Below are 72089 nucleotides of genomic sequence, written 5' to 3'. Positions count from 1 at the left end.
GGTGATTTGGTTCGAGGGTCTTTCTTGCATAGACATCCTCTTCAAATCTGACTTGCGCCATAGCTTTTGCTTGCACATCTTCGAAGGTCGTACAGGGGTACTTGGTTAACTCCTTGTAGAGCTCACTATGATCTAGCAGCCCTCTTCTGAATGCTTCGATTGTTGTAGGAGCATCACACTTGTGTATCCCAATCTTCTCCCTGTTGAATCTGTTAAGATAGTCCCTCAAGGATCCCCCGTGTCTTTGCACAACATGATATAGATTTGAGGACTGCTTCTCGATTTTTCTACTACTAGCATATTGAATCTTGAATAGATTCACCATTCCTGCAAAAGATCAAATTGTCCCATTATCTAAATTAATGAACCAAGTTAGGACTGGACCTGATAACATGGCTCCGAAGCCTTTGCACATGATGGCTTCCCTGATGTCTCTAGGGATTGAGCTTGTCATCATCTTCTACTTGTAGAGGGACACGTGCTCATCGGGGTGCGTCGTTCCGTCATACATGGCCATGTTGGGTGTGCTGAACCTCTTTGGCACTTCTACCATGGCGATCTCTTCTAAGAAAGGAGACTCTATATAGCCATCCGCTGCTTCTTCCTCCATGGGTTTTGGCACTTCAGGGATTTTGGCGATCTTGGCCTCAAATGCTTTGAGGTACTCCTTGACCACCTTCTCTATTTTTCCTTCTTCGGTTCCTTCCTGCCTGTTCTTCTTGAGGGTTTCTACATCAAGAAAGTCTAGATCCAGGGGCGTTTCCTTGCTGTTAGATCCTTTTTCCCCATTAGGGGTATGGAAGGTTCCGGACATGTCAAGCTGCATGGCAATACTTTCAGTGTTTTTCCTGGTGTTAACGGTTTTGGATGCAACTGATTGTATTTGGCTGCGGAGGGCTTCATTTTGTTTGGTTAGGCTAGTGAGTTTGGCTTCGGTTTGAACCTTTTGGGCCAAAAGTGTTTCGATTCGGCTTTTTTGCTGGTCTAAGGTTTACCGGAATGCGTTCATTCCCTCATTGATTTCGGCTATGGTGAAAAGTATTGGCTGCCCAGTCATGGTGATTGTCTTGGTTTTTGGCGAATTGGTAGGTTAATTGATTATCAGCCCCACGGTGGGCGCCAAATTGTTTAGGCAAATCTCAGTTAGGGCATCTAATAATTTGCTAGGTTTTGAGGGGTAATAACAATCAATCCACAAATAATGAATAAAGCAACCAAGAACAATAACAAGGCAATAAATAACCAATACGTAAGCAATAAATATGCAATAAGATCAACGAGATAAGTTTAGACATACAATACTGAATAAGGAAGGCTTCCTTGTTCAGCAGGGGAACAGATCCGTAGCCAAAGCAAAATAATTAGTTTATATTGAAATGTGAGTGAGAGTACATGAGTGTTACAATGTATGATTTTGCTATATATACCTAGGAGCCAATAGGGTTACAAAGATATCAAATATATTCAAAGTGTAGAAGATCCTCTTAATTTATTCTATTTCCTTGTTCAGTAGGTGTATTCTTGGCAAGTATCTTCATGATTGATACTTCAATCTTTGCTTGCTATACTTGTTCCAATCAGGCCGCCTTGCTTGATTTGGTGTATCTTCTGATTATTGAACGATGCCCTAGGCATATTGGGTTGCCTAGTGGTACGGGCCCAACAATTACCTAAGTCCTCTAACTAAAGTAGATAGGGAAGTAGGTTCAAATCCACATGGAAACTGGTCTCACTATTCCTAATTAATTAATCTAAATTACTAAGTAACCAATTGTTGTTATAAAAGGGAACTAAACTACGAAGAGTAAAAGTAAGGAAGAGTAAAGGATAGAGAAAAATCAATGAATTAAAGATCTAGGGCATAGGTTCACCAATAAATAATACTCCAGGGTAAAACATAATAATCAATCATTAACATTGCATAATAACAAGATTAACAGGCTCTCGCAATTTATTAATCAATATAGATCTAACAGGCTCTCGCAATTTACTAGATCTAAGTCCTTATTGAAAATAGCCTTTGATATCAAATTAACATCTGCTCAATTCATCAATTCAATATTGCTATACTTATACAAACAAATCACAGCTGCTCGATTCATAATCCGATGTAATGCTTTAAAACAATTCAATAAGAAATTATCATATCAATAATCAATACTCCCTCCGTTCCCTAATGTTTTTTACGTTTGGAATTATGCGCAGTTATTAAGAAATTGTGTAAAGTAGAGGTATATTGGATGGAATATTTCAATGATTGAAAGTACAATTTTATTGAAAAAAACAATGTAGTGCATGTGGGGTGAAGAAAGTAGAGGAGAGAGGAGAGAGAAAGTAATAAAAGTTGGCAAAAAGCAGAAGAGAGATGAGAGATAAAGTGATAATGAGTATTGAAAACTCATTAAAATATTATAAAAAGTACATTTGCACATGAAAAAGTGAAGGGCAATTGAGTATTTAAATTGTAAAGCAAGGGTAATTTTGTCTAAAATCAATGACTTAAAAAGGAAATATCCTAAATGTAAAGAATAAAAGGAACACCCTAAATGGAAACGTAAAAAACAAATGGGAACGTAGGGAGTAATAGTCAATCATCAATGCATCAATTAACCAGATCATAAAGGGCTTTTGCTACGTATTACAATCACAGAATTAATCTACCGGTATTAAATCTCATCTCTCGAATCTCGACTTAACCATTTATAAATTAACCTGCCTATTGAAACTGAGCCTAAATATTAATTCTCATCTCTCGAATCTCGAATTAATATTGCTAAACTCATACGAATTAAATCTGGCCAAATCTAACCGCATATTATTAAATCAATCAATAGGAAATTAATATCAAGCATTGACAATTAACAATAATAAATTACCCCTTCATATTATTTATGGATCCTCACAAACCCTCGAAAGAAAACTACTCACGCATAATTAAATCTAAACTAATCAAGGGACACCTCCTTAGGCTCAAATTGCCTTGGTTCCCCACTCAACTGAGTTATTACTACTCAATCAGGTGGGACTCTCATTAAAGGCTCAACTATCGCAACCTGTTCACCTTGCTCCTCATCCTCATCATCAAAACCAAGCCCTTTACAATATAGAGCTCATTCTATTGCATCTACTTCTTCCTTCCATGTCTTCTTTCTACCTGTAGAAGATGCAACACCAGATACCGCCACCAAGGGATCCTTAACAAGAGCTTGGGGCTCATTAGAACAATTATTTTTAACCACATCAATGATAAAACACTTCTCCTCTGTCATGGGGCTTTCGGGGGCATTATTCAATTTAAAAATAATATTATCATCCCCTACTGAAAGTGTCAATTTACCACCTTATACATCTATAATTGCTCCCGCAGTATTAAGGAATGGTCTACCCAAAATAATATGAGTTTGCAAATCCTCATCCATGTCAAGAACAACAAAGTCAACAGGTATATAAAATTTACCTACTCTAACAGGCACATCCTCTAAGACACCTAAAGGGTATTTAAAAGAGTGATCGGCCATTTGCAGAGTAATATTAGTAGATATTAATTTACCCATATTAAGCTTGGAACACACAGACAATGGCATGACACTAACACTAGCACCCAGATCACATAATGCACTATCAATCTTAAGATTGCAAACATGACAAGGGATAGAAAAACTACCCGGATCTTTTAGCTTAGGTGGGGAATTATTTTGTAGTATGGCACTACATTCTGCAGTAAAAGCAACTGTCTCTACCTCACTAATAGATCTTTTCCTAGTCAATATTTCTTTCATAAATTTTGCATATGCAGGAATCTGTGTAATTAACTCTGTAAAGGGAACTGTTACTTGCAAATCTTTCACCATCTCCAGGAACTTACCAAACTGCTTATCCACTTTAGTCTTCAGATGTCGATTGGGGAACGGTAATTTGATAGTTGGTTGTTGAACATTGTTGCTCTTATCCTGAGTTACAACCTTCCCTGGAGTTTTACCCTGCAATGAAACATCAGAAATATTAGTACTATTTAGCCCTGCATGGCTAGGATTAATATCCTTTGGTATAATGGAATCAGGATTAGCAATTTCTGTTAAAACAGGTTCATCATCTTTGGGCATAGGAGGCCCATCATAGTGTGAACCACTCCTGAGGGTAATTGCAAACGCCTGATCTGTGGGTTGTACTAGTTGCGATGGTAGGGTTCCCTGTGGGCGAACCTGAAGAGCATCGGCTAACTGTGCAATTTGAGTAACAATGACTTTATTGTGAGCTATAATTGAGTCAATTTGTGAGTCTCTACTCTCCATATGCTTTCGCATACTAGTTAACATCGCTCTAATTTCTGATAAGGCCGGGTCAGAAGGTGGTGAAGGAGTTTGTGGTTGGTTTTTTTGGCCAGCATTGGGATGGTAATATTTCTGCTGTGGTTGTGCTTGTTGTGGAGGTGGAGGTGAAGGGTTTTGTACATTGATACTCCGGTAGGAAAGGTATGGATGATCCCTATACCCAGGATTATAAGTGTTGGAGTATGGGTTATTTTGCTTAATGGATTGAAAAGCGTTAACCTGCTCCATGGAACTAGTACACTCATGTTCCCAATGACATATAATTCCACAATTTTCACAAAAAGCATCATTAGCATTATTATTAATTGCAGAAACATTAGCTATATTAGAATTAGCAGTACTAAGATTATCCAATTTCTGACAAATAGAGGTCAATTGATCTTGCAAAAAGGATACTGAATCAACGTGGTCCTTTCCCTTATTTGCAAAACCTCTAGGATTCCCACATTGGGAATTGTGGATTGCCATATCTTCGATAACTTGACTTGCATCATCAACATTAAGGTTCATAAACCTCCCATTAGCTGCAGAGTCTAAAATTGTTCTAGAGGAATTTCCAATCCCATTGTAGAAAGCTTGTATCAACTGCCATTGTGCTAAATTGTGATGGGCGCACTCTCTCTGCAGATCTTTAAATCTTTCCCAAGCATCATTTAATGTTTCATCTGGCTCTTGGGAAAAATTTTGAATTGCACTTCTCAATAAAGCTGTTCTCTCTACATGGTAATATTTATTATAAAAATTTAAAACAAGAGTCTCCCAGTTAGTAATGCCAAGTGCATTTCTATTTAGACCATTAAACCATAATTTAGCTTTTCCACTTAAAGAGAAAGGAAAAAGAATCTCCCTGATTTGGTCTTGCGTGACCCCAGCTTGCCTTATAGTATTGCAATATTGATAGTATTCAGCGATGTGAAGATTAGGGTCTTCACCCTTAGCTCCACTAAATTGCTTCCTTTCTATCATTGTGATGAACTGGGGCTTGATCTCGAACTGTACTCCCTCGAGATCTGGCATAGGAGAAAGGTGAGGAAAGTGTGTCAAGGATGGCTGCGAATAATCGCTGAGCTTTTTAGGTGGTTCTCCTGTCATCTCTAGTTTTGGTTATGATGAGGTTTCTGAATCACTAGAATCGGATGGAGGGTCTCTAGGAATATCACCATCGGAACTCGCCAGTATTTGCCTGTACAAATTCTTTTGCCTATGGAAAGAGCGTTCGATCTCAGGATCGAATGGAATGTAACCTGATCTGGAACACCTGGGCATAAACAAAGAACTAGACGACAAATATGAGAACTGTCCCAAAGAACTTACGTTCTCTAGGAGGAAAGAAAATATTCTAGACTACAAAAATAATCAGAAATAAAATTAAAACCGTTTCCCCGGCAACGGCGCCAAATTTTGACAGGCTAAAGTCGTATCACCTTATCAAAAGTAATTACCTAAGTCCTCTAACTAAATTAGATAGGGAAGTAGGGTCGAATCCACAGGGAAACTGGTCTTTCTATTCCTAATTAATCATTATAATCTAAAAAAAGTAACCAATTGTTGTTATAAAAGGGAACTAAACTACGAAGAGTAAAAGTAAGGAAGAGTAAAGGATAAAGAAAAATCAATGAATTAAAGACCTAGGGCAAAGGTTCACCAATAAATAATACTCCGGGGTAAAACATAATAATCAATAATTAACATTGCATAATAACATGATTAACAGGCTCTCACAATTTATTAATCAACATAAATCTAACAGGCTCTCGCAATTTACTAGATCTAAGTCCTTATTGAAAATAACCTTTAATATCAAATTAACATCTGCTCGATTCATCAATTCAATATTGCTATACTTTTACAAACAAATCACATCTGCTCGATTCATAATCCGATGTAAAGCATTAAAACAATTCAATAAGAAATTATCATGCAATATCAATAATCGGTAATAGTCAATCATCAATGCATCAATTAACCCGATCATAAAGGGCTTTCTCTACGTATTAAAATCACAGAATTAATCTACCGGTATTAAATCTCATCCCTCGAATCTCGACTTAACCATTTAAAAATTAACCTGCCTATTGAAACTGAGCCTAAATATTAATTCTCATCTCTCGAATCTCGAATTAATATTGCTAAACTCATACGAATTAAATCTGGCCAAATCTAACCGCATAGCATTAAATCAATCAATAGGAAATAAATATCAAGCATTGACAATTAACAATAATAAATTACCCCTTCATATTATTTATGGATCCTCACAAACCCTAGAAAGAAAACTACTCACACATAATTAAATCTAAAATAATCAAAGCATGCAATTAAACAAGTCATAGTGAATGCAATAAAATATATAACAGAGATTAAGGAAGAAGAAATCGTTACCAAAGTTAAAGGAATAAGAGATGGAATTAAACCAAGAGTTGTAGAGAGAGAAACTAATACTAAGAGTTTAAGAGGAGAGAGAAAGAGAGTAAAAGTTTAAGGGAAAGGGAGGAAAGAATACTAAATTCGCTTAACAAAAGCGTACTTATACTAAGCTAGAAAATCCTAAGCTAAAACAAACTAAAACGACGCTTAAACAAAGCTCCAGGAACACGCGCGCCTTTTTCTCGGGGCTTCTCTTCTCTCGCGCCCGATCGGTCGCGAGATCGGGCAAAGGATCGGGCGAAGGGCTTCTGCGATATAAGTCTTCTTTGCCCGATCAGGCCTACCATTGGGCGGTGACATTTGGGCATCTTGGACTTCTTCGTTTGAGCTCGTATCTTCGGCCCAAACCAAATATCCTCCTTGGGGCTTTAATAATTCGGTCCAAAAGCCTCGTCTTCACATAATTCGAGCCCTTAATCACCGGCTTAATGACTCTAACCGATCTTGGGCTACGAAAGATGGTCGTGCTCCTCCAATGCTCGTAGTTACTCCATAAAAATCCCGGGAAAATACTCCAAAGGTGCAATTCCCTACAAAACTCAACCAAAACTACGAAAACACATATTAGTAATAAAAGTGGCTCTAAAGAGCCAAAAGCACTACTAATTATAACCAAGGGACGGGGGTAGAATTATCTAGAAGGTTCTCTTAAATCCTAATGGAGTTAGGATTAATAATTATGTTTTAGAGTTTTACTTGGAATAAAATAACGTTTTATATGAAAATACGATTTTAGCCTTCGTACGGACTTTACGACTCAATTTTATTGATAAGGGGACTCCGTATTGAAAGCGCGTTGAAAACCACTATTGTTGCTGGACAATAGTTTTGTCGCCTCACGACAAAGTATGTCGCCTTGCGACAAAGCAGGTTGTTTGCGACAAGGTGGAGTTTTATTCCTTTTCAAATTCTGACTATTTTCTATCGATTTCTGGACTATTTTCCTATAAATAGGGTCCCTGGACCTCCGATTCCAATCATCCACAATCATCAGTTCTCACAATCAACTCTCATCAAGAATTACTTGATTCTCTCTCTCTCTTTCTAAACCAACCCTTTTCCAAACACAATTCCGCATTCGCAAGATCTCGACACACCTAGCCAAGTTCGAAGTTGCCTTCGCCCTAGACGTGAAAGGTTGATACCTTCTGAGGGTTTGGTCCTAAATCCAGTCTAAATTTTTTAACTCTTTCTTTCAATTCTTTAATTTGATTCTTTGATTTATTATTTTATTGAAGTTTACTAACGCGTGTATTTTGCTATTAGAAAGAGGTACGAGGCTTCAAAGTAAGTAGTTAGCTTACTCCCTATTTATTTCAATGTAGAACGCATGTTTAGATTTGTTTAATTCCTAGTATCATGTTAGGATGTTATTATTTCTTTCTAGTATCATGTTTAGGGGTGCCTTTTATGCTTTCGAATATTATATTGGTATCATGTTAGTATCACGTTAGGGTTAAAGCTTTGATTTTTGATGTTTAGTGACATGCTAGGGTTTGTTATTAATCTTGTTACTATCATGCCTAGGATCTTGCTATTATTATTATGCTTTAGTGTTGATATGATTATGATTATTATTATGATAATTATGATTATTATGTTGCTTGATATATATTATTGCTATTGCTTGATCACGCCTTTTATGCTTGTTTAAAGGGAATTTGTACTTGAAATCACGCCTAATAAGATAATTAATATTTGGTTTAAGCTAATATGATTTTAATTCAAGTGATCGCCAATAATAGTTTTATTTGTGCATTAATATTCAACCAACATAGATTAAACAAGTTTAGGGTTAATCTAATAATTGCATGTTAGTCAGAAAGCGCACATGAATATAAGAATAATAAAGTAGATGCCTATTTTATAGGGCGAGTTCTTTCTCTTTTAGATTGGATTCGTACCCTCATCCCCGAACCCTGATTGGTTCCAGACCTTTTGGAGCTGACGATCTCATGGATCGTTAAGGGGTGTAACCTTCACCCTGTGAACAGTTTACAAGTTCCTAAAACTTGTTGGCGACTCTTTTGCTCTAGCTTCCTTCCCTTTGGACGCCACCATACTTTAGTGTATGATCACAGTGGGGTTCAAGATAGGGATAATGCTTGAAATATTCCCTACACAAGTACTCAAGGATTTGTTCTTGGTAACTTTCAATATGCTTATTCTGAATTTGCTTGAAAACTTGCTACTTATGCACAAGTTATATGTAACAACTTGCTTTGTACATTATATGGCACATATAATGGACCCTTTTGCCAAAGCATAAGGTACATTATCCTTATGACTCAACTCCATTAGCTTTTGAAGGCACATAGTTTTAATGAGTGTAATACCATGAGACATGGGAAGATATCCTCTCTTAGGGACTTGCATCTTGAACTTGTCAAGAACCTTATCAATATAAGTCTCTTGATTAGGTCCAATCATTCTTCAAGATTCACTTCATGGATTTTGATTCCCAATATGTATTCAACATCTCCTAAGTCTCTCATATAAAAACAATCTTTCTAACCACTGCTTGACTTGTTCAAGTATTGATATATCATTTCATATGAACTGTATGTCAACTACATACAAGACTGAAAAGATCAATTGCTCCCACTAAAATACACAAGTTAGTAAACTTCAATGAAAATAATAAAGAATAATTAAATAATTAAATTGAAATTAAATTAAATAAAGTTTAAACTAGATTTGGTCCAAACCCTTAGAAAATATCAAACCTTGCACGTCTAGGGCGAAGGCAACTTCGAACTTGGCTAGGTGATTCTAAGTCTTGTGAATGCGGTATATTGTTTGATAAAAAGGTTGGTTTAGAAAGAGAGAGAGAGAATAAGAATTAAGTAATTCTTGATGAGAGTTGATTGAGAGAGTTGATTGAGAGAGTTGATGAATAAAAACGGAGGTTTGAGACCTTATTTATAAGAAAATAATCCGGAAAAGTATGGAATTTGATAAGGAATAAAACTACACGCTGTCGCCAGGAATTCACTCTGTCGCGAGGCGACAGCCTTGTCGTTTGGCGACAGTCTGACTTAGACGCGCTTTTCCACGCGAAATCCGATCTTTAATCAACTTGATCTACGGAACCGTACAGAAGATAAAAACGTGTTTTTCAAAGATAATAATAATAATAATGATATTAATAATATTTTATTCCAAATAAAAATCCACCTTAAAATAAATAATTATTAAATCTAATAATATTAGAATTAAAAGGAACCTTCTAGAAACTTCTAGAAAGTTATAATTAATCCTAATAATTTTAGGAATAATAATTAACATTGGGCCCTCCTCTAGATCATTGGGCCGTTTGTAAATAATTAACCGGGCCCAGTTTAGTATTTTGGCCATAACTTCCTCAATATTCATCGGAATTGGGCTTATAATATATCGTTGGAAAGGTCTCTTCGAGCCCTATCCAACTACACTATTATTGGACCTTAGTTATGGACCAAAATAAACTGAAATAAATAGAGTTATTTTCGAAAACAGAGAGAAGAGAATTTTAAATAAAACTAAACCGCAACACTTTACTTTTCCACACTTTCACCTCATTCGATTATGGTTCGACGTGAAAGGCACTCATCACTGGGTTTGGTTTTGGGGAGACATAATGACGCGGGTGCATGGAACTTAGTGGAAGAAGTGGAAGACATGCCACGTGTCATGACACGAAGTAGGGCCAAGCTCCTTGGAGGTCACCTTTCGGGGCTAACCATCATCACACTTGAAGACAAGAAGCTTATCAATATATGATGCAACTACTTCATTCAGCCATATCTCCTTCGTTACAAGGAATTTTTAGGTGATTCAAGTTGGAGGTGAAAGTAGAGTTCAAGAGCTTTCCAACGACTGGTCACATGCCAAATTTGAGCGAGAAACGAAGAAGTTATGAACGTTTGAAGTTGAGCTGTCCAGGAGCAGGGGAAGTTCGGCCGAACCTACACTGTGGTTCGCCCGAACCTTCCAGGCAGTTTCAGAGCTGATTTTTACATCTTTGCAGGAGTGGCCGAACTCCAAAAGTTCGACCAAACCTACCCACAAGTTCGACCGAACTTACCCAGAGTTCGGCCGAACCTTTTCCCGTTTTTCTGTCAGTTTGTGCGAACTATTTAAGTTGTTTTGAGACGTTTTTGCATATTAATTTTTGTTGAACTTTGTAATCAAGAGACTTTCTCTCTCTACCATAATCTTTGTGATTATCTTGCTTTTTTTGTGATTGCATCTCTTGTAATCTTTGTGGTTACACCTTAATCTTAGCTTTACTTGGTGTTGGCTTTGATTAAGACCCCTATTTCATCTATCTTTGTGAATTTGAGATAGGTTATCTTGGTTTGTTGGTTTGAACTTGTTGTTACTTGATTTCTCCTCCCTTTTACTTGTCTTTCCTTGGTTATTTCATATCACACAAATGGGTGTCTACAACGGGCTGGTTAAATTAAGGTTTTTTTTTTATTAGGAGGGGGATATAAAGGATAGGGTAAATGAGATAGCATGTGTAATTGTTTAAGAAGATAGTTTGTGTAATTAAATACTAGTTTATCCCGAAGATAAACCTACAAATGTATTTCATCTCTCCACCTTTTTTTTCCCTTAGATTTTTCAAGTAATAAAAGTTTTTCAATTGAAGAAGCCCATGTTATTCACTACTATGATAAATAAAAATTGTAGTAATGTACACTTATAATTAAAAATAAAAAACCTTAGCCTCTCTTAATCTCTTTCCTTTCTTCTCTCTCTAAAACCCTAGCCTCCATTGTTGAATTTTGAATGGGCTTCCATCGGATTTACCAGTGGAAAAGCCCCAATCGTTGTTTCTTTTGTGCTTTTTCTCTTGCTTTAGGTTTATAATAATTCTTCCTCTTTTAGGAGGAATATTTCTCCCTCGAAAGACCTAGTTTTTCTTCCTCTTTTGGAGGATTTGGCTCCTTCAAAAGACTGGGTTTTTCTTCTCTCTTTTGAGGGAGGATTTGCTTTTTTATTTCATGGATTGCTATAGAGTTGTTTCATGGGTAAAATTTTGTGCGGGATTGAAAAAGAGATTAATATTTCGACAACAATTGAGCGAATCAGACGGAAATTTTCTGCACGGCTACAACAGATCGATAGACCCCTCGCCGAAGAAGGCTGTAAATCACAGCGATATAAAAGAGAGTATGAAGAATGTACGATTTGCAACAACGATCGTAGCTTTGCTTACGGAATGTTTTTATTTGATTCAATTATTATGTATTTGTTAGATCTAAATCTCTTTGTAGATGTCGTATGACTTATTCATAAATCAATTTTATTTCAAAAAAAAAAATGATAAATAAAAATTGTTTAGACATGATATTTTGGTAAATGAGTCAACAATTTTATCCCGTCATCATCAGTTACTGCACAAAAACAAATACGGATAAGATGAAAAATTTGGAATGTTAATTTAGACTTTCTAGAAAAAATCTCTTAGAACATGTTCTAATGGACTGAACTGAGCTGAATATTTTATGAGAGAGAGAACATGCCCTTAATTTTTATTTTTATGTGGGATTGGGTGTGGGGTAATAAGCAACCAATAAAGAATCGTTGAATGTGATGTTGAAGGTGTGGCTTGTAGTAAACTGGAAAACCACTGGTTAGCAGAGTCATTTCAAACTTGCAATGAGAAAATGATGAAAATGGATATTTTGGTTGTAAAGCCAAGACGAAGCAGCTTCTTATCAAATTCCTTCAACTTTTCTAAATCATTCAAGACTTTTTGCTCCAAGAAGAACTCTCAGCAACCCCAACAAAACCCTGATGATGATGATGCAAAAGACAATAAAACTGGTAAAAAAAAAAAATAATCTTTTCAATTGTTGATTTCATTCATCATTTTTAGTTAAAACCCATCTCAATTTTGTATTTCTTTTCCTTTAATTTGGAGCAAATATTCTCTTATTCTTATGCATTTTTGTTTGTTTATACTTCGACGCTGAATTGACTGTATATTTTAGATACTTAGGAATACTATTATATGTTGATTTATTGTCATTTTCTTTAGCTGTGTTAGCATTAAATTAATCTTGTTTAGTGCAATTTGAGGAATATTTTTGTGTGAGGGTTTGGAAAATGAACTTGGGTTAGTTGGTTGTTTTGGTTTGATCTTAAGCTAAATGGGTTTTTGTGGATTGAAATGATACATATCTTATAGATGAATCGGACCCGGAGTTTGGGGTTATGTTACCATGCATCTTCATCCTGCTGAAACTTTGGGATTGCTTGGGTGCTAATTGGCAATAGGTTGTGGATTTTGAATAATTAAGCAATACATTGTGATGGCTAATTTATACAATTATATAGTGTATGTATTTATTTGCTTAGTATGCTGGTAGATTGTCTCTTGAGTCTTGATGAAAGCATTCTATCTAGACTCAGAAAGAATTGGAGAAGCAAGAATTTATTTCCGTCCTTTGGACCTTCATATCCTTGACCTCTTGTCAACTGTCTTGGCGCATTATGCATTTGAATTCTTACTTCGTATAGTATTGGGATTTCATTGGAACTTTGGAGAATTGATCTTCATTCCGTCTTTAAGTGGGGGTGGGGGAGGGCGGTATGTCCATGTAGTTTTACTATAAAGCAAGTGGTTACTTATCTTTTTACTTTTGTGCTACCTGCTATATATCCTTTTAGTTGTAACATGTTCAAGAGTGAACAATTTAATTAGAGAACAGCAAGGTAGAAATTGTATGTGAGCTAGAAAGTTTTTGTTTAATATCTAGTCTATTCCATTTTAGCAATTAACAATAAGAACTCTAAAACACTCAGACCAAAGCTAGCTTAATATCAACAGATTGTGCTAAAAGCAGGGCTTTAAAATTTAAGCAACAAGTTACCTGTCATAGCAGAAGCTATGAATTACTTCAAAAATTACCTTAATCAATCAGATAACCTTTGAGCAGCCTTAAAGAAGATCGCTTTAATAAGAATCTTCCCTGTTTTAGCACAACCAAATATACAATATAGAGTCAATAAGATGCATATTTTATGAATTGAAGGGTAGGTGGTCTTTCTTCTGATCCTTGTGATTCTATTAGCTCACAATCCAGCAAAGACCTCACCCCCAACATTTTCAGGACTATTCCACCACTAAATTGCAGCTTTTCCCGAGAACAAGTGTTGGGTTGTTTCAACTTTCACAATTACCATGGCATAAACTGCAGATTGCTGAAGGGTTTATCAGAAGTGTTAAGTTATTGAGATATACTTGGACTAGGTTTGTTGTGACACATGAGAGCCTTCTCCATGTCACCTTCTCAACTTGCCATAAAACTGTTTTTAATTTGTATTACCAAAAAAAAAAAAAAATGACCCTTAATTTCTAGTCTCAAAAGGAATATAGTTTAATACTACCTCCATTTCTCAAAGTTCGACTCACAAAGTAAGTGTGCAGCTTTGGGCTCACAAAAAGCAAGTTAGAAAAACTGGAATTACAGCTTTGGGCTCAAGTCCTGCTCATTGAAGCATGAAACCTTTCTTAATGGACTATGTTATATGTTTTCTATTAAGAGATGAATAGAAAGTTTTTTGCTGAAAATGTATATTTGTGGTGTTCTGAATGTCCACTGTAGCCTAACAAATATAGTGAAATTTTAAAAGTGAGTTCTATTTCGGATACAATTAGAAAGTATTGTTGCATATCATTCCCTTCTTTCTTAGTACATTTAGGATAGGTTTAGATGGTTTTAGAATCATTATTTGAAGCTCTCTCCATATCTTCCTATCTTGAGATTTGAGAAGTAGTTGGTGCGCGTTCCCTCCATAAGAAGTCTTCTCAATGATTAAATGGAAAAGAAACCACTAGATACTTATCTGGAATTCTTGTAATAGTCAGATTGTTGCTTTGTTCCTGAAATCCTGTATTTGCATCATTTAAGGACTTAATCATAAGCGCTTTCTTAATTTATGTACCTTGTACATAGCGTATTATCTTTGTGAAAGTGCACATTGTCATCACCTTTTCCATGTTGACTTTGCTGCAATATTTAATTTTTAACTGAGCTTTGTACAAAGATGTCAAGCTTGAATCACCTCTCTGTATGTGTCCTAAATCAGTAAATCAGTATACATTCTGATGAGTATCTTTCTCAAGAACATCTCAAACTTTTGATTTGTTGATAAATATGTTTTATTCCTGGAAAATCCAAATATATCTGTAAGTAATTAAAAATGACATTTTCTGTTTGAGTCTGAATAAAAATAAGGAAAAGAATGTTATTGAGGTTGCATTTTCTGCATTCAGATGATATTGCTTTTTTTTTTTTTTATTCCAAGAGCAACTGTGGCAATGACATCGAATGGTTCAGTTATTATTATTTGAGTACTTCAGGTCAGTTAGACATTGGTGTCCTCAACCTGATCAGGAGTTTATTGCTAACTCCTTGATTAGTCGTACATTAAAAGTCTATTCCAAAGAATACGGTGTTAGTTTGATGTGTTTGAACTGCATAATCTTTCCCATTTCAGCTTTTTTCATGGAACAGTTCATTCATTAGAGTTTAGTCTCTCCGGTCTTTACCCTAACTTAGTAATTGTGGTCTCATATTCAAATAATCTCTTTATTAAATTTCTGATGGAGGAGGAAAGATGAAGGGACCCAACAGAGACCTGGCTCTTCACGGCTTAACTCAGTACAGCCTTTATGAGCCAGGTCCCTTGCATGTCTTTCCCCTTTTTTGTAGAGGGGGGAAGATAAGAAAAATCCCGCTCCTTAAAATCGTAGTTGGTGCAGGACTCAAACTTGAAGGAATCCTAATAAGAGTATTAACTGCACCAAGCGAGATACTCTCCTTTAGTCAAGAATATGGCTACTGCTTGACATAGTAACGGGCTAGACTTGCTTTACATTGAAATGTTGGTACACTTGTAAAATAAGAAACAAAATATAATATCTTGAATTTTTCTAGGTGACAAATTCTCTACTGATTGGGACAAAGCATGGTCAAGCTTCAAGAAGCAGGGGAAGAAGAGCTTCTCATCACAGTTTTCTCCAAACAATTATGTGACCTGGAATCCAAGGCGTTCAAACTACCCTTTATCCGAAGAAGTTGATCCAATCAAGAGAACAGAGAGATCAAACCTCATGTTATGGACAAGCCCCAGGTTTACTCTAGGTTTAGCCATTGTGATAATCTCCTTATTGTTAATTTACACCATTCTTGCTCCAACAAAGTGATAATTACTTTAAGATTAGATGCATGCCTCTACATATATATATGGCTGCTAGAAAAATTGATTCAATTTCATTAAAGTGCTGAGTCAAAGTATATTATGTGTATTCTTCTTTTTCATGATCCCTTGCATGATTCAGTGTCTATAATTTGACGATATTCTGTGTTCTATAAGGATGTTTATTACTATCTCCATTACATATTATTTGCAACGATTAGACATTTTCCATCTCTACTTTATGTCAAATCGTTGCAAATAATATGTAACAAAGGTAGTAGTTGGTTTGCCTTTTGAATGGCATTGTTCACCAATTATACGATTTATACCTCTATCAGAGTTCTGATAATGTAGAATTCAGTTTTTGATCAGTATTCCCTTTTAAATGATTCATGTTAGCCGACCCCAAATCATTTTGGGACTAGAACTTTGTTATTGTTGTTGTTGTTGTTGTTGTTGTAGTACTCCCTTTAAAATGATTATGCGCCTTGCAGTCAATCAACCCTTCCATTTTATCTTTTACTTATGCTGTCATGCTTAGCTGGTTGAGTACCAACTTCGGAGCTCATCAGGAACCTGTCCATTGAATGCAGTGTTTGTAGTGTAAGGGCTATGGGGTACCACCAAAATTATTGTTTCTTTAGTTAAATCTGTTAATTTCTTTGAACTACAAATGAGCAAATAAAGCGATATATAGTTTTACTTGTACAATGTGCATAATTCTGCCGGTTATACCATTACTACTATAGTCAGGGCAACGTGACATTTTACAAAAACTAACATATCGACGGACTATTCCAATCATTACCTGACATTTTGACACATCTAAGGTTAAATGATTGGATTTTTTTTACTCATGTAATCAAAATTTACTACTAGCAGTATGTTTATTGCAAATATGATTTGGTATTGACTTTGTTTTCTTGTTCACATTGTTTGATTATGGAACACTGACTCTCACAATGACTTGACGAATCTGTTGACGCGTAAATCATTTTCAAAGGAGACAAAGTGGTTTGTTGGTTGAACAAGTAATTTATGGAATTGCTATTGTTGGCATGGTATTACTGTTGGCTTCATGAATCATTTATTCAGACTAACAGCTGACTTTGACTTCACTTCCTTAAATTTAGGTCTTATTAAGCATATATACGAAATTACGAAGTACAGTATTTCTTAACATTTATTAAAAAAAAAATTAAAAAAAAAAACGAACATTATATCCTCTTAGGTTTTTTTAGTGTCACACTAGAGTTTTTCGCCTATGTCAAGTCTTTACTACGTAGCTTTTATTCATTACTCGCGTGTTCTAAAAAAAAAGGTTTATTCACTACTCGTAATATCATAAATTGTCTAATACTCGATCTGTAGTAAATCTGGTTGTTGTGTGGATCGGGTAAGGGTTGGTGCGGGTCGAGTCAAATAGGGTCACATTTTAGAGTATGCAGCAAAAAAAAAAAAAAAAAAAAAATTGTATTATGAAAGTATACATTATGACTAATTCAACAACGTATATGAGTAAAAAATAAGTCAAAAATATAAATAAATAGTGTAAATATCGGCGTGTCATTAACAAATTGTAGGGAATAAAAAATTGTAAAATTTAGTTTGAGATTGAAATTCTTGAAATTTGACTCAAATGGCATTGTAACAAGTTGAGCTTAACCGGACATTAACTTATTAAGTGTTCTTCATCATATAACAAAGTCGAACGACAGTAACATTGGGTTTGATTAATGCAATATCTTTTCCCATTAATTTCTAAGATAATCATAATAATGTCGTTAATAATGACAGAATAATAGAATTGTTAAAGGTTTTTTTTTTTTTTTTTTGGCACCATGTAGATATGCAAAAACCATCTACAAACAAAGTAAAGGTATTTTTTTAAGGTAAGGAGAATGACCTCAATCCTCACGGTTTTTTAGTCCGATATTTACGAGTTAGATACTTTGAGAGTAATGGGGAAGGATAAGGGATCTCCATCCTCGAAGTGTCTCTAATGGAGATTGAACCCCTAACCCCATGGTTGAAAGGTACAATTCTTACGACTAGACCAAGCTTAACTTGATAACAAAATAATAATAATTACTAATAGACATTTTGTATATTAGAGATTTAAATACTAATTAAAATTGTTTTCTTTTTTATTTTTCCTATGTGTATAAGTCAATTAGTCAAGTCAAACTATTGCATTTAACATGCAAAAAATGATCAAATGATGTCTTACTTGGTACTCCGTAGTTGGTACATAACAAATTCAAAATGATTAATGTAAGAGAATGGAAAGAGTTATGATTTGATCAAGTCACACGTGCAACGGTGCAAGTAGTCTATTCATGTCGTAACTTTTGCCTAAACATGCAATTGATTTAGGAAACATAAGACCCTACATTCGCTAACTCTGCCTTCCTATATTCTCACCATTCCAAACAATATTCAATCTTGCCTACAGTTTTAGAGCTTCACAATGTTGTTATATATATACACATTGATACATTTTATATCATACTACAAATTAATTTTGCCATTTTTTTTTCTTTCTACACTACTTGCAAGTTGAAAGTTGAAAGTTCTGTTTAATTATTTCTTAGCTTTACAAAGCATTTGCTACTTAGCTTTGGTGCAATGGTAATTGCAAGCCCTGATGCAAATAAAGAAAAGGAGAGATTGCCTCCGAAGAGGGGTAGGATTAAGGTCGAGATCATCCGTTGTTTACTAAGCATGGTTACTCAAGCAATTGCGACAAAAAGAAGAAGTAAACGTTGCAACAAAATTACGACGCTGAGTGAAGAAGGTGGAAGCCTCACAACATGAACTACTGATGATCGTAAAAAGGATTGTATTCTCTCTGCCAATAATGTAATTTGATCTTTGCATGTTTAATGTTTGGCAAGTATGTATTATGTAACAATTAGAACTAGCTAAATTGATCTAAATGTCCAACTATAGTATGTATGTCCTTAAATTTCTCCAATAAGTTACTTGTTGCACCACTTATACAAGTAGTATTATTCATCTCTACCAATTTTGCTTACAACATTGTTATATTATTGGGTTTTTCTAAAATATGCCCTCAAAGTTGTTGAGTTTCTAAGGTGTGCTCATACTTTTTCAAAATTACAAGTTGTGGATCTAATAATTTATACAAGTAATGTAAAAAGTTTTAGGAGGGTAATGTAATATATCATATAGTTTTAAAAAACAAAAAACCATAAAACATAAAAACCACGGTGATACCAGAACCCATAACTGCTAATTTTGATGGATTAACAGTATAGGGGTACGGTTGAATAAATATCTTAAGTTGAAGGGTAAATCTTATAATTTTGAAAAAACATGGGCACACCTGAGAAACTCAATAACCACGGGGACATAGGATAGCTTAGAAAAACACTTTATTATTTCTCTCTACCAATTTTGCTTGCACCACTGTTTTACAATTTCTCTACTAAATTTGATGGTAGCACATTTTTATTATTTTTCTGAAATACTAAGAATCTAATGTACTCCCATTAACTGATCAAAAGATAATGGGGTGTACAATAGTATTGTATATTACTCCCTCCGTTTTTAAATACTTACACCACTTTTCTTTTACGGCCGTTTTTATGTACTTGTTCCATTTTCTTATTTGGAAAGTTTTTACTTCATTTAATTCATTTCTCTTATAGTGGACGTTCTAAGCTCAATCAAACGAATAGTAGTTATAGTAATCAAATCAAAGTATGCTTTGTCAGAAATTTTCATGTGATGATTTACTTTTGGAAATTATCTGATTAGCTTGTGTCCAAATCTTGAAATTCCACCCTAAAATTTTCGTAGTATTAAGGGAGACAATATCATGGCATGTCTGCCACTAGAATCCAAGTCTCCTACCAAGTCTATTCTAAAGTAGACAGTTTACCTTATCTGTTGACCATGAAATTATTTAGATACTTAACCACTTTCTACTTAGGTACGTCAGGAACTCAGACTTTCATGACAGAAATTCATCCCCAAGTTCAATTCTTACGGAACCAAGTTCTTTGATCCTTCCATATTCAAACAATGTGTTGTAAGACTTGATTGCACCAAAGAAAAGACGAGCAGTTCTTGTTATTTCGCGAATCCTTCCATGGTATGCTCCAAGCACTTTCAAATAATCAAATGTATATCTGAACTTTACACTTCCTGACTGTTCCAGTGAAATAATACTCATTACATGTTACCATCAAAAATTTTCTTACATCCCTATCTAATTAACCATTTATAAGATCTCGGGTGCAGCAAAACTCCCCAAACCCAACAAAATGAAAGTTGAAGGAAAATCCAACAGACATCCTTTAGCAAGGGCTTAAAAACCATGTAATGTGGGGGGAAATATAAATTAATATACGCAGTGTATTCAATCAATCACTTGATGAAAGTTTCCCTTGTCTGAGAGCGACTTCCAAATCTCAGCAACATGGACTCGCTGAACTTTCTTGCTTCTCCATGAGAACTCTTGAGAAAGTCACAAGTAGCAGGTTAAGGTAGCTCTCTTGGCACTCAATTAGCCTGCTCAGAACTTAATTGCAATCAGCACCAACAGCTTCGTGGACCGACTTGTATCCATCCCTCTCCAAGCATTCAGCCAATTCAGCCTAAGGATAAGATCATCATGAATGTGAAACAGAATATTTTAACATCAAGATAATATGAGCATGTCACTAATTTGGGTGCACCCCAAAAAGGCCCTGCTCTTCAGCTAATATAATCACTGCTGAAGCAGGACAGATCTCACATCCAAGCACCTACATAGCACCTCATTTGCACATGAACTACCCATAATGGTGGCTAAAGCAATAATATACCTTTATTCGTGGAATAAGGGCAGGTCCTCCATAGGCAAATGCAGTGTATAGCTGAACTAGTGTAGCTCCAGCACGTATTTTCTTGTACGCCTCTTCACCACTGATTTAAACACAACAGAGTTGCAAAATCAATCAAAAGGCTTATAAGCTTAAATATGATCTTACTTACAGTAACATACTAATGAAGTAATGCTGCTATGAGTTAAAAAAAATAACCTGCCAACACCACCACAGCCAATTAAAGGAATCTTCCCCTGTAATTATTAAAAAGTAAATAAATAAATAAATAAATAGGAGTTCTGTTAAACAAATTGTCAAGGGTGAAGTTGGGGAAGAAATATCCTGAGAAACATAGCAATACTAAAAAACACAGCTCATAGGTTATATCTTCCTTGACAAACAGATACACTCAAAACCAAGCTTAGCTAATATAACTGCTACTTTGCTGTGTAGGCTTGCATGTTTGCAATTGGGGCTCAATGCATGTTAATGGAGCCAAAATAATCATAAGCCCACCATCAACTACAGGTCTACAGCACCCCATCCTCCCCCCAAAAAATACAAAAAAATACACATAATAAAGTGAGGAAGAAAAATCCTAAAATAAACAAATGGCCAGGATGAAATTTTCGCTTGGTCTTATACTCTTATGACTTCTCTAGCAATGAAAGGAATCAACAAGCCACAATTCATTCACAATAAAACTTCCTGGTATAAGGGAACTTTAAAACTAGCTAGAAAGAGAACTCAAATCAAGCTCACTCACAATTTCAAATGATGAGGAATATTATAAACAGTTAGATGACAGAAGGTGGTGCTGGATCACCAATTAACTAATTGAAAGCAGGCAAATGTACAGTTAGAAACAATAAATAAAATAGCAAGATGATATAAAACCAATCAGTCTTCAATCTACTGTAGTCTTATTTTTATGATGAGCAAACACGCATTCAATCTTTGTGGAAGATTCACTCTCCTTACGCCTATGCATGTGTTAGTGCCTTAGGGAGTTTTCAGAAAGATACATACTATGAAAGAAGTTATGATAATTTTTAAGCAATAAAGAATCATCTCATTAAGGTTGTCTTGCAGTTAGCAGGCTCGCGAATGTAGTTGAAAACACCCGCTATAACATAAGAGATTTCGGAATGGAGTACCCATACCCTTGTTAAGTTATACATTTCTTTCAAGACACTGGTTGATAAGTCAAACAAAGGCTTCCCACTTAAACCACCAACTTCCTGAGATAGAGGATTCTGGCTGATGGAGTCAGGCCTTGAAATAGTCGTATTTGATATAATCTGCAGAGAACCAGACAATTTTTAAGATTGTACTAAATAGCACATTATAAGTTAAGAGTAATCTATTTTATCAACCAAATCTTAGACATGTTCACATCATAAAATGCTCATGCTGTCATGCAAATATGTGCCACTCATTTCTCATAGTATAAGAAATCATACAGTTAAATTCCAATCCAAACACCAATGGAGGACATTTTCTACACTCGATTTGAAAAAAATAGTAGGAAAATTTGTTGAAAAAAACCTTTTAAATGCCTCATTTTGCAAGAAAAAACCTTTTAAACAGATTTTTTGTTTAAAAAAACCACCACGATGACTTTTTTTGTTTGATGAAACCTCCACGCACTTTTCCGGCATTGACTGCTCAATTCAGGCGTTGACTCTTTATTTTCCCTACTTGCAGCCTACTATTGGGTAATACTCCCTCTTTTTTTTTTTTTTTTTTTTTTTTTGCTCCCTAATTTTCCCTCTATAACTATTCTACGGCAAGCCTCCCCAACTCAATTGAAAAAAAAAAATTAAGGCAAACTTCCCCAAATCAAAACAATTGAAAGGTAATTTAGGGTTTCTTAATCTATTTTTTCCCCTGCTATTCTTAGGTCTTTCAGGCTTCCTCTTTGTCTTACCAAACAAAACAAAACAAAATCGGAGAAAGTCAACAAATTAGGGCAACAATTTGAACATTTCTACTCAACAAATTCAACAATCCATCAAAGTTTGCATCCAAACGACCCCTTTCTTCCTCCTTTGGCCATTGATAACAGTAAATACGTGAGTTTCTCACTTGTCTTAAAAAAGCCCCAATTTTTATACTAATTCCAAATTCCAATTAGACTTACCTTATGTTATTGTTGAAGTATTAATGGCGAGCAGCAAAGGGGAGAGAGAGAGAGAGAGAGAGAGAGAGAGAGAGAGAGAAACCCAAATTGATTTGATAGAACTGTTGAGGATTCATGGAAGAAGGAGAGAGAGTATACAGGGGAAAGAATTTGGGGGGGGGGATAAGAGGGGAAAAATAAGAGGGGTGCAAATAAAGGAAAATAAGGAGTCAAACGCCTGAGTTGAGCGGTCAATGCCGGAAAAGTACGTGGAAGTTTTATTAAACAAAAAATGTCATCGTGGTGGTTTTTTTTAATAAAGATCCGTTTAAAAGGTTTTTTCTTGCAAAATGAAGCATTTAAAAGATTTTTTTAAACAAATTTTCCAAAATAGTATAAAATATTTTGTTTGCTTGCAAACTCTATTATCCTATTATCAATCCACTTGAACTAAGGATACCTTCTTCAATCCAAGCAAAAAATTTATTTTTTAAAAAAAAAATTAAAAAAAAAAAGTCAATATACATGTACAACGGAGACTGGAAAATATACCATTTTATAGTAAGTAAAGGCATGATAACTTAGTATGAAGAAGAAAGCTTACCAGTCCATCTACTTGGAGAGCAAGCGCAACCTGGGAAAGGGATGAAATAGAATCTTAATATAGTATGTAGATACTTAACAAAGAGTATACAGTTCACAATCAAACAAGTACCGCAGCAATGTCTTCAAGGTCCTGTTTAGACAAGTCTGGGGCAATTTTCACAAGCAGCGGAGGTGGACCTTCATCCCCCCATTGCATTTCATCACGAGCAGCTTGAACCTGCATGACTTTCCACAAGCATAGTTAGTAGAATAAATTAGTAAAAGCAATGCGTAGACATAAAAATAGGATCTGAAGACAAAACCTTTTTAACGAGATCCTTAAGTTGTTTTCTTCCTTGAAGCTGACGCAGTCCAGGTGTATTTGGTGATGAAACATTGATCACCTGATTAAAATAAGGACACTTTAAATTCACAGAAATTGCATACAATAAACAGATTTGGGTAGCTAACACCACCATCAACATACTGTGATATCAGCTAAAACTTAAAACTTTATTGTGACAGACAATTAAAACAAAATAAATATAAAGAGTAACTAATGCTTTATTTTGATAACAAAGGAGGAAGGAAAGGAAGGGGGGGAGAGAAAGGGGGGAAGACATAAGAAACAGGATCAAGAGAATCAACAAGATGTACCAACATTTTGAAAGGGCAAACAAAAAATTAATAAAGCACCAGGTAAAGGAAGTCACCAAAGTAAATTTTGTAGTAAATTCTTCCCAGTCTTTGGATAACTGGCCAAACAAAGGGAACATGGCTTTAAAAAATTAAAAAATATAAATAAATAAATCTTCCTTCAATCAACAAGACGAGCCCACACCATAATACATTGCTTATTTTCACAAAATTTTACAGTTATTTTCAAACTGCTATGAAGCCAACATAAAAATGCAAACAGATTAATTGCATCCCTAGATACTAGAAACAATCAACCATTTGGTACTAGCTGACAGAGATATAATGGACTTCAGATACAGACTCTTTTGATCAAAATTCTGTAGTATCACATCAAAATTCTAGTATGACCAATTTTGATGTGATACTACAAATTAGTTATTCTGGTAAGTTGTTTCACTTTGACTTTCAAAGCTTCAAATGCACAACTTTAATCATTAATATCTTCAATTACAAATTAGTATAAAGCTAAAAATTATACATTGAGATAAATCCAACATTTTACAAGATAATGTATTTATATATATTAGTAAAAAAAAAAAAAAAAAAGGTCGAAGTGGGTTATGTGCATAGAGTAGAAATGAAAGTGGGAAAAGCCCGACAAGGGCGACAACTATACAAAAATGGAGGGTGTGTATAATCTGAAAGCTGAAACCATTATTAAATATATAGACTAAAAATAAAACACTACATAACCTAGATTACATTAAAACAGACATAGGTATGGAAACAATGTAGAAAAAAGAAAAGTAATCCCAAATAGACAAATAGTACACGAACACAGCAAAAAAAAAAAAAAAAAAAAAAAAAACTATTACAAAAACATTTATCAAAAAGACTTTAATTGTAGATCATAAAAGGGAATTACCTAAGATGAAAAATGGCTAAACTCAATACTTGACCACCCAAAAACATTGTTGCTAGCAAATTCAAAAAAAGGAAAAATTACATGTTTCTACATTATCAACTAAAGGGAAGCCAAAAGGATGGACTATCCCTAGATATGTTCAGCCTATGATTAGGGCCTCTTCAAGTTAGATCTTGTATAGACATTGTCCACGAGGAACACATATTTAAATTATTAAAATAATTTTTTGGAGAAAACTTATAATGGTTTTATATTCCAAAACAACATTTGGCCAACTTCCCATCACAAAAGTAAACCAGTAAATAAGTTAGTACGTAGCTTTATTAATATATATAAAAGTTTATACCTTAAATAATCTCCCAATTCTTATTTGTTCAAAGCATTTTTCATTTTTGTTCATTCTTGTATGATCTACCCACTTGCTTAATTTTATTTTAGGCATATCCCCCCCATTAGGCCTTTACTATCTTACCCCCACATAACCCACAATAATTAAATCTTTTTACACTCTTTCTTACTTTATTCAACTTTTAATTACCCGGTTACCCCTATCCACCTTTTTACAATCTCTCTTACTCACTTTAACACTTTTTTCAAAATTTGCGTAACCTACAATCTACAGCAATTGAGTAGAGCCAAAGAATAGAGGTAGTATATGTACTCTACATCCTTCTTTTTTCTTTTCTTTTCTTTTTTTTTTTTTTTTTTTTTTGTTGACTTGTTTAGAGTATTTGATATGAAAAGAAAACTTTATCAAAAGACACATTCATGTGGGATCATGTTAGATTCTTATCAGCGTGTATTTTCAAAATATCAGCTTTTCACCATAATATTGCACAAATTTGTGTAATTCTATATGCATTGGAAATTTTTATAAAATCTAAATGGGACAAACTGCAAAATTCAACACCAAGATGCTTTTGAGAAGGCCGAAGCTTGTTCTTTTGACTATTTTGATAGAATATTCAAAGCTTAGTTAGGTAAATGCTTATATAAACATGTGTTTTAGTGATATTGTCGCAAATGGATGAATATGAACGCCACCTCATTACAAAGTTGGTATATACACAATCTGTAAATTTATGTTTATATAGGCTGAATATTTGGTAGCTCCTTTAAAAGAAATTTGGACTCACAGTAGCTAAATTTACTTTAGGGAAACAAATTTAATAATTATTGAACATAAAGCAAGTAAGAAACAAAAGAATATCTACCAGGTAGTCTGCATACTGGGATAATGTGTGCACTCCTTGTACATAGTCGTTAGCAGCATCTTCACTCGTCTTATTCTTGCCGAGGTTGACACCAAGAATTCCTGGGCCAGCCTTTCCTCCTGGTTTCCCCCCATCATTAGCAGTAGGGGAAGTGCTAGAACTCTCATCTAACTTCCTCTTGCCGTGTTGTGCACCTAAACGTTTAGCAACAGCTTGTATACCCTCACTATTAAAACCACAGCGATTGATGATTGCACTGTTTATATGTCAATCAAATGCAATATATTAGAGAGAGAATGTTTGCATGTATCCAAGAAACTATATGAAGCCCATGCAGCCACATGTTCTTATGATTACCTAACAAGTTAACATAATGTATGGCTTCCTATTCAGGCTCTCTCTCCTAATTTGCCAGCCTCAAACCAACAATAATGATACGCATCTCAAATTTAAACTTAACACAATAAGCGATGGAAGTAATGGGCTATGGTTATACGGGTTTAGCTGAGGGATGACATGAGGACAAATAAGTCCACACCAACTTTCCCTTTTTTCTTATATCAATAGACACTAGGCAGGCTTTGCTAAAGCTTTGGGTGGTTTCTATAAACATAACCCCTAAGAAGATTATAGCTGATTCACCTTACTATAGTGCCACAATTTTTGGATAAAAAGATCAACTACAAGAATGGGGAATTTTCAAATTAATAATTGTTTGTTCATAGGAAAAGTGATGATACACTGGATTACAGGTAACCCTACAAATGAAATGAAACTATAGTTGATCACTAAAATTAATTTGTAATTATATCACAGGCATTATTGATAAATCAGGATGTAAGCGTGCATGTGCATATGTGGGTGTACATCGGTGTAAAATGTATATCTATTTAAGTACTTATGCAGAAATCAACAGACAAACACACCCAAAAAGTGTGCTCACTCTTATACACCTCTTTATGCAGGATCAAAGGTAGAAAGGATCGGCTAGATTCATGAAAAAAAGCATGTGACGCAGATTGTTCCAAAATTATACTTACCGTTCCTCCCGCAATCTAAAGATACGAGGCTTTGGATTGCCCTCCTGTGGAACAGGAGTAACAGAACCAACTTCTACGAAGCCATAACCAAGACCAAGCAGACCTTCGACAGCCTCAGCATTTTTATCAAATCCAGCAGCAAGACCTATTGGATTGGAGAACTTTCTTCCCCAGACTTCCAGTTCTAGAATGGAAGGATCTGGCCTTTTTTCTCTAGGAACCCATCCACGAGCAGCAGCTGAGACAGCCAATCTATGGGCAACCTCTGGATCTAATAGGGCAAAGAATGGATTCACAAGTTTTGTCGCTGAAAACAACCAACCACTGCAGAAGAATACAGCTTTTATCATAATGATGACAAGGTAGTCTGAGTCACTTATTAACAGACACAAATGTCAAGAATCTGTGCAGTAATTCCCTTCATTATATACTTTTGGCAATATAACACATAAGTTTAGAAAAAAACCTTGATTTCACACAACATTTTACTCAATTGTAAGTATAAAAGGACTGGGGGAATATGTTGGTTGAAGTAGGGTACATTACTTTTATATGTTAAAAGTGTATGAGCTGAGAAATTAGATTTTTGCTATTTCAAAATAATTGCTGACTGGCTTGCAGATATCAGAGCTCTAATAATGGGAATTTTCCATCTCTGAATTTAACTTAAAAAGAGGTTGGGGGTTCGTTTTATACTGTTCGGGAGATTGTTAGAGAGATAATTTAAGAAAATTGGGTTCTGGGTCCTGGACAATTTAATTATGAAGAGCAAAAAGATGATACCTTTGCGGTTGATTATCCGTTGGGAACAATTTCTTCTGAACCTCAAAAATGGTTTATTGAGTCAAGAAATAAAAGGAAACTATGGTGCTCAATATAGACAACAGTGGGAAATCTACTAGACATTTCGATTAGGATGTTGTTCTGTACTCTACTGAACACCAGACTGAAAAAATAGGGGAAGATGCTGTTAAGGTGGCATGTATGTCAACAAGTGATAAGACTTAAAACCTTGTTATTTCAGATCATCAAGAACAGGCAAGTTTGGAGGAGGTGCCTTTGAATAGCAATGGGCAGTATTTCAATGTGAGTGAAAGACTGAAAGGGATAGTGTTCATTTTGTAAATCATGTGCAGATTAATGAAACGTCAGGGAGCTTGATAAGTTGTTAGCAGAAGGATCACCAGAATGTCAGACTTTTGAAGCAGGTGAGGAATCAGAAGGTACAGGTGCACTAGAAACTAATTCAACACTTCCAACTGAGGATGTGCAGATAGAGACTTTCCCATTGAGGCCCACAGCTGAGGAAACAAATGACTTAAGAAGCACATTATCTGAATCGAGAAACTTTGATAGTAATTTATATGATTTGGTAGCTGAAAAGGTTCAATTAAGCAACATCACTCTGGTCTTGGATAAAGATATCTCCTCTGACAGTTCTTCTGATCTGATGACAATTAAGAGATCAGACAACTTCGAAGTTTCAGTGTCGGGTGGAAGCCAATATGCAGAGGTCATTAGGTCATTAGGTCAATCATATGGTGGTTCAACACTTCAACATAGGGAGGATAATCTGAAAATTGACTCGATAGATATGCCCAATTCATTCCCAATAAAAGATGATATTGTAATCCACCATGATCGCGTGAAGCCGCGAACCAAATATCAACACCACATGACTCAATACTGAAGACTGCTGAACCAAATAACCAAATAAAAAAAACTTGATTTCTGTTATTGATTGATTTGTGAATTACTTGAACGCTGTCCTTACAATCATATTGTTGCCAACTCACATGATGTTTGACAAGGTAAATTATGTTAAAGCTGCAAGCTTTGCTAAATGCCTAATCTGTTTGACACTGTCAATGCAACAATGTCAGGTTATCATTCTGTAAAGTGTAAACATCTCAACAGAACCAACTCCTGGGAATATTTCCATCCCGCAAACTAACTTGAAACTAAAAGAAACCAATTTTAAAAAATGACCAAAGATAAAAAAAAAATTCACTATCAATCAATCAAATCTCACTTCTCCCACACGCTCATCAAACTCACAATACCTTCATTATCAATTACACATGACAATCCAACTACACATTGAAAGCTGTATTGCAACAATTCCAATTGTTCCCTTGCCAAAAAATCACTCTTTATTTGCAACCATTTCGACTTATGACAAGAAATGTTTTGCAATTTTCTATGAGGTTAGCAAATTACATTAAAGTTAATAATCGGCATATGAGCACTTCAAAGACCTATTTTCCATAAAGATCTTGGGAAGTGGGAAGCTTTATCACATTCCTATGACTGTCAACCGGCCACTATGTGGATATCTTATTCATTGCCAACTGATCCACGAATCAAGGCTATTAAAACGTAAAAGTAAGCGACATTGTCCTATCAAGACTATATGTCATATGAAGCCGAAAGCCTCAAAGAAATCAACTAAAGTGTGAGTAGAAAAGTCGAACAAAAGTTAAAGACACTATGTTTTGCCTTCCAAAACTATAGGTCAATGTTTTTTCCAATTACCATTCCTTTCATGCTACAAACAGATGGTATTATCAATGCTTAGTAACAAATATTAAAGTTTTACCAAACATTCAAGTCACCAAAATGTTAACAATGGCTACACATATCGCATCGCGAAATAACGATGAATCGAAAACAAAATACCAGAATGTTGCTTCATCCACCGTACTAACATAAGCTCCTCCAGCTATAATTAAGCCTATTGTTGCTCCAGTCAATAATCTTCCCTATACATCAACAAAAACAAACATAGTATAATAAGAACTCAACAACGAATTAATTTTGATCTGTAATCTAAACTTATTCAAATTCAACAACAAAACATACAAAACTATAATAAACAAAATTAAACATAAATTATCAACGCTTATAATATAATGCCAGTAAAAATTGAATTGAGCAATTAGCGAAACTTTAATCAATTAATCACAAAATTGAGAATGAGAAACTCCAATTGAAATTAATAGGATGATAAAAAGATAAAAACCTTTGAAGGGTCAACTTTATGGAAGTTTTTGGCGGCGGAGGTGACACTTGCAGTAACCTCGGAGTTGTCGAGTGAAGAACCTCGTACCTTGTCGCAAAAATGGCGACGAAAAAAGAGGGAGTTGAAGAAAGGGGTTTGGGAGAGTGCCCTTTTTGGTAGCTTCATGTATTTTACCGCCATTGTTGAGAGGAAGGAGGTGTCGAGTGTCGACTATTGTGCTGCAAATAGGAGATTGTATTCCGTAGCTCAGTTCAAGTTGACCCGACTGCTTAGAATATAGTTAATCCGACCCTAAAAGAGATGTGGGTATTCTACTTTCTACACAATGCACTCGTGAAAATTACGCCAACAACTCAAGGATCGAAATAATCGAATACTTGCTGTATTTAAATATGAATTGACAGACTGCAGCGGATCAGACCTCGGTGCGCGTCTAAGGTCAAGGCTTACAAGGCTGGGTGGGGGTTCGTGGTAAGGGTATGGCGGGCGTAAGCGGTTAAGGTGGAGGTGTTTGGTTGGGTGAGGTTGTGAGGGCGTGAGGGTGTTGGGCTGGTTGTGGTTGGAGTGGGGGTGGTCCGGGGGTTTATGGGGCCTGGGGTTGGCTTTTTTAAAGTAGTTAGATTTTTGGGATTTTATCACTGGTACCCTTAAAGATTTGACTTTTATCAATGGTGCACCTTATTAAGTTTTCATTATCAGTGGTGCCCCTAATATTTTCACCTAATTGCTACAGTGATCATATTTGATCAAAACGTTTAGTAAACGTTAAGTGTAGGCATTTTGCGAGTGAAGGTCAACGAGTGAGTTTACGATAATACCCCCGGTCATTAACTATCCCTCCAAGCCCAACTAACATCATTTATTACAAAATAAGGCAAAAAGATTTGATCGTCCAACTTCCATATTGTCTCCCCTGTTCTGAAGCTCGCAAGAAAGCCCTAATTGAAGCAAAATTTGTGGAGAATCGCTTTGACAAATTGCGGATTGAGGTTAGTACTCATCTTCGATCTTGATTTTATGAATTATTTTGTATAAATTCTTATGTTTTAGGTTAATGATGAATGTTATTTTGTTTGGGGATATGAGTTCGAATATGAAATCATGATGTAATGTTGTTTGATTTTTGTTGAATCCATGCTAGAGTTGCACTTTATGTATTGTGGATGCTAAAAGTTGGTTTTTTTAATTTACATATTTAATTTGATTATGTGGTGTTTGTGTGATGCATGCTACAGTACTGTCAATTTTATAACCTAGGTTTATTATAGTGATGTTCTTGAGTTTATGATGATTTATTATGTTGTGTAGTGTTTAAATGGTAGTGTACTATAATTTGTGCAGAAGGGATGACACGGCTTTGTTCAGATTTAAATATAAGATACATAAAGTTGATATTGAAATGGATGTTGATCGTTGTAATCTCATGGATTTGATCATAGATTTTGAGGATGAGTTACAGAAAAGAGGGGTAGTTATAGTGAATCCTATCTTTGTTTATGCATATAGAGGGAAACATTGGCCTATTGATGATGATGGTGGTGTACAGAGGCTGTTTAGGACATTCCCTGGGCTAAAATGTATGAGTATCTAGTTGCTACTAACCCTTTGAAATCTACTTATATGAATGACCTTGTTTCTGAGTTTAGAAGAAACAAATTAGTTGCTGAAGTAGGGGACTTCCCACCACCTCCCACAAATGAACCAGACTCACCCCCTCCCCTCTTTTAAATGACCCAAGCTACGTACCTAAAGCTGCTCTTTTATGATATTAATGGTGAGACAACCACACTAGTTGCTGAATTAGGTGATGTACCACCACCTCCTACAAATGCATCACACCCACCACATGCTATAACAGTACGTACCAGCCTCACTCAATTATGCCATTCAGTATGCAATTCAGAGTGAGACCACCAAGCTAAAGCCTAGAAGGAAATTAGTGAAGATATACCCTGATGAGGCTAGTAAGTCTGTGGCTCCTAGTAATGATGCTGAAGCTCCTACAAGCCCCCCACTAGTAGATATGCTAGGTAGTGAGTTTAATTATGATCCAGATTTGACTTGGGTTGATATGTTGAGGGCAATGGGAAGCAAACTGTACAGTCTAGGAGGGAATACACTAAGGGTAGGAAAGAGTTTGAGAAGGTTTGTGAGCAGGCTAAGGCTAAGGCTAAAGATAGTTCTTCAAAGGCAAAATCAAAGAGGAAAGGGAAAGGAAGTTCTTCTAGGGCAGATGCAAAAGGGAAAGGCTCAAGGAAAGGGAAAGGGAAAGATGGTTATGGGGCAGTAGAGATTGACATGGAGAGGGTTATATGCTTTGGTGGTGAGAAGTATCCCCCATCTCCCATATCCCCACACACTGTGTTTAAAACTTTGCCTGTCAGAAGAAGCCCTAGGTTTTCACCAGTCCCAAACACAATTGCTCCCAATGTGCTTCCTTCAACTAAACCTAACGCTAGAGAGTCTACACCAGGCCAGTCACTAATCCTAGTCTATTTGGTAGGAAAATACCAAAGAGTACTCAACTGAGGAAAGGAATTTGGACTAGTTCTAAGGGTAAGGGGATATTACAGCCAAAACAGTTGGTGGGAAGTAGTGAACCTAAAGCTAGGAGGAAGATAACCTATTCTAGCAATGATGCAGGGGGTGGGGGTGAGCCTAGTGAATCAAGCAGTTCTTCTGGTGATGACAGTGAAGATGATAATTTTGAGGTTGATGCTTTTGAGGTTGATGATGACTCTGATGTTGAGGTACCTGAAGATGAAAGGGTGGAAGTCAACTATGTACCCTACATAGAAGACAACTGGGAGGCTGGGTTTTGGGTTGGGTTGTGGACTCTGATGATGACTACTTTAAGAAGTTGTATGGGCAGGATGAAATGTATGAAGAGGTCAAGTTTGGAAAAATTACTCTAAGACCATGGATGATTTTTATAGATAAGGCCCATTTGAGAGAAACACTAAAAGATTATGCAGTGCAAGAGGGGTTTGCTTTGAATGTCATAGCTGCAGACAACAAAAGGTACACTGTCACATGATATGCAGAGTGTTGTGAATGGAGACTTCATGCTAGTAGGTTGTCTGATGGGAAAACATGGACGATAAAGAAAATCTGGCCAGATGTTCATAACTATAGGGGTTTGGAGACCTACAACCCTATAAAGGTACATGGTCAGAATTGCATCAAGGCATAAGAGAGCACAAGAGACTGGAATGATGATGAGTTGTGCCCTAAAATTGTTAAGCTTGTTTGAGATATTAGCAAAGTTACAAGCACATGTAGGGCTTATCAGTCAAGTCCAGGAGAGTATGAGATTCATGAGGGGAAGTCTCAATTTCCTCTAAGTCTCAACAACAAGGTATGTTCATGTGGAACTTGGCAACTGTCTGGTATCCCCTGCAGACATGCAATCAGAGTTATGCTACATGTTAAAGTAGATCCTCACAACTATGTTAGCTCATGGTATTCTGCAAGAACATACAAGCAAGTGTACTGCCATGCTATACACCCCATTCCTGATTTCTCTCAATGGCCACCTGCTGATCCTAACCACCCCCATCAGATTGCCCCACCAAAGATGAAGACAGGTGTTGGAAGGCCCAGCAGAAACAGAAGAAGGGAAGAGGGTGAAGAACAACCAGGCAAAACGGCAAGAACTATGAGATACAGCTAGGGGTGTTCATAAATCGGTCCGGGCCGAAAAAATGGACCGGACCAAACCCGAACCGGACCAGACCAAATTAATTGGTCCAGTCTTCGGGTCTTGAAATTCATTTTTCCAGTCTTCGGTCCGGTCCGGTCCAAAACCCTATAAAAACCGGTTTTGGACCGGACCGATTTTTTTATAAAAAATATGTGTGAGACCTTAAATAACGTTTAAAATTATCCTTAGTAAACTTAGAAAACTTTAACTTTACTAGGGAAGCCTACGCGCGCGGCATATTTAGTTGTTATGATCGAATTATAAAAATTGTCCTAATAATGAAGCCTTGCTACATAGGCTTTTAAACACTTACTAAGAAGTGAATGCATGTCAAGCATAATGTATAAAGTGTTTCAAGTTTCATCCCCGCACTTTAATATACTGTAGTGAAAATCTCAGTGGAGAATAAGCTATGGTGATTAGAGGAACACTAGTGAGTCATTTAATCTATTCGAAGCCTATAGCTTTAAAATGCATAAAGTGTAGGATTTTAATTGAACAAAGAAAGGAGAATGTGTTGTAGGATTACAGCAAAGTACACAGTTAGTGTAAATTTTGAGGTATTTGACTTAATTTCTTACATCCTAAAGTTTGCAAGAGCCATTCAAAGTTAACCATTGAAGCACACAATTCAAAAATGATATAAGCGTACACTATTTTCACAACCTAGTATGAAACTGTGTAACTTAATTGTGGAGTAAGTTCTAATAAATTACTGCCAAGTACAAAGTGAAATACCAATACTGTATATGAATGTTATTTTAGTAATGTCATATTGCCAATATCTATCTAAAAAGGTGAAATTATCTTGTAAATTAAAGAAAAACTCTATCAAACTGAGCAAGGTTCGCAAGTGTATATATATATGGTAATATGAAGGGAGTTGAGCTACTGTCAATACAACAAAATAGCCTCTCGGAAGCTAGAAATTAAACCATGGCTTTGCGTCTTACTCCGTATAATATTCTCCATGCAATTTGCTACCCAATCTGTTCTATGAATATTATCATAACTTCATAAGCATATTGACATGTGGATACATGAAAAATAAGAGTACACAGTTAAGGACACACAGAAGAGTAAAAGGTTTTTTTTTCGTCTGGTGGTTCTTGATCAGGCTAAACCAAAAATTACTAATCAAGATTTATTGGATTAAGAGTGACTTTCTCTGTACTTGTTTCTATGATGAAAAAATTGCATTGAAAACAAATAAGCTTTGGCTATACATAACCTAACAAATTTAGATCTGTCCTACAAAAGATAAGGAGAACTCATCTTCAATTCAATTCTCCAGTCTCAGACACAATATCATTGGCTATTGACAGTGGCATCTTTAACAAGTTCCTTGCCAACATAAGACATGTTTATACCATACACATTTGCCTAAAAGGGAAGACTGGTAGAACCCCTTCCTTTTAAAGCCAGAAGAAAAGAAAATTGATAAAAGATAGAGCAACCCCCTGGTAGCAAATAAGCAATAACACCTACACGGCTACACAACCACACCCATGAATCTGCACATGTACACAAAACCCCATCTAGCCAGCAACAAGTACTCAAAAATTCGAGCATCCAACTTTCAATACAATAACACATTATTAAAGAATCAATAACAACTTTCAATAAAAAAATATAATCTTTCTTAATTTTTTCATCAAACACAAATTAATTCCATACAATTAAACTTCTAAAAATTAAGAACAGACAATAGAAATATAACTAATAAAAAAATAGCAATGAATTTATCAATATTCATAACAAGAGAATCAAATTACCAAAAAAAAAGATAAAAAAAAAATCAAATCATCAAAAGATAAAGAATTTACCAGCAATCTGGGAAGAAACATTAAAGCCACCAACAAGTCTGTTCGATTGGATTTAAAAAAAAAAATTCTAAATATCCCTACCCATGGTGACAACGAAGATGATGTTGAAGAGCAGAAGAGGTGCTTGAGCCTTGGGGTGCTTCAGATCTCCATCAGACAGAAAGATGAAAAGTTGTGACAGAGTAACTAAAAGTTGAAGAAGTGAGAGAAGTAAATTAAGAATTAAACTCATATGATGTACATGTGAGGGTAAAAACGTAAATAAACTTTTTGAAGGGTATAAAAGTCCACACACTATTCATAAGAGTAAGTTTATACTTTTTATAAGGTAGGGATAAGTTTTTTTGCACTAAACATACAAAAAAAGACGCAAAAATGACGTTACAATATGGTATTTCCAATATTTTTAATGTGTTTTCCTTGACTTTATTAAAAATTAATATTCTTTTTAAAAAAATTCTTAAATTGGTCCAAAACGGTCCGGTTCGGGTTAGAATCGGTCAGGTCCGGGTTCGGTCCTAATTTTATCGGTTTGGTCTTCAGTTCTTAAAATTCTAATTTTCGGTATTCAGCCTTATCCGGGTCGGTCCGGTCTTGGACCGATGAACAGCCCTAGATGCAGCAGTTGTGGAAATTTTGGCCACAACAAATTAACTTGCAAAGGGGGATTAAGTGGGAAGGAATTGAAAGCAAGTGAGGCTTTGGTTGTTAAAAATCCAAGAGTGAGGGATCAATCAAAGGCTGCCAAGGAATCTGCTGCTCACTCTAGAGCTGCTGGAGCTGCAACAGAGATCTCATTATCTTAAATGTCCAGCCAACCTCAAAACCTGTCTCAGTCACAACCCTGAAGCATGCTACCCTAAGCTGTCCAGTTCTACTAGTTTTAGTCATAGTGACAATCTTATTTAACTAATTACTTTTTGGATGGGAAGAATTGTTTAAGATGTATCATGTTGGAACAAGTATTATTGCACTGTTGTTGATTTTACTTATTAGCCATAAACTTAAAACTATGATTAAGTTGTTTTTTGGGACAAGTTTTATTCAAATGTTTGACCATTCTTATTTGGCATCAATTACTTATGATTAAGTCTTTTTTTTTTTTTTTTTTTTTTTTGCAAAGTAAGCATTATGTCATGTACTTGTTTCGTTCTTGCAATTTGCTGCTATTAACTACACAAATAACTTGATATACTATTCACAAATAAGCAAACAACACCATTGTAGGCGTCGTTCGAAGTGCGCATATGTAAGCATGTTGTGAATATGCTTGGCACTCATAGGAAGTGGGAATTGACATATACGATAGGGACAACGATTAGGGACCAGGAAAGTAGGGAGCCGCCAACAAGTTTTTAAGGAACTTGTAAACCGTTCACGAATCATAAAAGGCAACCACGATTAAGGGACAACGAAAGGCAACAACGATTGACCCGTGAAGGTTACACCTCATTCATAATCCATGAGATTACTAACTCCATATGGTTCGGAACCACAAAAAGAGGATCGGGGATGATGGTACGAAGTGAGTCAAGGAGTCACATTCGCCCGTATTGGCCTCTACTCGATTCTTATTATGAAAAGTATTCTTGCGATCTCAAGGCATGCAGATAGAATATTCAATTTGCTCCAAACTATTATTAAGCTAAATTGGTTGAATATTAATGCAACATATAATTTCTAAAATATCGTGACCACTTGATTAAACAACAAGATTGAAAAGGAACCTAAGCCGATTGTCCAAACTATCTTATTAGGCATGATTTTCAATTACATAAATCCTTTAACATGAAATATGGTGATCATAAATAATATTAGAATATACAATAATATTGGAAGCAATTTAATAATAATAGTGTTAGTCAAATCAAATTATATTGGAAGCAATTTAATAATAATTATACAAAAATATTGCAAGCAATTTAATAATAATTTCTAAGATAAGAGTAATTAAGTGATTAATTACTCACTTTTTGCGTTTTCTTGAATTGCTACATCATGAATAAATTGTTAGTAACTTCAATACAAATAAATTAAATGGAAATTAAATTAAATAAAAATTAGAGTTGATTTGGCCCAAACCCTCATTTAATTGTACCTTTCACGCCTTGGTTTAAGGATGGAACCTCGGGTGTTGTATAGACTTCTTGGAGTGCTTAGGGGAAGTATTATGGAAGAATAGGTTTAAGGTTAGAAATTAGGTTAAAGAGGGAGAAGAGAATGATTTTTTGGTGTATAGGAGAGGAAGAGAGAATGATTTGGTGATCAAGCTTGTTGATGACTGAAGAAGGGGTGATATGACCTCTATTTATAGGGAAAAAAGAATGGTCAAAGAATTATGATAAAATCCGAATTTAATCGGAATAAAACTCGATAGACAACCATTTTTGCTGTTTTTGCATTGTTTTTATCATATCTTTTGATCCTGAAATTGGAATAAGATAAATGATATGTTGTTGGAAAGCTCTTAAGTCTACTTTCTAACGCAATTAGAATCAGATTAAAATATTCTGTATAATAAAAGTTATGGCCGAAATAGTGAGCCGGTGTCAGGTTTGGATAGAGTTTGGTATTTCAATCATATCTTTTTCGTTATAGCTCGGAATTAATATTATAATACATCATTGTAAAGATGATTTCAAGGGCTATCCAACCATCTAAGATTTGGATAAAAAATATGAGGCACAAAAATCATATCTGACTATCTTTGAACGACTTTCAATTTGAATAAAACTAGATGAAGCCCGTGCTATGCACGATTTTTTTAGAATTTTTTAAAATAATATTTTTTAATTTATGTTCTAAAATTTGTTATATATTTAGATAAAATTCATACTATCAAAAGATAATATTTTACATATAATTAATTTAAACTTAAAAATATCATTCGTCAATTTTGCTTACGTGGCATTTGAATTATTTAATTATAAAAGAAATTAATAATCTCTTACTTAATTGGGTAAAACTAAAATTTATAATCCTACATGGCGCGCTAAGAAAATTAAATCCTACGCGGCTCTCTAAAAGTTCGGGAAAAAACTCCCCTTTGAATATATATATTAGATTAGAACTTTCAAAAAGAGGAGTTTTATTCAAATTCAAACTCTTTAATCTTATCTTTTAATTAAGATCTTTTGGAAACTTATAGAAGCTTCCAATTAATCCTAATTGGTTAAGGAATGAGATTACAGCTTTTGGACCCTCCACATGATCATTGGGTCGTAGGTAAGGCGGGCTTAGGTTCGGTTTGGACTTAGTTTAGTATTTTAGCCATAACTTATTCGTTACAACTCGTATTTGGGCTTATGATATACCGTTGGAAAGGTCTTTTTAATACCCTTCTAACTATTCAATCTTTGGACCTAGATTATGGACCAAAATAAACTGATCTAAACGCTTTTATAAAAGGACAAGAAATGAATGATTTTATAGGATACGAAATGAATTATTTTGGATTCAAAGGTACGAAAAGAGGAAAATAAATTATGGTTTGGGAAAATGGGCTAGGAATTGGTTTGGTTTATGAAATGTATTGGGAAAATTTGTTAAAAATAATACCACCTTTAAGCGGTCTTCCCTAAATAACACCACCTTTTGAATATTCCACAATAACACCACCTTTGATACATATCTGCCAAAAATAAAACATGACCGGTTGGTAACCTATTTAAAAGGTTACCTGTGACACATGTCACACTATCAATGGTCAATTATTTTAACAATTTTTTTTAAAAAAAAAACCTTAAAATTTTTATATAAAAAAAAAACCTTAAAAAAAAAACTAAAAAAAGAAAATCCCTCCAGCCACCGCCACCTGCCAGGCTGCCACCATCGCTGGCGTCTGAAACCCCTCCCCCGTGCCGGCTTAACCTTTCACCGGTTGTTTGCACCCCCTTCCCCCCCTTAACCCACCACCAAAAGGTTGAAAAACCTATAACCCTAAAACCACTCGATTTTGGGGTTTTTGGATGGTGGTTCAAAGGGGAAAGGAGGTGGAGACGGCCGGTGGGGAAGCGAAGTGGTTTCGCCGGCACAGGGGAGGGGGTTTGGCTGGCGGTCGGGGAGGGTGATATGTCTAATTTATGTAGTATTTTACCCCCGTCCCTTGGTCATTATTAGTAGTGTTTTTGGCTCTTTAGAGCCATTTTTATTACTAATATGTGTTTTCTAGTGTTTTCGTAGTTTTGGTTGAGTTTTGTAGGGAATTGCACCTTTGGAGTACTTTCCCGGGATTTTATGGAGCAACTACGAGCATTGGAGGAGCACGGCCATCTTTCGTAGCCCAAGATCGGTTAGAGTAATCAAACCGGTGAATAAGGGCTCGACTTGTGTGAAGACGTTGCATTTGGACCGAATGATTAAAGCCCCAAAGAGGATATTTGGTTTGGGCCAAGTTACGAGCCTAAACGAGGAGTCCAAGCGGCCCAAGGGTGTCTGCCCGGTGGTCCGCCCGATGGTCCGCCCGGTGGTCCGCCCGATGGTCCGCCCGATGGTCCGCCCGATGGCGCGCCCGATCGGGCAAAGAAGACTTATATCGCAACAAAAAGGCGCGCCCGGTCGGGCGGTGTGGCGCCCGGTCGGGCGCGTGTCTCTGATAGATCTTTTAAGCATCGTTTAGTTTGTTTTAGTTTAGGATTCTTGCTTATTATAAATATGTTTTTGTTAAGCAAGTTGAGCATCTTTTTTTTGACACTTCGTTATTCTTCCTTTACTTTGGTAATTCTTTCTCTTAGATTTTCTCTCTCTACTTAAGCTTATTTTCTCTCTCTACACTATATACTTTGTTCTTTACTCAACTCTTTATTCTGATTACTTTGGTAACGATTTCTTTTCTCTTAATCTCAGTTATTTATTTTATTCCTTCTATCATGTTTTATTTTATTGCTTTGATTAGTTTAGATTTAATTATGTGTGAGTAGTTCTTTTTCTAGGGTTTATGGGGATCCATAATTAATATGAAGGGATAATTTGTTATTATTGATTATTGATGTTGCATGGTAATTTCTTATTGAATTGTTTAATTCTTTGCAATTAGATTATGAATCGAGCAGATGTAATTTGATTGTGAATGTTTAGCAATATTGAATTGATGAATCGAGCAGATGTTAATTTGATATTAAAGGCTATTTTCAATAGGAACTTAGATCTAGTAAATTGCGAGAGCCTGTTAGATCTATGCTGGTTAATAAATTGCGAGAGCCTGTTAATCATGATTATTTGTGCAATGTTGATTGATTGATTGTTATGTTTTATCCCGGAATATTAATTATTGGTGAACCTGTGACCCTAGGCCTTCTTATATCTGATTTTCGCCTTAAACTTAATCTTCGTAGTATAGTTTCATATTATAACAACAATTTGGTTACCTTGATAATTTAGACTATATTAATTAATTAGGAGTAGAAAGACCAGTTTCCCTGTGGATTCGACCCTACTTCCCTATCTACTTTAGTTAGAGGATTTAGGTAATACTTTTGATTAGGTGATACGACTTTACCCTGTCAAAATTTGGCGCCGTTGCCGGGGAAACGATTATATTTTTTATTTCTAATTGTTTTTGTAGTCTAGATTATTTTCCTTCGTCCCGGAGAACATAAGTTTTTTGGGACAGTTCTCATATCTGTTGTCTAGTTCTTTGTTTATGCCCAGGTGTTCCAGATCAGGCTACATTCCTTTCGATCCTGAGATCGAGCGCTCTTTCCATAGGCAAAAGAATTTATACAAGCAAATACTGGCGAGTTCTGGTGGTGAAATTCCTAGAGACCCTTCATCTAATTCTAGTGATCCAGACACTTCTTCAGAATCAGAATTAGAGATGGGAGAAAATCCACCTAAAAAGCTCAGCGACTATTCTCAGCCATCTTTGGCGCATTTTCCGCACCTTTCTCCTACGCCAGATCTTGAGGGAGTTCAATTCGAGATCAAGCCCCAGTTCATCACGATGATAGAAAGGAAGCAATTTAGTGGAGCTAAGGGTGAAGACCCAAATCTACACATTGCTGACTACTGTCAATATTGTAACACTATAAGGCAAGCTGGGGTCACGCAAGACCAAATAAGGGAGATTCTCTTTCCTTTCTCTTTATGTGGAAAAGCTAAACTGTGGTTTAATGGTTTAAATAGAACTGCACTTGGCATTACTAATTGGGAGACTCTTGTTTTGAATTTTTATAACAAGTATTACCCTGCAGAGAAAACAGCTCTATTGAGAAGCGCAATTCAAAATTTCGCCCAAGAGCCAGATGAGTCACTATATGAAGCTTGGGAGAGATTCAAAGACCTGCAGAGAGAGTGCCCTCATCATAACTTAGCACAGTGGCAGTTGATACAAGCTTTCTACAATGGGATCGGAAATTCTTCTAGAGCAATTTTGGATTCTGCAGCTAATGGGAGGTTTATGAACCTCAATGTTGATGATGCAGGTCAGGTTATTGAAGATATGGCGATCCATAATTCCCAATATGGGAATCCTAGAGGTTTTGCAAACAAGGGAAAACACCACGTCGATTCTGTATCCTTTTTGCAATCTCAATTAACCTCTATTTGTCAGAAATTGGATAACCTTACTACTGCTAATTCTAAAATAACAAATGTTTCTGCAATTGATAATAATGCTAATGATGCTTTCTGTGAAAATTGTGGAATTGTAGGTCATTGGGAACATGAGTGTAGGAGTTCTATGGAGCAGGTCAATGCTTTTCAGTCCATCAAGCAAAATAACCCATACTCCAACACCTATAATAATCCCGGGTATCGGAACCATCCTTACCTTTCCTATAGGAGCAGTAATGTGCAAAATCCCACACCTCCACCTCCACAACAACCAGCACCACCACCTCAGCAGAAATATTACCATCCCAATGCTGGCCAGAAAAACCAACCGCAAACTCCTCCACCACCTTCTGACCCAGCTTTATCAGAAATTAGAGCGATGTTAACTAGTATTCAAAAGCATATGGAGAGTAGAGACTCACAAATTGACTCGATTGTAGCCCACAATAAAGTCATAGATACTCAAATTGCACAGTTAGCCGCTGCTCTTCAGGTTCGCCCACAAGGAGCCCTACCATCGCAACCAGTACAACCCACAGATCAGGCGTTTGCAATTACCCTCAGGAGTGGTTCACACTATGATGGGCCTCCTATGCCCAAAGAAGATGAACCTGTTTCAACAGAAATTGCTAATCCTGATTCCTTTATACCAAGGGATATTAATCCTAGCCCTGCAGGGCTAAAGGGTAGTACTAATATTTCTGATGTTATATTGCAGGGTAAAACTCCAGGGAAGGTTGTAACTCAAGACATGAGTAATGATGTGCAACAACCAATTATCAAACTACCATTCCCAAATCGAAATTTGAAAACCAAGGTGGATAAGCAGTTTGGTAAGTTCCTTGACATGGTGAAGGATTTGCAGGTAACAGTTCCCTTTACAGAATTAATCACGCAAATACCTTCATATGCAAAATTCATGAAAGAAATATTGACTAGGAAAAGGTCTATTAGTGAGGTAGAGACTGTCGCTTTTACTGCTGAATGTAGTGCCGTACTACAAAATAAATCTCCACCCAAACTAAAAGATCCCGGTAGTTTTTCTATCCCTTGTCATATTGGCAATTTAATGATTGATAATGCATTGTGTGATTTGGGCGCTAGTGTTAGTGTCATGCCATTATCTGTGTGTTTAAAGCTAAAAATGGGTAAATTAAAGTCTACTAATATTACTCTGCAAATGGCTGATCGTTCTTCTAAATACCCCATAGGCATTCTAGAAGACGTCCCTGTTAGAGTAGGTAAATTTTATATACCTGTGGATTTTGTTGTTCTTGATATGGCTGAGGATTTGCATACCCCAATTATCTTGGGTAGACCCTTCCTTAATACTGCTGGAGCAATTATAGATGTGAAATGTGGTAAATTGACACTATCAGTAGGGGATGATAAAATTGTTTTTAATTTGAATAATACCCCTAAAAGCCCCATGCTAGAGGAGAAGTGTTATAAAATTGATGTGGTTGGTAATTGTTCTAATAAGCCCCAAGCTTTTGTTAAAGATCCCTTGGAGGCGGTATCGTGTGTTGCATCTTCTACAGGTACAACTAACCAATGGAAAGAGGAAGTGGACGCAATAGAGAAAGCCTTATACTGTGAAGGTCTTGGTTTTGAAGATGAGAAGGTGGAAATGAGTACACAAGTTGCGGAAACTAAGCCTATAGTGAGAGTTCCACCAGATCGTGTTGTAATAGCTCAACAAAGTGATAAATCGAGGCAACCAATGGTCAAAAAGGGTTCTCAATCGAACAAGAGCAAAGAACCACCAGTTCAAGCCAATGAGGATCCACCCAATAAGGTGAATTGGCGCCTTACAGGGCGTGTTAGGAAGCCGAGTCGTGGTTTAAAAATTGCTCAACCAGGTGAAGAACCACCCGACCAGGCGATAGGCCAAGGGGCTTAACTTCCTGACATGTGGTAAGAGGGTCGTGCGGGACCTAAATAAACCAGCGCTTTGCGGGAGGCAACCCGTATTTTTCTTGTTTTTTTTAGTCTTCTTTCTATTTCTTGTGAGAGGAGAGAGGAGAGAGTTTAATGAGTTTATTGAGTTGTACAGGTTAGAAGGAAAAGAGTTAGTCAAATTTGGAAAAAAAAGAGAAGGAGTCTCTCGTACCAAACATTGCTTCGGGCCCGACCGGGCGAAGGACCGCCCGACCGGGCGCGAGAGCAAGGGTGAAAAATTGACAATTTTGCCCGACCGGGCGAATGACCGCCCGACCGGGCGCGAGAGTTGACGAGTACGGACATTTCGACCGCCCGATCGGGCGGTATGGCGCCCGACCGGGCGCGAGAACGAAGAGAATTTAGAGGGTTTATACCGCCCTACCGGGCGGTGTGGCGCCCTACCGGGCGGAGTGATGCCCGACCGGGCGCGAGAGCGGATCGGCAAAACTGCTTAACTTTGATAGGCCATAACTTTTGTGTTTCTTATCGGATTTAGGCGTGTGACCTATCGTTGGAAAGCTCTTCAAGTCTACTTTCCAATGCAATTTGGAATCATTGAATTATCAATTATACATCAAAAGTTATGATCAGAATAGTGCACCTGACTCAATTTTTATCTTTTTTCCACTAACACTTTGTTTCTTTCTTGCCCAATTTTGTTCCAAAGAGATGCATTGCAATCTTGAGGCTTTGGTGACATTAATGTGGTGATGATGAAGAGTAGTCACCTTGACTACTTGCTTCCCCTTAAGACAATGAGGACATTGTCTGATTTAGCTTGGGGGGAGGTTCTCGTGTTCATATGGTATATCTTTCACTCTCTCTCTCTTTTTAGTGTAGTTTTACTGCTTTCCTAGTGTAGTTTTATTGCTTTCCTATAAGAAAAATACAAAAAAATTGAAAAAGTAAAAAATCCAAAAATACGTTCCAATGAATTGTAAATCATGCTTCTCTATGCCCCCATACTTGAGAAAATTTGTTTTGATTCTTGGTTATTGATGATAAGCATTGTGGACTTGTTGGTCATGATTTGAAGTTTAATTGATTGGATGCCTAAACATGCGTCAATTTTGTCCAACTACTTGTGAATATAGTGCTTGACTAGTTGATTTGGTTAGGAATGTGTGTTTAGTTCCTGGTATGTCAATGAATTTGAGTATTGGTTTGCAACTATGAGTAGTATTTCATGACTCACCTATTATGCACATGAGGAGGACGAAGGCGTTCATTCTTTTAGGTAGCCTTCAGACGATATTAGATACATTTGTTATAACATTTGTTCCCTTCTTGCTACCCATGTTGTTGCTTGTGCCCTTTTATTGTTTATTTAGCCACATTACAAGCTTTTTAGCCCCATTGGTTACTAGTCCCAAGCTTGGCTTGGGGGAGCTATAGTTAGTGAGGTGAGGGATTTGTAGTGTGCGCATTATTTGCACAATGTGGAGGTATAAGAAGAGTAATTTGTTCTTTGATTTTTGTGATTGGAAAAAATAAGAATCTGTGTTTCAAAGTTGAAATTTCCAATGTGAAATAAAAAGAAAAAAAAAAGGCAAAAGAAAAAAAATTGTTATATGTTCAAATTATCTATATGAAAGTTGCCCAAGAAAAATTCAAAAGAAAAAAAAGTATCAAGTTTGAAAAAAGAATGAGTTCAAAGTTTGTTTATTCACTCAAGTTCTACATTGTCATATTTTTATGAGTGAAATTGTAAATGTTGGGATTGTTTATGTTGTTTGGAGTAGTATTTGGTGGATTTGTGTTGGAGTTAGTTTTGTTGGAGATGTGTATGATCATTATATTTGGTCATGGGTTTATTAGGATATGGCTCCCTTTTAGCAAGGCTTTTCTCTCACATATTCCCAAATTTATCCTACCCTTTACCCTAGCCTTACATTACAAGCTTTAAAAGACCTTTTGACCTTGTGCATAGAGTTGTGTGGATGTGAAAGTGTTGTTTATCAATGCAAATTATGAATTGACATATTCCGAGTCGACTATTAGGTTGAGTGCTTATCTTTTTAAACACACGAGTGTGTGAGTTTGGGAGGGCATTGTTCACATAAAAAGGTGGTTGGAGAGCGATCGAGTACATCTTTTACTCGCCACATAAATGAGAGTTGAGTGTGTGAGCACTAGTCTTGAATTCTATATGCTCGTGTGGTTTGCTCTATTTGACAATTGTTGGGGAGGAAGAGTGATTGGATGAATGAGATTGATTGATATTCAAGCATGCTCATTAGATTTGCTTTGAATCGTTTGTGCTTGATTTGATTATTGGGTTGAGGCATGTTTTATATGTTCATTGATGAGCTCTTTGCTTAGGGACCAGCAAAGGTTTGGCTTGGGGGAGTTTGATATGTCTAATTTATGTAGTATTTTACCCCCGTCCCTTGGTCATTATTAGTAGTGTTTTTGGCTCTTTAGAGCCATTTTTATTACTAATATGTGTTTTCTAGTGTTTTCGTAGTTTTGGTTGAGTTTTGTAGGGAATTGCACCTTTGGAGTACTTTCCCGGGATTTTATGGAGCAACTACGAGCATTGGAGGAGCACGGCCATCTTTCGTAGCCCAAGATCGGTTAGAGTAATCAAACCGGTGAATAAGGGCTCGACTTGTGTGAAGACGTTGCATTTGGACCGAATGATTAAAGCCCCAAAGAGGATATTTGGTTTGGGCCAAGTTACGAGCCTAAACGAGGAGTCCAAGCGGCCCAAGGGTGTCTGCCCGGTGGTCCGCCCGATGGTCCGCCCGGTGGTCCGCCCGATGGTCCGCCCGATGGCGCGCCCGATCGGGCAAAGAAGACTTATATCGCAACAAAAAGGCGCGCCCGGTCGGGCGGTGTGGCGCCCGGTCGGGCGCGTGTCTCTGATAGATCTTTTAAGCATCGTTTAGTTTGTTTTAGTTTAGGATTCTTGCTTATTATAAATATGTTTTTGTTAAGCAAGTTGAGCATCTTTTTTTTGACACTTCGTTATTCTTCCTTTACTTTGGTAATTCTTTCTCTTAGATTTTCTCTCTCTACTTAAGCTTATTTTCTCTCTCTACACTATATACTTTGTTCTTTACTCAACTCTTTATTCTGATTACTTTGGTAACGATTTCTTTTCTCTTAATCTCAGTTATTTATTTTATTCCTTCTATCATGTTTTATTTTATTGCTTTGATTAGTTTAGATTTAATTATGTGTGAGTAGTTCTTTTTCTAGGGTTTATGGGGATCCATAATTAATATGAAGGGATAATTTGTTATTATTGATTATTGATGTTGCATGGTAATTTCTTATTGAATTGTTTAATTCTTTGCAATTAGATTATGAATCGAGCAGATGTAATTTGATTGTGAATGTTTAGCAATATTGAATTGATGAATCGAGCAGATGTTAATTTGATATTAAAGGCTATTTTCAATAGGAACTTAGATCTAGTAAATTGCGAGAGCCTGTTAGATCTATGCTGGTTAATAAATTGCGAGAGCCTGTTAATCATGATTATTTGTGCAATGTTGATTGATTGATTGTTATGTTTTATCCCGGAATATTAATTATTGGTGAACCTGTGACCCTAGGCCTTCTTATATCTGATTTTCGCCTTAAACTTAATCTTCGTAGTATAGTTTCATATTATAACAACAATTTGGTTACCTTGATAATTTAGACTATATTAATTAATTAGGAGTAGAAAGACCAGTTTCCCTGTGGATTCGACCCTACTTCCCTATCTACTTTAGTTAGAGGATTTAGGTAATACTTTTGATTAGGTGATACGACTTTACCCTGTCAGAGGGGAGGGGGGTTTTCGAGGGGAGGGAGAAGGGTTTTAGGGTGGAGGAAGGTGGTTCAGGGGAAGAGGAGAGGCTGGGTGGTCGGGCACTAAGGCTGGGTGGTCACGCTGGTACCACCGGTAATGATCTCTGGTCGTCGGCGGTGGTGGCAGCCCTGGAAGGTGGTTGTGGGGTTGCTGCCGTAAGGGGAGGAGTTTTCTTTTTTTTTTTCAGTTTTTTTTTTTTTTTTTTAAATGTTAGATTTTTTTATTTAAGTTTTTTTAAAAAAAAAAAAAAATTAACCAATCACACATGTGACATGTGTCACTTGTAACCTGTATAACAGGTTACAGGTTTTTTGATCTATTTTTGGCAGATGTGTATCAAAGGTGGTGTTATTGTGGAATAATCAAAAGGTGGTGTTATTTAGGGAAGACCGCTTAAAGGTGGTGTTATTTTTGACAAATTTTCCAATGTATTGGGACTGAATATGGATTTTAGCACTCCAAAGATTAAATACTCAACCCAACTAATCATGGCGGTGAAAGGTTAAGTTGTTCATCATCAGGTTTGGTTTTGGGGAGACATTTTTAGGTGTCTGCACCCATGTCTTTATTCAAAAATAAAACACCAAGTACATTAGAGTTTAACAATTTCATGAAAATAACTAAGTTCATCTATTAAAAGTAACTAAAAGCAACGCCAAATACATAACCACAGCTAATTTCACCACCATGTACATAAAATCAGCAAAATCGTCAGTCTTGTGCATAAACTCTGCAAATTCAGCCCTTAATGCATGTAAAGATGTTGCATCTTCTTGCCTCCCTCCAATGTCCCTTAAAATTTGGTCTTCCCTTACCCACATAAAGAATTCACAGATCCTACACTTATAATAAGGCCTTCTAGGAATCGATATTGAATTCGAAAACCTAATGTCTGCATATCTTGGTGGTTGGCAATTGCAGTTCATGCCTCTGAACCAAGCACCTTCACAACTGATGCACTTTGAAGATGCATTTCCGCCAGAAGAAGACATTGAAATGTATGAGATTAAAAGAGGAATGAAGAGAAGAGAAGAGAAGACTAGAGGGGAATTCTAAAGAAGTAGAGAGAATAAATAGGAGACAGAGGAAAGAGGGAAAAATCGAAAAAAGGGAGGGAAAAAGAGAACTAATTTTTGGAGGGAGTTTTAGGGTAGGGACATTTCAGTATTTACACCTTCTTAACCCATTTAACCAGCCAAAAACCCCAAGTTAACGTTTAATTAACGTTTTAATAGCATATGATCAATGTAGCAATTAGGTAAAAATATTAGGGGCACCCCTAATAATGAAAACTTAATGAGGTGCACCATTGATAAAAGTACCAGTGATAAAATCCCTAGATTTTTTTTATTAGGAAAGATTAGTTAGGTATTAATAACAATATTTTAATGTTGTTTGGTATTGATGTGGTTTTCTTTTTTTGGATTTCTTGTTTTTTAAAAATCACAATTTCTCTAATTTGTCTAGTTGACACCTTTCTATTATCACGCATGTCAACGCATTTAATGCTTAATAATAACTTCAATTATCAACATTATAAAATTATAAAATGTAGATATTAATAAAATATACATATAGACGATTCAAACAAGATCCCACATGACTATATTTTATCATATTTTTAAATCACAAAAGTGAGTCAAGGAGTGGTCTGTGAATAGTGTAAGTCAAACAGTGTCAACTAAAAATAACAAAAGAAGTATGATACATATCATATAATGAATCAAAGATTAGTCAAACTTATTAAAATCATGATAATTATGAAAACTGACAACAGAATAATGTAAACATCTTTTTCTTAGGGCTTGTTTGGCATCATTTTTGGATTTAAGTTTTCCGTTTTTTTTTAAAAACTAAAAACCAAAAACCAAAAACAAGAAACAAGAAAAAAGTGTTTTCAGTTTTCTGTTGTCAGTTTTCAAAATTATCATGATTTAAATAAGTCTAAATATTTTTTAATTCATTATGTGACATATATAATATGCTTTTAAAAAAAACAAAAAACCAAAAAATAGAAAACCACAGCGATGCTAAATGAAACCTTAGGGTTCGTTTGGCATTGCTGTAGTTTTCTGTTTTTTGGTTTTTTGTTTTTTAAAAGTATATTATATATGTCACATAATGAATCAAAAATTGTTAAGACTTATTAAAATCATGATAATTTTGAAAACTGACAACGAAAAAGTGGAAACACCTTTTCCTTGTTTTCTGTTTTTGGTTTTTAGTTTTAAAAAAAACAGGAAACTGAAAACCAAAAATGATGTCAAACAAGCCCTTAGCTTTCTGTTTTTGGATTTTTGTTTTCAGATTAACAGAAAACTTAAAAAAAAATAAAATAAATCTCATCAAAAGCATATTAATTTAATAAAAATAATTTCAACTTAGTAAAATTAAGTTCAGTTTAGCAAGAATAATTTCAGTTCAGTTCAATAAAATTCAGCATCTTAAAAGAAGAATTGTAATAGAAAACCATTAAAAATAATTTTAGTTTAGTAAAAATATTTTAGTTTGAGTATAAATAATTTATGTTCAACAAAAATAATTTCAATTCAGTTAAATAATTTTAGTTTAGCAAAAATAAGGTGAACTGAACGGGACCTAACACGTAGCAAACTAATCGGTTATTGACCCATACAATAGGTCGTGACTTAATATTAGAAGAGTGACTATAAAGTTAGCCTTATCTTTCTCCAAAAAAGTAAGTAAAGTGTCATTTAACAATCCATTTCCCATGCTAATTTGAAGTTTGCTTTTAATGTGAGTCATTCCGAAAAGACTGCGTGCAGTAGATCATGGATAATTAATCCTATGTCAGTCGCCTAGCGGGGGAGAATTCTGGGGCTATATGGCCGTATCCAGACTAGATGTAATGCTTTGGCTACCCGGTTGTCATTAGGCGCAATACTGGGGTCCTTAGGTAACTAGGCGCAATAAGGGTGTTGTCATTCTCAAGTGGGGGGTGTATTACCCCCTCATGATTCCTTTAAAGGGAATTAATATACTACTCATACCAACAAGATACTTCTTCCTTTTAGGGAGCTTATATGCTAAGATACTTCTCGGTTAAGCGTGCTTGGATGGGAGTAGTCTTAGGATGGGTGACCTCCTAGGAAGTTTTCCCATGGGGTGCGCATGAGTGAGGACAAAATGTGTTGGAAGAACTTGTGTTGGTTTGTGAGGACAGTTGTTGGCTCTTGATGCGCATTTCGTGACAATATGCCCCTCTCTAATTTGTTTGGGGTTTTGGGTGTTACAAATAGCCAATTACAATCAAAGCTAGTGAGAAAAACAATGAACACAATACGCAATTGAACCTTGCATATTATTTGCATCATCAAACCCCTAACCTTAAGCATTAGAAAGAATGCTCCATAAGCATTTAGTTAATATCATCTTTAAGAGTGGCAAAAGTAGTATCAAGTACATGCATAATGCTAAGAAAGCGTTCTTTTACTTCTCTATTTTGACGAGTAAAAGAAGTAGTATCAAGAACCTTGCATAATGTCAACCACATAAAGCGAGCAGTAAAGCTAGAGCATGTAGCTTGGGAAATAATAGCAGCAAACTCACTCGCATTCTAATTTTTTGACGCAGCCCTACATTCGAAAATTGAGTGGATTATCCATTCAACATCAAAGCCACATGTCATACACGCATTGTTAGGTAGCAAGTGACGGAAATGTAATCGTTCATGAGCCCCCAAGAAGCCTTCGCAAGCTCTCCATAGGACGCGTGACACAATTTTGGAGGACCCTTAATTAACATTCCATTTGACCTTCCATACAGCATTTCCTTGTTAGGATAGAGCCAAATTTGGACTATGGTTGCCAAGCCAGTTTCCCAATTTAGCACTATATTCCCCTTATTTCGAAGGCCACCAATGCATAACATCTAGTGCAATGAATTAAAAGTGGAACGTACAAAATTAGGGCTTCTTGATCAGTAGCCGAGAAGTTCTCCATAATAGTTTCCACCCTTCAACTCATTGAATCCACATCGATCAAATCGAATACTCTAAGGCTCAAATCACTACAAGACAAAAGGCGTGGGGACCAGAACTAAAGAGTTCACAGGCAGCCATACACATTCCCATACCTTTATTCCCTCCCATTACCCACCCTCCATTTTCAAGCCGTCAAGCAAGAGGGCTTTCTCCCCCCACATGCTCCTCTAAGTAAAACTCAGGTCATACCCTTGACGAGCATCCAATACATCACAGTGTTTAAAATACTTGGCCTTTAAAATAGAATGGAGAATGCTACCTTGGTAATGGTAAAGGCACCAACACTGTTTTGCCAACAAAGCCTCATTAAAGCAGCGAAGGTCATGAAATCCCATACCACCCTCACATTTCGGTTTACACAATAGCTCCCATCTTTGCCAATGCAATTTCGTCACTGATCCCATAAAGCCCCACCAAAAGCGAGCCATCGTCGAGTGGATATCATCAATAAGGTCATTCGAAAGACGAAAAATACTCATCATATATGTAAGGGTGGCTTGAAAAGGCTCTTGGAGCTTTCTTTAGCCCATACAGAGCTTTATCAAGCTTGAAAACATGATTTGGAAATAGGGGGTTTTCAAAACCAAGAGGTTGTTTTACATAAATTTCCTCCTCTAAGAAACCATTTTAAAAGGCACATTTAACATCCATTTGATAAAGTTTGAAACCCATAAAAGAGGCAAAAATAATTAAAATTCGTATAGCTTCTAACCTTGCAATTAGAGCGAAAGTATCCTCGTAATCGATTCCTTCTTGTTAATTGTAACCCTTTACAACTAGCCTAGCCTTGTTTGTTACAATTGTTCCATATTCATCCAGCTTGTTACTAAATACCCACTTGAGTCCGATTACTTTCTTGTTTGGCTTGGGCTCAAGGTGTCATACCTTGTTTCTTTCGAATTCATTAAGTTCATCTTGCATGGAAATATCCAATCAACATCTTTCAAAGCCTCTTCATGATTTCTTGTCTCAATTATGGATAGAAGGCTTGGAAGGCACAGAAGTTCCTCATTTGCGATCTTGTCTGAGTACCTCTGCCAATATAACTTATTATGAGATCTGTGGGATGAGACCCTTGATATTTAAATGGCTTCGTTTAAAATTCTCTTGCTGGAACTCCTATTTGAGGATTTGTTGTTTCAGTTGCTTCACTTGCTTCTATAGTTTCTTCATTTTCACCAGCTAGTTCCTCATTGACCTCCTCGCTCTCATTGTCAGGTACAGTAACTTCTCTATGCTCCTATATAAAATTTTTTGTAGTTTCTTTGCCTTGCCTTAGTTCCTCTTCATCCGAGTCTTGGTTTCTTATGAGACCTATATCAAAATCATTTTCACTATTCTCCACATTCATAAAGGTTAGTTTCATCAAACACAATATAAATGCTTTCCTCAACACACAAAGTATTTTTATTATATACTCTATATGCTTTACTATTTGAAGCATAACCAAGAAACATGGCTTCATCGCTTCTTTCATCGAATTTTCCTATGTTTCTCTTACCGTTACTATGCACAAAGCATTTGCATCCAAAAGCTCTAAAGTGAGATACGTTTGGTTTCCTCCCTCTAAATAATTCATAGGGAGTTTTGTTGATCATGGGTCATAGCATTATCCTGTTGATTATATAGCATGTTGTGTTTACAGCTTCCGCTCAAAAATTTCTTGGCAAACCACTAGCTATTATCATAGTCCTTGCCATGTCTTCCAAGGTCCCGTTCTTTCTTTCAACTACCCTATTTTGTTGGGGAGTCCTTGGGGCTGAGAAGTTGTGATCCATGCCTTGTTCCTTGTAAAATTCATCGAACTTTGAGTTTTCGAACTCTGTTCCATGGTCAAACCTAATGTGTATAATTTGAAAACCACTGGTTTTCTGGATTCTTTTTGCAAAGGATACATCCAAATGCTTCATCTTTACTAGACAAAAAAATCACCCAAGTAAATCAAGAAAAATCATCCACAATAACTAAAACTTATCTTTTGCCACTACGACTTTGAATGCGCATGGGGCCACACAAATCCATATGGATTAGCTCCAATGGCTTTGTGGTGCTAACCAACTTTTTGCTTTTGAAAGAGGTCTTAACTTGCTTTCCTTTCACTCATGCATCGCTTATTTAGTGTAAAAGGAACTTGACAGATTGTAAGTCGATTACCAAGGTCCTTGTACTTAGCTTATCCATGAGTGAAAGGCTAGCATGACCAAAACGTTTATGCCACAATAATGGATCATCTTCAACAACAATTAGACATGTACGGTTGTTTCTTGGGACAGAATTGAGATCCATTGTATAAGTGTTCCCTTTTCTAGTTCCTTCGAGAACAACCTTTCCTAAGTTGTTGTTAATGATTCTACAGTATTTAGAAGTAAATCTTACAGAATTACCTTTGTCACAAAATTGTGAGATACTCAGTAAATTGTACATCAAGCCCTCGACTAGAAAAACATTATCTATAGATTGGGAACTGGACCTTCAAACTTTTCCTTTGGCAATCACTTCGTCTTTCTTGTTGTCTCCAAAGGTCACAATTCCTCTAGGATAGGCCTCAAGTGAGATGAAATTTGATTTATCCCCTGTCATGTGCTTTGAACAACTGCGTGCTATCGAGGTACCACGAGTTGTTCCCCCTCACTGAGACCTGCAAAAGAACTAATGGTTAGTTTTAGGAACCTAGGTTTCCTTGGGTTCCTTTGGTGATGAAATAATATCATATTTTTTCACCCATATTTGCCTAACATTCTTTTTAACAGCTTCTTCCTTCTTTTAGCAATTTATGTCTAAATGTCCTGTTTTACCACAAAAGGAAAAAACCTTACTACTAGGAAAATCAACGTACTTCTTCTTCTTACCTTCATGTTTGTTGTGAGAACAACCTAAACCTTCAGTTCTTTTGCCTTGAGCGTTCTCAATCTACTTAGGTATGCCAAGCTGATTTGTATCTCTTTCCTTACGAATGCTTAGTTCCTTCTCCAACTTAGCCTTTTCAAATCTCAGTTCCTCAAGATATCTCTTGAGTTTTTAAAAATATTTATTAAAATTTGGCGTTGGATTGGAGGAGGAACTAGCAGATTTAAGATTTTCATTAATCAGCTTGAATTCTGTTAATTCAACATTCAACATAATATTTTCATATTTTAATTTTTCAATAATATCTTTTAACAGGCGATTCTTGTCAAAGAGATCGAAAAATCTACCTTGAACATCAGTACGTTGATTTTCAATCCATGTACTGTGTTCCTTGCAAATTTTTAGAGCCCTTTCACATTGACCTAAGTGAGTACATGCATATTTCCATTCATTCTTAGTTTCTAAGCATATATCTATAAGAGCAATTTTAAATAGAGACTTTAAATAAGTGGGATTAAGGAATACCTTTGTTGGTAGCTTATCGTTTTTTGGCTTTGTCATTAGTTTTTTCCATCAAACACTAGTTTGCAGTTTCATCTTCTGGTTGTTCCTCTTCATCTTCATTCTCAGAGTCTCCCCAAGCAGCTATCATGGCTTTCCTGATATCGGTTTTGGAGAATGGAGTCTTGTTGCCCTTGCTTTGTTCCTTGGCCTTCCCTTTTTCTTTCTCAATATCCCAAGGTGGACACTCTCAAATAAAGTGATCTTGAAATCCACATTTGTGACATCTAGAGTCAGCTTTTGAAGTAGAGGTCTTTTTGGTGAAGTTCCTTGTTCGATTGTTTCGGTTGAACATCTTCTTGAACCTTCTCACCAACATGGCAGATTCTTCTTCATCTACCTCTAAATCCTCTTGTTCTCTAGCTTTGAGAGCTAAACCTTTTCCTATGTTCCCTTCACTATTTCTAGTTCCCAAGTGTAACTCATGAGTCATGAGGGAACCGACAAGTTACTCAATGTTGAACTTTGTGAAGTCTTTAGTTTCCTGTAAGGCCGTCACCTTGGCTCTCCATCTCTTGTCTTGAGGAAGGCTTCTCAGAATTTTCCTAACCTATTCATCAGTAGGGATCTCATTTACAGAATTAGTTTTGGCGACTTTGAAATCACCAACCTCAATAACCTTCTAGACCTGGTAGTTCTCAAATTTGATAAAAATCTCCATCTTGTTCTTCCAATAGGTGTAGAATTTTCCATTGAACATTGGTGGTCGTTGTGTAGAGTAATCTTCTTTTAACTTCTCGTGATTGTTCATCTTGGTTCCAGGAACTTAACTCGTCAAAGTTTCCTGATTTCTTCGAGGAACTCGCTCTGATACAATTGTTGAATCAAATGAACAATACAAGAGGGGGGTGAATTGTATTGTAGAGGAACTAGGGTAATTTTTGCAGAATTTATAAAGAAACTAAGCGAAAAACTTAAAGTGCACAGAAAGATTTTACATGGAAAACTTCTTGTCCCTAATCAAGAAGAAAAACCACGACCACAAGGGATTTTAAAACTCAACTCTTAATTATAATAGGGCAAACAACCTATTACAATCTAAGACTCTAACTCAAGTTCCTCAACAAACTTGAGTTCCCCTTCAACTGATCCCTCAATCAGTTGAACGCTAAAAAACTCTCTCTTTCTCCTTGCTTCACTTAAAGCAATAAGCACTCTAGAGTTCACTCAAACTCTTACCCCAAATTACAACTCAATAAATTAAACTCTAATATAAATCACAAGGACACTTTTAGACTCAAGTGGAATAAGTAAGAATAAATATGCTAGAATGCTTAAGTGTATTTTTGCAAAATGAAGAAAGAATATTTAAAGAGTTAGAATGCATCCACTAAACAATTAGTTTGTTCCACTAACTCCATGTTCCTCAACTTGAGGAGCACGAAGAAGTGAAATACTTGTACTGCAAGTGAACGCAACTAATCCATAATTTTTTCAAACTCTTTTACTGCTTCCTTAATTTTCTCAACTGATTTGACTGATTAAAACACACGTAAAATATTTTCCAAAAAAAAAATCTTTTTCTCAAAAATAAAAACCAAATTAGTTAAAAGATATTTATAAATGATATTTCCTTCAAATTATATTTTCCAAAAGATGATTATTTACTTAAATAATATCTAATTGGAATTTAGGAAAAATATAATTAATAAAATAAGATAACTATTCCACTTGACTCCTACTAATGTTAATATAATTTATATGTACAAGAAGCTAAAAAGATAACCTATTAACTTTTAAACTCCTTGCTTTCTCTGAGGAATCTTCGACTCTGAAGTTTCCACTCTTTAGTTCCCTCGAGGAACTAATGTCCTGCTTTCTTGATTTAAACTTCTCTCTTAGTCTTAAGTCTCCTTTGTCTTCCAGTATGCTCGTTCCTCCTCAGGTACATCATCACATACTTCAGTTCCCTCCTCGAAACCTAAGACTTACAACACTTAAAGACACTTGTTAAAACGTGTAAGTTTGCTGAGTTATCATCAAAACACATAAGGGTCAACAAACTCCTACGGAATGTCAAATTCAACTAAGACTTGATCGAAACATGTTTGTTCAGCTAGTGAACTTGACGATGGAAAGAGATCTACTCCATGACGCTAAATATGTGAAGGTAGCGGAGCAAGTAGGTATATGTATATATATTTTAGCAAAAGGACTTTCATATCGTGACGCTTCTGACAAATTTAAGCATTCTATTTCTACAATATGTAAGTATTTTAACGAAGTGTTTGAAGCGTTGGTTAATTTGTCCTTCGATTTCATTAGACCACATCATGACTTATCGGAGGTGCCTCCGGTGGTAGCTAATAGTACAAGATATTGACCTTATTTCAAGGTATAACTTCATTATTTAAATTCGCTTGTTTACATTTCAAAGTTGAAAGTGTAGATGTTTATAAAATTAATTATAAATGTCATTATTTTCCAGAATACTATTGGAGCTTTGGATGGAACTCTTATCGATGCCAGTGTAAGTGATATGAATAGTGTGCCATTTTGTGATCGACATGGGAAAAAACGTTAGAATGTCTTGGCTTGTTGTTCGTTGACAGAATTTACACATCTATTAATGTCGGTTGGGAAGAAAGTATTCATGATACAACGAACGGTGTGGAAAGATAGTTTGGCCGATCCAAAATTTAATTTCCCTCATCCACCTCCGAGTACACTCTAATTCTTCAATTACGTGTTAAATATATATTTTTATTTATTTTGTGTAAAATATTCTAAAATCTATATCTTTCAGGAAAATATTATTTAGCTGACTCGGCATATCCAAATACTCTTGGATATATGACGTCGTGCATCGGGGGAGTAAGAGTGCATATGCCTGCTTTTAGAACAATGCCACCTAGAGGATTAAATGAACATTTTAATAAGCTTCATTCATCGTTAAGAATGTAGGTGGAATGTTCATTTGGACAGTTGAAAAAAATGTGGAGGATATTACATAATATGCCACAAGTGTCACATATTAAAAGAGTCAAATGTCAATCATTGTAGCCACTTGCACACTATAAAATTTATTCGGATGCATAAGCTTGGCATACCAATCGTTCAACATGATGCAAGTATAGGAGTAGCAGATTCAACTATGTTTGCACAATGCCGCAAAGATAGTATGGCCAAAGTGCAATATCGTGTAGCACGCCGAGTTAGGAGGGCTAATCGATCGGAAAGTGGCAATGAAGGTGATGACAGTGAAGATGATGAAAATGAAGATCATATGAAAGTAGATGGTTAATTCACCACAATGTTAAACTCTTATCTAATTATGTTTTTATATTGATAAGTGGTTGTAATAATTTGAAGATGTGAAACTATTATCTTTTATCTTTATACTATTAACATATGTTAAAGACGGTACACATCTATTTATGTTTTCATTCACCTAAATCAATGGTATGCACGTGTTAATAATATTTAATAAGATCGGCTTTTCTATAGCTAGAAGAGTGGAGGCTGTAGCGTTGCTGAAGCGGATTCAGAGGTTCTCGACGACGCAAGACATTGGGGCTCGTGCGGCAACTCATATTTTCACTAGGGTAGGCTTTGCTATAGCTAGAGGAGTGGGGGCCCAGATTGTATCTCAGCTTCCCACTAATTTATTTTAGGTTGTATGACTGTTGCTTTGCATAATAATAATAATAAGGATTTTTTGTGAAAAACTACCTATTAAATCCTAGAATTTGTGAGAAAGTACCTAATAAAAAAAATGTTGTAATTAACTACCTATTAAAGTACAATATGTTGTAGTTAACTACCTCTCACTAGATTTTCAACTTTGACTACTTTTCACCGGCGTTGACTTGGTCACGTGACCATCACGTGACTCTTTTTCTCCCTTTTTTCCCCTAAACTTCCTGCCTAATCCCCAAAATCCCTAATTGAGTCATTTTAACCCCAAAAACCCCTAATTTCAGTTCGAAAATCCACTCTTTGAGACAATTTCTCCTTTTGTAGGTTGCAATTAAGGTAAGTCTTCTTTAATTTAGTTTTCTGTAATGGATTTCGATTAAAACCCTTTAACAATTGTTCATTTGTTCCCAAAAAATCCGACACCTATCTTCTTGCTTTGCTCTAATTTTTTATACCGTTGTTGGGTGGCAATAATGATTTTGTAGCTATTGGAGTGGTCGGTGTTGAGAGTTGTGGTGCGGGTGGTAGGTGAGTAGTGGCGTTTGGTGGCGAGTGGTGGAGATAAGTGTGCTGCAATGGAGGTGCGATTATTGCGGGCAAGCGAATCAATGGGAGTTGTGGCTGTGATGCGAGCTGGCTGGAGTTGATTGCTAGTGGTGAGTGGTGGCTGCAGTTGCTGTTGTTGTCGTGTTATGGGCGAGAGAAGAAAGATGGTTGGGGCTGCTGTGGTTAGTGTATATTGTGGGTGTTGCTTGGTGTATAGGTGGAGCAGGGGTGTGAATTGGTTGATTGGTAATGGTGGTTTGTTGTTGTTGTGGTGAGAAAATTTGGGGAAAAAAGGAGGAAAAGAGTAAGTGTCACGTGGTGGTCACATGACCAAGTCAACGTCGGGGAAAAATAGTCAAAGTTGAGAATCCGGTGGGAGGTAGTCAATTACAACATTTTGTATTTTATTAGGTAATTAATTACAACATTTTTTTATTAGGTAGTTTCTCGTAAATTCTGGACTATAATAGGTAGTTTTTCACAAAAAATCCTAATAATAATAATAATAATAATAATAATAATAAATTTTGAGATATTTTCGGTGACCAAGCGGTGTCATGTGCTATTATTGTGGGTATTAAACATCGGCATAATGTTGTTCGGGATACCCTTGTTGATATTTGCTACAGATTTGGGATTTCGGAAAGAAAGGAAGTTGACATAGGATTATCTGGAGGGAATGATGGGGCCCTCAGACCTGCCGATGTGTTACTTTATTCATGGGATCGTGGTCGTGATGTATGTGTCGATTTCACAAGGTCTTCTCCTTTGACATAGACAAGGTTAGCTGATTTTGTGCTTGGACGGGTTGTGGTTGATGTGGCTGAGCGGAAGCGGGTTAAGTATGAAGCTCATTGTCGGGCGAATGGATATGGTTTCATTCCCTTCTCCTTTTCTTCACTTGGGGAATTAGAGAAGGAGATTGTAGCGTTGCTAAAGCGGATTCAGAGGTTCTCGACGATGCAAGACATTGGGGCTTGTGCGACATCTCATATTTTCACTAGGGTAGGCTTTGCTATAGCTAGAGGAGTGGGGCCCAAATTGTATCTTGGCTTCCCACTAATTTATTGTAGGTTGTATGACTATTGTTTTTGAGAAATAACAATAATAATACTAATAATAGTATTATTAATATTAATAATAATAATGCTGAAATCTACTCTGCTTTGTTGAGATCTGCTCTACTCTGCCAGAAACTCAAAATAATAGGGCCTTAGTGGAACATTTGTGGCTTAAATCTGGGGATAACAATAGGCATATCATAATAATCGACATTAATGTATTATTGCAATAGAATCATCTTTACTTAAATAATTATTTTTTTTTTTTAAATGTTATAGCAACTTATGTATCATTAAATTTTCAAGAATTGTAATCTTATTATCAAATCATACGTTATCGCATCATATTGTCATTTTTTTTTACTTAAATAATGAAATTAATTAGGAAAAATTAAAAAGAATAATCTCACCTTTGGCACATCTTCTCAAAATAATCTCACCTTTGCGTATTCCAAAAATAATCCCACCTTTGTACCCATATTCTCAAAATGAACCTTTTTACCTACAACCGTTTAACAGGTAAACTTTTTTTTTTCTTCTTTAATCTATCTCTTCCCACCTTATCACCTTCTTTCATGGAAACTCCTCCATCACCACCATGGGTACCACCCCTCACCCCCACCTCTGAACTAAACTAGCCGTAACCACCACCACATCACCACCAAACTGACCCTAATGCAAAATCCAAAGGGCCTGCCATGTCCAAACATCACACCCAAAACCACCACTTGACACTAACCCAAAACCCCTCCTAAATTGGAAGGAGAGGAGGAGGAGGAGGAGGAGGAAGAATGGAAGAAGGCGGAGCACCTGCCATTACCGACTAAATTAGTAGCCCACTCAGATTGTTGTTAATCAGATGAATAAAGAAGATGACGGAGATATATAGATGCTAAAGACTCGGGCGAGTAACCTCAACTCGCTGGGAGTTGAGGGAACTAAGTCGACTCAACTCAGCGAACTCGCCAGTGAGTTGATTCCTTGAATTTTCAAACTTTTTAAAGCAATCAGCTCAGAAAAGCTAGATGGGATAGGACACATGACTCCATGAGAGCATTGATGTCGAGAACGAGCTCTTGGAAGTGGGTGAATCGGGAATTGGATCGGAGAAATGATGTGGTGGTGAATTGGGTGGGAAGGAATCAAGGAGGGTGGCTAGCCGGCTGGATCTGGTTATTCCGGCGAACAGTTGGGTCTGATTGGTCGGCGGTGGCTGGTCGGCGACGGCTGGCCGGCTAGGTCTAGTTGTTCCGACGGACAGCTGGGTCTAACTGGTGTCCAGCGAGGGAAAGGGGAATGAAGAAGAAGGGTTTTTTTTTATTTCTTTAATTTTATAAAAAATTATATATATAACCCAATCAAAAGGTGACATGTGTCAAGTTACCTTTTAAAACAGGTTACCAATTCAATCAACCGGTCAATAAATGAAAAAGGATCATTTGGAGAATATGAGGTACAAAAGTGGGATTATTTTTGGAATACGCAAAGGTGGAATTATTTTGAGAAGATGTGCCAAAGGTGGGATTATTCTTTTCAATTTTTCCAATTAATTAAAAGTTATGTATATTTATAATCAATATCTATATTTAGTTAAGGATGATTAAATATTGTAGTCAATTTTCCTCAAAAAGTAAAAAATATTGTAATCATTTCCTCAAAAATAAAAAAATATTATAATAATTTATTTTTAAGTACTTAATTAATCAGTTTACTAATTGCAAGTGATGGGTGAAAGAAAAACTAGAAAAGAGAACATCAATGCCCATAAAATTAGAGGCTTCTGATTCTAGTACACCTATTATTGATGTACCAAAATCAGAAGCCCAAGGCTCTATAACTATTACTAAGACATTAATAGAAATATTATTAAAAAATTACTTGCTCATAAAAACCCCACTTTAAGAGTAAAGGCAAAACCAAGAGATTACCTAGATAAAGCAATAAAGATAGTTGTGAGAAAGTGTTACTCAATTCACATTAGATAACCTTCATGAATAGTATTTGGAGAACTATAACCTCTAATATATTTATTTACTGATTTGCCCTCATTAATATTTATTGTCTGTAGGGAATAATTCAAGCATCCCAAACTTGAAACCCACTGTGATCATACACTCAAGCATGGTGGGGTCCAAAGAGCAAAAGAGTCGCCAACAAGTTTTAGGAACTTGTAAACCGTTCACAGGGTGAAGGTTACACCCCTTAACGATCCATGAGATCGCTAACTCCAATAGGTCGGGAATAATAGTTCAGGGATGAGGGTACGAATCCAATCTTAAGAGAAAGAACCCGCCCTATATAATAGGCCTCTACTTTATTCTTCTCGAATTTATGTGTGCTTTCTGACTAACATGCAATCATTAGGTTAACCCTAAACCTGTTTAATCTATGTTGGTTGAATATTAATGCACAAACAAATCTATTATTGGCGATCACTTGAATTAAAATCATATTAGCCTAAACTAAATTATTAATTATCTTATTAGGCGTGATTTCAAGTACAAATTCCTTTTAAATTTGCATAAAAGGCGTGATCAAGTAGTAACAATAATATACATCAAGCAACATGATAATAAACATAACAATCATCATAATAATCTCAATCATAAAGCTTAAAATTAATAGCAAGATCCTAGGCATGATACTAACAAGATTAATAACAAATCCTAGCATGTCACTAAATAATAAAGATCAAACCTTTATCCGTAACGTGATACTAACATGATATTAGAAAGAATAAAAGACATCCTAAACATGATTCTAAAAGCAATAATAACATCCTTACATGATACTAGGAATTAAATAAAATAATAAACATGCTTTCTACAAGAATAAAGCAATAAGACTACATACTTTGATGCATCGTGCCTCTTTCTAATAACAAAATACACGCGTTAGTAAACTTCAAGAAAATAATAAATTAAAGAATTAAATCAAATAAATAAGTTTAGACTGGATATGGGGTCCAAACCCTCAAAAATTAAAGTATCAACCTTTCACGTCTAGGGCGAAGGCAACTTTGAACTTGGCTAGGTGTATCTAGAACTAATGAGTGCGGTATGGTGTATTTTGAAAAGGCTAGTTTAGAAAAGCTAGAGGGAGAGAGAATAAGCTATTGCTTAAGAGAGAAAAGAGAATTATGAGAATTCTGAGTGATTTGAAAACGGAGATCTAGGACCCTATTTATAAGAAAACAGTCCGATAATCGAAAGAAAAGAGATCGAGTTCCATTCGGAATAAAGGACCTCCTGTCGCCAGACGACAGGGAACAGCGCCAGGCGACAGGGACCAGCACCAGGCGACAGAGTCTGTCGTTTGGCGCTAAGACAGTTTTTTACGGATTTTGTTTTTATCATATATTTTGATCTAGAAGTAGAAATAAGGCATATAATATGTCGTTGGAAAGTTCTTGAAGTCTACTTTTCAACCCAATTAGAATCAGATTAAAATCTTTTGTAGATAAAAAGATATGGCCGAAATAGTGGGACGGTGTCAATTTTAGATAGAGTTTCGTATTTCTTTCATATTTTTTTCGTTATAGCTCGAAATTAATATTATAATATATCGTTGGAAAGATAATTTCAAGATCTATCCAACCATATAAAATTTGGATAAAGATTATGAGGCAATAAAATAATATCCGAATGTCTTTGAACTTCTTTAAATTCAAATAGAATTAGGACTTAAAAAAAGAAAATTTTAAAAAAGGAAAGTTTTTATTCAATTTCAAATTCTATATAATTAAGATCTTTTAGAAACTTATAGAAGTTTCTAATAAATCCTAATTTGTTTAAGAAAGGGATTAAACATTTGGACCTCCTCATGATCATTGGGTCGTAGGTGAAATCCGATTTGGGCCCAGTTTAGTATTTTGGCCATAACCAATTGGTATTACATACACCTTGGTGCACCTACAAAGCCCAAATAATAGCCCAGTAGCTATATTCACCCAAAAAACATGCCCAATACATACCAGCTCAATACTATTCAGATTTTTATTAAGAAAAAATTATTTCCTCCTCTCTCAACCCCCATATAAATTTTTTAATTTGTTTGAAAAATTATGTTTCATCTCATAATTTCAAAATTTTTTCTCATTTATTTATTTATTTTAATTTTCTCTCTCCTCTTTCCATTTTTCTCTCTCTAAAAAACTGTTTTACTGCCATGGATAAAAACAAATAACAGTTCTAAAAGGTGAACATTACTTAAATTTCTGTAAATTTGCTAATATAATTCAACAAATTTCAAAATTCATGAACATAATTGTCGTTTTAATTTTTTTTCTTTCAATTTATTTTTTGTAGAAAATCAAAACTATGTTCTCCAACTAATGAAGATGAAGAAGTGTACTTAATTTATTACTCAAAATCCCAATTTTATCTTAAATTTTCATTTTTGGAATTGAATACTAAATTAAACCCTAAATTTTTTTTAATAGTCCAATTAGTCAAATGTTCAACTCAGAACACCAAAAATGAAGAAGTTAGATGATATACCTAAAGGAAGTCCAATTGTTTGTCAAAAAATATTGGAAGAATTAGACAAAGAAGTATCATAAAGTCCAATTAACAGGTATATTTATGTTCATATAGTTTCTGTTTGATGTTCATATACGTTGTGCTTTATGTCCATATATTATGTGCTTTATGAAGTAATAATTTGTTTAGAAATTCAATTAATTACGTTCGTATAATGTAATAATTTGTTTAGATATTATTTATTTGCTCACTTTGCTGTTTGATTTTTAATTATCAGATCGACCAAGTAGTGAACAACCACAAGGATTGAAACTTATGAACAACACACAATAACCACTGAACAACCCCCACAAACCACTTGCCTCACAAACCACTAATCAGCTCCTAGAAACATCTGATCTACCCCCATAAAATACTGATCAGCCCCAAAAAACACAAATCAGCCCCACAAAACATTGAATAGCCCCTACAAACATTTAAACTACTCCCCACAAAACACTGATCAGCCCCCAAAGACATCAGAACTACACCCACAAAATATTAAACAACCTTAATTAACTTCTGAAAAGCCCCTAGAAACCAATGAAAAGCCCTCTGAAATCATTGAAAAGCCACCAGAAAACACAGATAACCCACCAAAATCCGCTGAAAAGCCCCAAGAAACAAGTGAAAAGCACCTAGAAACCTTTGAATCCTCCACCAAAAACCTCCGAACCCCCTTCAAAAACCACTGAACCCCCCTTTAAAGACCACCTCTGAATGGCCTTTTAAAAAACCTAAAGGAAAAAATTCCTACAACAAGTAGAGTAATAAGAAGTAAAAGCTCCCAAGAAGCAGGTTAGATTGAAGAAGCACCAGAAGTTCAGGAATCAACAAACGTTCAGGAATGAACCCCTTACAAAAACTTCTGAACCCCCCTATAAAAACTTTTGAACCCCAACCACAAACCATTGAATACCCTATAAAAACTCCTAAACCCCAACCACGAACCATTAAACACCCTACAAAAACCTTTGAACCCCCTACAAAAACTTCTTAACCCCAACCACGAACCATTAAACACCCTACAAAAACCTCTGAACCACCTACAAAAACTTCTGAACCTCAACCACAAACCACTGAACACCCTACAAAACATTTGAACCCCTACAAAAACTTCTGAACCCCAACCACAAACCACTGAACACCCTACAAAAACTTCTAAACTCCCCTACAAAAACTTTTGAGCCCCAACCACAAACCACTAAACACCCTACAAAAACTTCTGAACCCGAACCACAAACCAATGAACACCCCACAAAAAATTCTAAATCCCCTACAAAAACTTCTGAACCCTAACCACAAACCACTAAACACCCTACAAAACTTCCGAACCCCAACCACAAACCACTAAACACCCTAAAAAACCTCTGAAACTAACCCCTACCAAATTATTTGAACCCCAACCACAAACCACTGAACACCCTACATAAACTTCTGAACCCCAACCACAAACCACTAAAACACCCTTCCAAAACTTCTTGACCTGAAGACACTGCTCAGATGTTGCTCAGCCTTCATACTTTCCTTATAAACAACTTCATATGTTCTAACTGCAATAAACAAACATAGTTCATAATAATCATTACTGGAGTTCAAAAATAAAACAACAAAGTTCAAATATTGGAAAAAAATGTTCATAATTACATTTACAATTATTTTTAAAAAAGCATATATACATACTCAGAAAATTATGTAAAATGGAAAATTCATTACAGTAACCTAAATGTTCATAAAAATAGAAACAGTGTTCATAATATGATACTGCTAATAACAATTTTGATAATAAATACAATGGAAAGTGAGTTACTCAAATTATATGAAAAAAATATTCAAAAACATGGTATAAACAAATTATATTCATCAAATACAAATTAAAGTATCAATTCAACAATTAAATTATAAATGATACTGAAAATCATATAAAAAAAATTTAGCAATTAAAATCAAAAATCAAATTCAACACACTTTCAACAGCTTACATAACATTGAATATATGAATATCTTTCAAATAATCAATCTAAATCAGTTGTTCATAAAAAAAAAAAACATGCACATGTTCAAATATCTAACATAATAGGTGTATAATTACAAAACATAAAAAAGTTTTAAAAATTCATAAATCGAAAACATAATAAATTTTCACATGCAAAGAATCAAATGTTCAGATATATAGATTATAAAGTATAGAACACCAATTTTTTAAAAATGATTACAAAATATACAGACCTAAAAAAAGTTCATAAGAAATGTATCACATGTTTAAAATTATAATTAAGATGTTCATAAATCCAAAAAAATTTGTCAGTAAAAATATATCTTTATAGAAAACGTATCCTACGTTCAGATTTTTAACTTAAAATGTTCAAAAGACCAAAATGTAACAAAAAACAGATCTATTAATAATAGAATACACAAATATCACTAATAAAAAAAATTAAAATAATATGAAATCTACATATTTCGAAATTCAAACCTAGCCATAGTGATTTAGACAATGGAATTTCATTGGAAAATAATCTACTCCGTCGTCTTAAACACCTTCTCCTCGTCAAATCCGCCATTTTAAACTTCACTTCTCTGCAAAAACTCCATTAACAAAGCTTCAAATTGAAGGTTGAAGAAAACGAATTTTGAAATTATGGTGATCAACAATGGTGATGAAGAAATTAAATCAACAACAATAATGAATGAATTTAAGAAAAAGAAAAATAGAGGTGAGAGAAATTAATTAGAAATTATGAATTGTAAGAGGAAAAGATGAAGGATCTTGATCTATGGTGATGAATGAATGAATTTAAGAGAGAGAAAAATAGAGGAGAGAGAAGATAGAGGAGAGAGAAATCATAAATTAAAAAAAGTGTGAGGGAGAAGAGAGGAGAGAGAAAATACCGATATATAATAATGTTGGCAGTGATGATAAATTGTAAAAAAACGTGGCATCTTATTACTGGTGGTGCACACAGTTTAACATGCACCATGGTGCATGTTATATTTTGCGTGGCCATAACTTCCTCATTATTCATCGGAATTGGGCTTATAATTGGCCGCCCTTTAAAATAGGCCTCTACTTTATTCTACTCGTATTCATGTGCGTATTAAGGGACTTTGCTCGTTCTTATTACATGAAGAAATACGACGAAGCAATAATCAAAACTTACAAAGGTATCTATCTACTATTGATTTATTAAAGATACTCTAAACACGTATTAACTTAACCGTCACAGATACTCTTCACCGATATAATATAAACACGTAATCTCCTCTACCATAACCTTAAAGATCATCATATGACAACAACATCGACAATGACGGACGGAGCACAGTCCGCCGCATTAAACTACACCTTATTAAAAACACCCCACCATGATCATCACATGCAAAATTTGTCTCTTCACTCAATTCTTCTATTATACCCCAAAATTACGTAATCATACACCAAACTTCCCACTTTTTCCCTTTCTTTTAATAGCCAAAAAATTAAATAAACTCAAACCCTTAATTAAAAAAATTCAAATAAAATCCAATTAAATTAAACAAAACAAAATCCAATTAAATTAATAAAATTAGATGCTTTGATCATGACTTATGATAGTTAGTTACTCCAATCACATTTCCTAATTTCATCACTCCTTCACTCACTCAAACTCACTCACGTTTTTCTTTTCTCTCTCACTCGTCGAGTGATGGGCCGCAACTCACTGAGTTCGGCAGAACTCGCATCGGACGACAATGGCGATCTAGGGTTTCGTTCCAATCACGACCGATCTCTCTTCAAGCGCGCTCATCCTCTTCCGCATAATTCCGACGCTTTCAAATTTTCCGATCGCCAATCTTCTAGCGCCGGTCACCGGTTTCGTTCGCGTCGGAAATCGTTTCAATTGAAAGGAAATTCGTTGATTTATGGTGTGATTTTGCTTGCGGTGTTTGGATTTGCGTTCGCTTCAATGGTGTTGCAGAGTTCGATTACTTCGGTGTTTAGGCAAGGCGGTGATGGCGGTGATGCGTCGACGCGCGGGTTGAGGCTTGGGACTGGTTTGAGGTTCGTCACTTCGGCGAGGTTTCGAGACGAAGGTCGCCTTGATCTGCTTAGGAAGTTGCCTAGGAATGGCGTTAGACCTCCTAAGCTTGCTCTTGTAAGTTGTTCTTCTAATTTTGTATTATATTATTTTAATGTTGTGATTAAATAATACAAATTATAATAATAGAATGATCTATTTGTTCGAATTAAATTGATTGGTATAGTAGTCCTTAACGAGCTAGTAAGCAACTAAGCATTAATTTAACATTAATAACAACGATCGGATACGTGATTTTGTGATGAATTTGCAAATTATTACTCCCTCCGTCTCTAAATGTTGCTCATGTAACAACATTTAGAGACGGAGGGAGCATGGTTTTACGAAGTTTAATTCGAAGTATTTTTTTTTTCCTTGGAGAGATTTCTTGTTTGATGTTCATACTAATGTGGATGGCTGTTTGCATTTTTATTCTGGAAATGGAAACTTCAATTTCATAGTCATGCATTGGCAATTTGGCATTGTCAGCTGATCCAAATAGATGAGACGAGACTCTGGCCAAATAGATGAGAGAATTTGAGAAAGAACAAAGTTTATCTTTTGATGTTCTTGGTGATTGATTGAGAATTGATTATTTAGGTTGTAATGTTAGACCAAAAGGGTGTGATAGTTTTTTCTGATTTCAGGATGGAGTTTTATGGAGAATATGGGGTAATTAATTATGTAGTGTTGCAATTTTCTTAGGAAAATGAGAGAAGTTTGCGTGAGAGATTATCACTTGAATTGCATGAACTGTGGAGAAAGCATTACGATTTTGTGGAAATTTGCGAGAATCACAGCTCAAAGTTTGATTAACAAATTGAATGTTTCAGTGGACAAACTTAAGCTCTTTAACTTTGAGTGTCTCAGTATCCGGAGTATCATAGATTCATAGTACCTTCTAGAACTATGCTATATTGCTATGTCAACTTGTATGGGCTCCAATCGCTGTATTTCACTTCCTTTTTGATTTCTGACTATAGTTGAAGGAATAACTTGTAGTCGGTCTGTTACTTTTCTAGCTTAAGATCAGGCCATTGTATGGGCTCCAATCACTGTAATTCACTTCTTTCTCACATTATGGTTCAAGGTGTTTCTTTGAGCTAGTGCTTTTATAGGTGTAGCTAGCTTTGGAGTGGCGCATTGTTTATTTCACTTTGATAAGGACTCCTAACTTCAAAGTTGTTTACTTTGACAGTGCGGTAACCAAAAATATAATATTAGAGTATGCAAGTTTACAAATAGCCTGTTTTATTGTTGACTTGTCAAAATATTGGGTATCAGTCTATGACAATTTATTCATTCTATTTTACGTTTTTAAAAGATTAGAATAATTGGGCGTGAGTCTATGACAAACTTTTTTTTTTTATTTTAAAAAAAAGAGATGATCAATCGGGGAAATATGCAACAACTAAAAGAGTAGAAGGATAAAGATCATATTTGCCATCTTGTTATGGAAACTTCAACTTTTTTAGGCTTTGAACCTTTACTTGTATATGTTAAGGGGTCATAAACGAGGGTAGTACATCATATTGTTTTTCCAACCCATGTTTTATGTGCAACTGACTCGAAGTACCTCGTATGGTACCTTATAAATTTTAAATTCATTGAATTAGCCAGTAAATTTCTATTGGTTGGCAAACCTTAATTGGGTTCATCAATGACACATTTATGATGCTGCAGTTTGAATCTTCCTATTTCTTCCAAGCCGTTCTTGATGTGTAGGCTATGTTTACTCGGACTCTTCATTTCATCTGAAGTATTTGTGTCAAATCCTTGACACTCCGGCATGGGTATGGAAACTTGACACCTCATCAATAAAAAAAAATATGAATTAGTTTTTAATAGAATAATCATGTCTGACACTTGGTCATGAGTATGAGAGTCCGAGTAACATATTGTGTAGGAGATATAAACAGTGGAAATGGTTGGACTAACATTGCTTAATTTAACTACAAACTCAGTCCTCTTTGTATGAAATTCTATTTATTGTTAGATCCCTTATGCTGAAAAATTATACTGAAAGTTTGTGATTTATATCAAAAAAGAAAAGGGTTTAAAACCTGTAATGTTGACTTAATGGTCTAAGCAAACAGCCTTTGGTCTATTTTAGCTGGTAAAGTGCTCATGGTTCATATGTAACTTTAATTGCAAATGAATTCTATCAATATTGTCGAATATTCTCTCCTGAAAGGGAAAACAATGTAAAGAGACGTGTAGCTAACTAAAGAAAGCAAAAGACGGGTTATTATTTACTCAATGTCGTAAGCTTCCGTAAAATTCTTCTAACCTGTAATAACCCTTCTGTTTGATGTGGTAAAAGTTTTATAAAAAATATGGCAACATATGATAGTACTCCCTCCTTTCTACTCCTCTTTTCAGTGAGATTATTTATATGTATTTTTTAAGTATTTCATATTGTGTCAGATTTTAGGTAACCTGAAGAAAAATTCTGAGTCATTAATGCTATTCACAGTGATGAAGAATTTACGACATATTGGCTACACGCTGAAGGTATTCTTTTGAATTATGCATCGTTCTTTTTCCTTCCGTATCATGTGTGTATGGTTTATTTCTAAATTAGGTCACTGGGTTATAATTAACTGAAAAACAAGTTTCACTGTCTTTTCCTGCATTGAGTTCTGGTATTATGAAAATTAGCAATATGTTAGTTTCACTAAAATAA

General features: G+C 35.6%; 2 protein-coding genes, 1 long non-coding RNA gene and 2 other non-coding genes across 5 annotated transcripts in view; 3 read left to right on the top strand and 2 right to left on the bottom strand.

The window, feature by feature from the left end:
• The first annotated feature begins 4929 nt into the window (after positions 1-4929).
• Positions 4930-5036, top strand: LOC145612873 (small nucleolar RNA R71). The gene has a single exon (XR_014106784.1). It is a non-coding gene; the product is annotated as a small nucleolar RNA R71 (small nucleolar RNA).
• Positions 5037-12311: 7275 nt separating this feature from the next.
• LOC145611617 (uncharacterized) lies at positions 12312-16115 on the top strand. The gene is made up of 2 exons (XR_014106416.1): positions 12312-12575; positions 15695-16115. It is a non-coding gene; the product is annotated as an uncharacterized LOC145611617 (long non-coding RNA).
• A 3964-nt stretch (positions 16116-20079) lies between these two features.
• LOC145611275 (dihydroorotate dehydrogenase (quinone), mitochondrial-like) lies at positions 20080-30529 on the bottom strand. The gene is made up of 11 exons (XM_081666589.1): positions 30339-30529; positions 29996-30078; positions 27317-27640; positions 26277-26532; positions 23822-23902; positions 23629-23736; positions 23518-23547; positions 21955-22092; positions 21008-21045; positions 20792-20891; positions 20080-20581 (listed from the first exon to the last, which is right to left on the bottom strand). Exons 1-11 carry the CDS (start codon positions 30516-30518, stop codon positions 20507-20509), a joined length of 1413 nt encoding a protein of 470 aa, XP_081522715.1. The 5' UTR covers positions 30519-30529; the 3' UTR covers positions 20080-20506.
• Positions 30530-42069: 11540 nt separating this feature from the next.
• On the bottom strand, positions 42070-42176 carry LOC145612808 (small nucleolar RNA R71). Its single transcript, XR_014106725.1, has one exon. It is a non-coding gene; the product is annotated as a small nucleolar RNA R71 (small nucleolar RNA).
• Positions 42177-68823: 26647 nt separating this feature from the next.
• Positions 68824-72089, top strand: part of LOC145611531 (uncharacterized) — a 12414-nt gene continuing 9148 nt past the window's right edge. Inside the window, exons 1-2 of the mRNA XM_081666871.1 lie at positions 68824-69481; positions 71831-71917. Of these exons, the coding sequence (XP_081522997.1) occupies positions 69032-69481; positions 71831-71917 (537 nt within the window). The 5' untranslated portion in view covers positions 68824-69031. The remainder of the gene's footprint in view (positions 69482-71830; positions 71918-72089) is intronic.

The sequence above is a fragment of the Chenopodium album genome, chromosome 24 (assembly GCF_948465745.1).
Source record: "Chenopodium album chromosome 24, dcCheAlbu1.1, whole genome shotgun sequence".
Classification (NCBI taxonomy): Eukaryota; Viridiplantae; Streptophyta; class Magnoliopsida; order Caryophyllales; family Amaranthaceae; genus Chenopodium; species Chenopodium album.
Note: the sequence above shows the minus strand (reverse complement) of the source record. Positions and strands in the feature narration are given on the sequence as shown.

Bases quoted from the DNA above. Each gene is read 5' to 3' on its own strand.
- LOC145611275 (XM_081666589.1), bottom strand. From the start codon at position 30,518: ATGGCGGTAAAATACATGAAGCTACCAAAAAGGGCACTCTCCCAAACC. The intron at 27,641-29,995 runs GTATTTTGTTTT...ATTCTTCTGCAG, and splicing joins GTGGATGAAGCAACATTCTG to TGGTTGGTTGTTTTCAGCGA. The intron at 26,533-27,316 runs GTAAGTATAATT...ACATATAAACAG, and splicing joins TTTAGATTGCGGGAGGAACG to TGCAATCATCAATCGCTGTG.